Genomic DNA, 72,089 nt, shown 5'->3' with positions numbered 1-72,089 from the left:
ATATTTGATTTCTATGAACAATATTTCTAATCCTAAATATGTATGAACTCAGTTAAGAGGTTTAGGGTTAAGGGAAAAAGTTATTTGTGAATCTAACAAATGGTATTATAATAGAATATAATGAAGAAAATTTGAAAACAGTTTTTCGTCCCAAGAGAGTTAAGTTTCCGTCAAGAGAGATAGAGAGAGAAAGAGAGAGGAAAGAAAATCCTTTTTTCCCAACAATCTGTTTATGACAAATAAACATGTTTATAAACCAGCTCAAATGCAAATCCCAATCCTTTTAACTTTAAACCAGAACAACTTTTTCCATTTGAAAGATCCAAAAGAAGCGACACGCTCTTTTTTTTCTCTTTTTTTCTTCTCTTTGATGAAAAGAATAATATAATAACATATTTTGCGCGGGGGGGCGAGAGAAGCCAAAAAGAATTGTCTATGCGTGTATTTATATATAAAAGATATTTTTCATGAGAAAGCAAAGTATCCCTTACGGAAGTTTGTGATTTAGGATGATCTCTAAACTTACAAGCACTGCCCCCGCTTACAAAACAAGGATCCTTTAAATCTGAAGAGAGGGAGAGAGAGAGAGAGAGATTCAGTAGCTCGTGGTACCGGCAAAAGTAAAAGTTAGGCAAAAAAGAACGCCTTTAACGAGCGTGAGGTCCGTCTTAATAGGATTTCCTCTCGGCCTTTCAATGCACCAATCGGAACGCGGTCAAAATGTTGTTAGCTTTCTTTAACTTTCGGAAAAAAGGGGACTAGTTCTGAATTTTGAAATTTATAAATAATATGAAAATGCATTTTTGCCGTCGGAAAGTCTTTTTTCTGTGGTCACTCCCAAAAATACATAGGCATACACGCATATATAGCGGACTTCAGGTCGATGAATTCTGAATAGGCACTCGAGCGGTGTGACCGTGGCCAAATGATGTTTGCCCACAAAATATCGTCACAGGGGTGCAAAAGAAATAAATGTCCAATAACGATTTTAAATCTTGATATTACTAGTCCCTTTGCTCATCGTCTGTCTCTTAAATCATCGAAAGACATATAAATTTAATCGACTTTTATTGTCCCTTATATGGTATAGGTGTAGTGCTTTTCTTTTTTCCTCCCATGGTATACATATATATATATAGATAAACGAGAAACGATTCATTTTTTTTTCTTTTAATGGCCGCATTTTTAATAGCTTCTATATAGTGTCCATGTAGAATAAAGAATTCACTTAAGCGAGAGAAATATTTCGAGTATCTTAATTTTTTTGGATATTTATCGCTCTTCGTGTGGAAATATTTTTTTCCTGGAATTTTTCAAATGGGAAATTTTCTGTATTAAAATATAGAAACTAAAATATGGAAAGAAACACGGTGAAGAAATTTTAGATTTTTTTTATTCTTTTCCTACTCTTGGTTTTATTTTCATTCTTTTTGGTTCTCTATTTGATACTGTTTTGATTCTTTTTGTTCTCTTTTGGGTTTTTTGGAACTCTTTTGCAATTTTTGGTTCTTTTTTGCATTAATTGGTACTTTTTTGCTTCTACATAATTTTTTCTCCCAAAGAAATTTTTTTTAGTTCTTTCAAAAACTACTCTTCAATTGGTGGTCGAATATGTAATTTCATTTTCACTTTGACAGATTCTCATATTCATTTATTTTTTTATATTTATTCGTTTATTAATTAGAGGTTCAATTATGTTAATTCACTTTCACTTTCATTTTTTATTTTCACTTTGACAAATTTTCATATTTATTTATTCCTTTTTTTACATTCGCAATTTCATTTTCACTTTCGCGTACACTTCAATAGATTTTTTTCCACTTTCACTTTGATAGATTTTTTTATTTTTACTTTCATTTGCACTTTAGATGATTTTTATTTTTTCTTCTACTGTTACTTAATTAGATTTTTATTCAATTTCTCACACATTGTAAGGAAATTCTACAAATTAAATTTCTTACAAATTGTAAAAATGAAATAAAAAAATATAAATTCTTAAAAATAGTAAACAAATACTGCAAATTAAATTTTTGCTAGTGGTAAAAATAAAATAAATGAAGAAAAGTAGAAATTCTTACAAATTGTAAATAAATTATATAAATTCAATTTCTAACTAAAGGTAATATTAAATTATAAAGAAATGTAGAAATTCTTGCAAATTAGAAGTAAATTCTACTTTAATTTCTTACAAATTGTAAAAATAAATTTAAATAATGAAAAATAAGAATCCTGTCACATTTGTAAAAATAAAATAAAGAAGTAAAATAGAAATTCTTACTATCGTCAGTGTTACTATTCCATTTATTATTTTGCAAAAATAATTATATTTTATATAATTAAAAAAAAAATGTATATTAAAAAAAAAAATTTTTATATTTTCAAATATAAACATTCATTTTTGAATAATTTCAGATTCAAAATTTAAAAAATTCGCTTATTAACTACATAATTGACTATTCTTGTTTATTATTTTCAGAAATGTTAATAACATTTTTCGCAAGAATTAAATTATTTAAAAAAATTTTTAATGATAAGAATTAAGTTATTTTCAAGAATTTGAATAAAACATTCTTTGGAAGAATTCAATTATTTTTATAAACAGTCAAACTCATCGCAGGAATTCAATATTATTTTCAAAACAATTTTTATAAAATTTCACACGGAGTGATCGATTTCTTCATGTTTTATAATAATTTATAATAATTAAAAATTTATGAAAATAATTGAATTATTGCGAAGAAATTTATAAAAAATTTGTAAATAATTGAATTCCTGTCGAATTTTTATTATTTTTGAAAATAATTAAATGTTTGTGTACAATTCTATTAATTGTTTTTTTAAATAATTAAATACTTTTAGGGAAATTTTATTAAAATAGTAGATGTTGAAAATAATTGAAATTAGGACAAGAATTTTGTCATTTTTGAAAATAATAATTGAACTTTGGGGAAAAATTTTGTTATTAACAAAGATAATTGATTTTGACGAGAATTTTTTTTTTTAATTTTGAACATAATTGGATTTTATGAAAAGAATTTGATTACTTTTTGAAAATAATTGAATTTCTGCAATTATTTGTAATTTCTCCAAAATTAAATTTTTTTAGTGTTTTCAACAAAAATTTAAATTAGAAAATTTTTTAATTCTATTATATTTAAAAATGCTAATTTTATTTTTAAAAAAGTCAGTAAGAAGTTAGCCGCGCGCTTTAACGCGCGAATTGTTGCTAGTTGTAGATAAATTGTACAAATTCAATTTTCTAAAAATTGGAAAAATAAATTAAATAAAGAAAAATAAAAGTTCTTAAAATTGGAAAAATAAAATAAAGAAGAAAATCAGAATTTTTAACGTATTGTAAATAAAATAATTGAAAGTAACTAGAAATTCTCTGGTAGAATTTTTGGGAAACAAAACTTCGATTCGTAATATTCGCGCGGAGAAGAAAATCGAAAAAACGAAAATGTGTTCAACTATATAAAATAACATTTAAAAACTAGAAAAATAAACAATTTTCACCTCTTCAAAAGTTAAATGCGCTCAAAGATAAAAATCGCCATAAAAGAATTTATTAACCAAAAGGATTCGATGTACTTCATCCATTTATGGTTGGAAGTTATAAATTTTATTGACATATATCAGGGCCGTTTGAATTTATTTTAATATCTTTAATTTAAACCAGCCATGTAGCGCCTTATACATGCTCGAAAAAAAAATCTTTTAGGAAATGAAATTTTTGGAAAAAAAATAGAAAGATTTATTTAAAATTTAATCGATGAAGTAATAAAACTGTATAATTTAAAAATTATATTATTTCACATTTTAAAACACGCGCACGTATTATATCTTTATAACTATTTTTGCTTTACTTGAAACATTTTTTTTACGCGCATGAAAAGAAATATGCGATCATTTGGAAATAAAAATAAACTTAGGAGTGGAACAACTGGGTCCGGAGGATTTAAGAGTAATAAAATCCAAAATCGGACCTCAAAGTTGTGCAACCTGCATTCCTTTCTTTTGATGATGCTCCCATTGAGAGCATCTTCTCTGCTTGTATCCCTTTTTTTTTACTTTATCACCTTTTTAAGACAGGGACTCTTTTCTTCCGAGAAATGATGAACGTGACCTTAACACGTTTATAAAAAAAAAATTTTCTCTTCTTTTTTTTGGAAATTATAAGTTAACAATAATTGATTATTTGGATTTTTTGTTAAAAGAAATAAAAATAACATGCATATTTAATCTCTTTGAATAATTAATCCACTTTTTTTTAATATAATAATGTAAAGTTAATTATAAAAAAATAATAAAATTTGTAAATAATAATAACAATTTTAATAATAATTAATTATTTTGGTTTTTTTCCCGGAGAAATAAAAATAATGAATAACTTTAATCACATAAATTAATTCACTTTTTTATTCACGGGGTGAAAAAACCATGGAGTAAAAAGGCCATTTGGTTTTATATTAATACTAATTGAAATGTTTTACCATCCATTTAAAGTTATATTATGGAAATAATAATATTTATAAATAAAAAATAATACTAAATAATAATTGATTATTCAGTTTTTATCCCCCAGAAAAATGAAAATAACACCTAAATTCAATCACGTAATTAAATTCACTTTTTATTAGTATTAATAATGATAAAGTGGATTTTTATTTTAAGCAGATTGTTTAAGAATTATTAAAAAAAAAATTCCTCTGATATAACACTTTTTCTTAAATAATGAATTCTCCTATTGATATTTCGAGGAAATACCTCTGTTATACTATATATTTCAATATTTATTAGAATAAATCATCAAATTTTGTAATTTTTCTTCTTTTAATGTAAATATCAAAGTAAGGTGAGAAGCTTTAAAAGGATTATAATACTCATTGCAAGATTTGTGTATATAGGAAAATTATTATTTTCATTAGTTATGCATTTAAAAAATATTCAAATAAATATAAATAAGTAATACATGTTTATTACAAGAAATAAAAAATTCCACTTTTAATCAGATATAAAGAAATATTTTGAAAAAAAATTGATTCGGAAAATCATTCACTCATTTTTTCTTTCTTTTGAATTTATAAAGACTCAATTTGTTATTTGATTTATGAATTCTCATAATTTTTTTGAATTAATTTAGGTTTGGTGTGAATTTTAATTTGATCGAATGGGGACGAATTTAAGAATAACGTTAAGCCAAAGGAATGTAGAGTTCAGTGCTGCCAGATAATTAAAACGATTAATCTTCAAACTTTTCTTATTTATCTTCAGAAATCTTTAAACCAATCAAAAAAATTTCTTCAGATTTTGGTTCTAATTTTTTCTAAAATATAATAAATAAAATTAAATTTCACAAACAGTTTTAAAGAAGTGAATTAATATTGTTGTATTTGAATGTGTTCGTATATATGTTTAAAATTATAGTTTTTGTTTGCTTCTCAACTTTTTTAATAAATTTACTTTTTCAATGTTTAGAATCTTAAAAATTAATGCACTGAAAATGACTAAATTCTTGATAAATTTTTATCCAAAAATTTGAAAATAATTAAAGTCATTTCAAGAATTTTATCTACATTTTTTTCAAATAATTGAATTCTTTCGAGAAAATTTAAACAAAATTGTATTGAAAATAATATTAAACTAGCAACAATTCGCAAGCTGCTAACTTTTTGCTTCATTTTTTAAATAAAATTAGCAATATTAAAAATAATAGAATTTAAAAATTTTTAATTCAAATTTTTGTTGAAAACACTAAAAAACTTCAATTTTGGAGAAATTACAAATAATTGCAGGAATTCAATTATATTTTCAAAAGTAATAAAATTCTTCTCATAAAATCCAATTATGTTCAAAATTAAAAAAAAATTCTTGTCAAAATCACAATTATCTTTGTAAATAACAAAATTTTTCCCCAAAGTTCAATATTATTTTCAAAAATGACAATAAAATTCTTGTCCTAATGTCAATTATTTTCAATATCTACTATATTTTAATAAAATTTTCCTAAAAGAATTCAATTATTTAAAAAAAACAATTAATAAAATTGTACACAAACATTTAATTATTTTCAAAAATAATAAAAATTCGACAGGAATTCAATTATTTACAAATTTTTTATAAATTTCTTCGCAATAATTCAATTATTTTCATAAATTTTTAATCATCTTTAATTATTAGAAAACATGAAGAAATCGATCACTCCGAGTCTTCGACTCGGAGCAATCGATGTCTTCATGTTTTATAACAATACTTTTATAAGTTGTTTAATTTAAAAAAAGTTTAAATTTGAAATTTTTGAATTTCTTAATTCTTGTGGAAAAATAATAATAATTAAATCGTATTGAATCTTTTCGTGAAATTTTATTAAAATTGTTTTGAAAATAATTGAATTCCTGCGATGAATTTGACTGTTTATAAAAATAATTGAATTCATCCAAAGAATGTTTTATTAAAATTCTTGCGAAAATAACTTAATTCTTATCATTAAAAATTTTTTTAAATAATTGAATTTTTGAGAAAAATTTTATTAACATTTTTGAAAATAATAAACTAGAATAGTCAATTATGTAGTTAATAAGTGAATTTTTTAAATTTCGAATATGAAATTATTCAACAATTAATATATTTGGAAATATAAAATTTTAATTTTCAAAATAATAAATGGAACAGTAATTAACAATATAATTATTAATAATAATATTATTAATAATTAATAGTAATTAATAATTATTTAATTTATTATATCATAATCATAAGAATGTAAAGAACAAAAATTATAATTTATCTTTTAAAAATGGTTTATTTATATTATTTAAATGTTTATAAATATTTTCATTATTACTTGATATATACACAGCCTTCGCAAAATTTTCCAAAAATCTTCAAGTTTTTACAATATTTTTTCAAATTCTACAAAAATCGCAGATTGCTTTAATTTTTTTCAGATTTGAAGAAAAATCTTCCAATCTGGCAGCACTGCGGTAGAATTTTGAAAAAAAAAATTAATTTGTCATTATTTATAGTATACTTTTTCCAAGAACAAATATTAATTTTCGAGAAAATAATTTAAAAACTTTGTCTATCTATTTTCTTCTATTATTTTTTTCCCCGTAAATTTGAATTTCGCGCCATTTTAGTTCTTTAAATTGCAGCCTAGATGGCATGAAAATTCGCTCATAAACGAAGTGAAGCAAGCAGAGTATACATAAAACCTGGTGGATATACAGAAATGTTTAATTTCAGTTCAAAAATTAATATTATTAGGTATAAATTACAATAATAAATAAATTGTTATTAATTCTTATTAAGAGAATGTGGTAAAAAATAAATGGTTTGTAAATTACTTTCTCATTTAGAAAGAAAAAAATATTTTGACTCGGGGTCTTTTTGGAAATAATAAAGGAAAGGCACCTGGACAACTGCTCTTCTTGGAATTTTGCATAATTTTTTTAAATAATTATTGAAAAAATTGTTTAAACATTCGAATAAAAAGGATTCTGAAAAAAGGGGATGTCAAAGTCGATGTGATTTTTCACCACCTTAATTCTCATCTTCAGAGAATAAAATATATTTTGGGGTTCAAATTTGGAGAAGCGATATAGGAAAACCACTTTTCTTGTAGGGTGTTTTCCACACACGGAGAGACCGAGATTACTAATTTTTGTATAAAATCACACTAGAATTTACTATATTCACATTGCAACCACCGGAAATAAGGGGACTTTTTGTATTTTTTACTATTTTCTACACTAAGTCACTAATCCCGACAAATGTTCACCAAATTAGCAAAGTTTCTTACTATTTCGTCCAATAGTTCCAAACAACTGTAGTAAAACTCAGAAACATTGTGTACGTAAAATTACTATAGTCGTTGTAAATGCAGAAAGAAAGAGTGAAAGGAAAAAATACGGATTTTTGTCGCCGGTTTCCCGTCAATTCTTGACTAGTGGAGGTAAACTGGAAGGATTTTTACATACACAGACACACACACTCACACACTTATATATTTGTTGTTGGATAAATATTTGAAGACACACACATGTTTATTTCACTTATATGTATAGACGCGGTTAATTAATACACTAATACACAACTGCACGCACGACAACGAATTTCACTGAAAGTATACATCTTTGTTTCCTTATATATTGAATGATGAAAATTTACAGCACTTACGAGAAAGCAGTTTACTTTTAACAACTTATTATAAGACATACTTCTTGGGACAGGAATAAATGCAAAATTTATTAATTTATAATGGTCAATTTCTGAGATACCGAACGACCTACGTTTCACTTTATATTTAATTATTGTAGATAATATCCAAATTTATTTTACATACGCGAAACATAGTCACTGTCAATGATCGGAAGGCATCGGCTCATTTACGGAGATTGACGAGGTTAGCAACCAATAGAAATACAGGCGCCATATGACTGCACTCGCTAGCCACACTTGCTCACCAAAAATTACTACAGTGGATAGAAGATTTTAGTGGAAAATGTTTTCATTTGTCAGATTTTGTCTAATTAAATTAGAGAAAACTATAATCAATTTTCGCTACATTTACAACTCTTACACAAAATATTAAAACTTGCTATTTCAATGTAGCAAATTTATCTATTTCTTTTGTAAATTTATCTAATTCTGTAGTACATTATGCTAAAAGTCCCCTTATTTCCGGTCATTGCAACCGTTTTTAGTAATTTTTACGAATGTGGGTCTCTCCGTGCATGACCTTAAATATATTTTTCTAGAACATTTTCTGCATTCTCTTGAACAAACCACTTTAAAAAGTATGTAATTCTATAAGTAATGTTATTCACCTAAATTAGAGAGATTATTTATACAATAAAGCAGGAAATATTTTTGAAACACTCAACATCATATATATAGGAATGAGGTTAATTAACTGCATTTGCACTTGTACACATATACTGATAGTCCAAATAGAAAATGAGCAACAGGAAAAGGAAGTGACAATGTAAAGAAAGAGTAAAATGAAAAGAAATTCATTTCCGTTTTCTATTGGTTTAAGAAAGATGGAAAATATATTGTTCGTTACTATAAGCCACTTTTCTACAAATCGTGTTTGCTTGTTGACACATTTCACCACCGGTTTTTAGGTATGTATATATATATACACATTGCATTTTAGCGACAAGGGATATACCGCTACATGCGAGTAAAACGATAAATCTCGTTTCTTTCCGTGTCGATGCGCACATGCCACGCCGCATGTACTCGCAAACATAATGTATAGTGTGTATGTACATAGGAGCCAAAGGCAAAAGAATGAGTTCATCTTCGGGAATCGAGTTCATATTAGACCCATCTGCCTTCTCAAAAGCACTTCTGCATGAGCGATCCAACATACAGAAGTCGCACATAAACCATAGGCGAACACCAGACAAGACAGACAACAACCGCCAGACAAAACGGACGTACAAGAGACAAGCAACACCTCGCTACATCCGTATTACATACGGCCAATTGACCACGAATCCCAGAAGCCCTGGGCGCGCCTCTTATGTTTGCCATACATGCATTGGATTTTCTCTTTTTTTATCCATCTCACTACTCTCTCGCTCATATTTCTTTCATAAACATATAACCCTCGATAAATAACGGTCACATGTTTAGTTTGAATTTCAGGTAAATCGGATCATGACCTTTTCTGTCATAAATGAAGATGAAGGTGTTTTACTATATATAGATGATTTAGCGTATACGCGTCAGAAGAATAGATCCCTGAAGTTCGCGTCGAGAACAATTTTCATTTTTCATATAATCTAAAAAAAAATTGAATCATTTTTTAAAAAGGTTTAAAGTTCTCTTACGTATGACTTCGTAAAATTTTTAAATTGTAATTTTCGTGAAAAACATATTTTCAAATTTAAGGGCCGCAGTTTCACCAACTCCGATTAAAAGTTAATCAATGATTATAGTCATTTTAACCGCCCATGATTGCTCGGTTAAGGATTTAGGATTTAATCATTGATTAATTTTTAATCGGAAGTTGCGGTGAAACTGGCTCTTAATAATTGAAATTAACTTTTAATCGGAGTTTGTGAAAATGGTCCTAAATGAACCAATTCTGGAATTTTGAGAAGTTAATTACACATTTGATTTCCTCGACGGTTCAATTTCGAAAAAGGATAAGCTTTTCCTCATCTAAAGGGGCATAGTTTGGGTGGGCGAAATAATGTACTTTTAGAGAAAATCTTTTAATAAAAAAGTGGATTATACAAAACAAAAATCATTTATATATCACATACTACAATTAAAAAATCCAAAAAACCTTTACATCTCTTACTACCAATTATGGAATTAATAATGTCAAAATTTTGATGTAAGAATTACAATTTAACATGAAACACTGTACAAGAAATTAATTAATGTTTAGGATATTAGTATAGCAATATTTTTTTAGGAATATCATCAAAAATCATGAGGAATCATTACTGATTATTTGTTCCTCAAGATTCTGAAAGAACATATATACAAAATCATAACATATGATATAATTTCGAAACAGCAATAAGAAACTCAGAATCTTAACTAGAAATGAAAATAATATTCCAAGAATATTTCCAAAAACAAATTCAAAAAGCAGCTCATAATTAATCTCTGATAAAAATGATCAATGAATCATAATCACCATATAATTTTCGTTAAAACTCTAAGACATAAATAACGAAATTTCATATATAATATATATAGAAGACGTTAGACTTTGATGACATAAATATAAAAATTCTCAAACTCACAAAAAACCAGGAAGAAACGATGTTACCTCATTCCTTGCGCAGTATCCTATATATACATATATATATATATTTGTCAAAATGAAATTGATCACCAGATGCGAGGGTGGAGAAGAAAAAGGAGCAAAAGCTGAACGAAACTTTGGAGCAAGTGTGTGAGAAACGGACCTGAAATAAGATGAGAGAGAGAGGTGGGAAGGAGAGAAGAGAATGATGAGTGTATAGCAGAGCAGATTCGTTTTAAGTCCAAAACCTGTTTCTATCGTTTAATTTCTACGGGTGAACATCTTCCTTTATTTATGACGACCGCAGCCTAAGGACGTTTCAACATTTTATTAGATCCAGTGGTTTCTAGACCGCGTTCTTGTTCCATGAGAGCATAATATACCGGACCAAAAATCGTTTTGACATTCCAAAAATAAGAGACTGTTATATTATAAAGCACAACAGCTATAGTGTTTATTGATTTTTGCCAAAATTTATTATAAATCAATTCCCAAATAAGAAAAAAATCATTTTCCTTTACTCAAAGGCAGTGCTCCCAGATTAGAAGATTTTTCTTCAAATCCGAAGAAATAATAATTAAACAATTAAAGCAATCTGCGATAATTGAAGAATTTGAAGAAATATTGTAAGAACTTAAAGATTTTTTGAAAATTTTGCAAAGGCTGTGTATATATCAAGTAATAATGAAAATATTTATAAACATTTAAATAATATAAATAAACCATTTTTTAAAGATAAATTATAATTTTTGTTCTTTACATTCTTATTTTAATAATAAATGTAATAATTATTAATTACTATCGTAAATGTTACTGTTCCATTTATTATTTTGCAAATTAAAATTTTATATTTTCAAATATATTAATTGTTGAATAATTTCAGATTCAAAAATTAAAAAATTCACCTATTAACTACATAATTAACTATTCTTGTTTATTATTTTCAAAAATACTAATAACATTTTTCGCAAGAATTAAATTATTTAAAAAAATTTTTAATCATAAGAATTAAGTTATTTTCAAAAATTTTAATAAAATATTCTTTGGAAGAATTCAATTATTTTTATAAACAGTCAAATTCATCGCAGGAAATCAATTCTTTTCAAAACAATTTTAATAAAATTTCACAAAAAGATTCTATTATTTTAAAAATTAATTATAATAAAGTACATGTTCCGGTCATATGTTCGCAGTTTGAAGATAGTTGTTGTTTGCTTTTTTGTTTTTTAACTTTTTTATAAGTTTTCTTTTCAAATATTTAAAATTTTAAAATTAATGTACTGAAAATCATCTAATTGGTGCAAAGAATTTTATCAAAAAATTTGATAATAATAGAATTTCTTCGAAGAATTTTATTATTTAGAAAAATAACTGAATTCTCGGGAAGAATTTTATTATTTAGAAAAATAACTGAATTCTCGGGAAGAATTTTATTAAAATTTTAAAAAATTCTAATTAAATTCTTTTGAAGAATTTCTTTGAATTTTTTTAAAACTAATGGAGTTTTTTTAATAATTTTAATTGCAAATTTTAAAAGCAATTGAATTTTATAAAAAAGAATTTTATTAAAATTGTATTAAAAATTATTGTTTTCTTTCGAAAAATTTTACTAATCATAAAAATAATTTAATTGTTAAAAAGAATTTATAAAAATTTATAAAAAAAAGAATTTTATGTTAATATTTAAAAATTTAAATTCTTTCAAGGAATTCTATTAAAATTGTTTTGAAAAGAATTGAATTTCTGCAAAGGATTTTACTATTTATAAAAATGATTGAATTATTGCGAAAAATTTTACTATTTATAAAAATTATTGAAATGTTTCGAAGACTTTATTAAAATTTTAAGAAATAATTAAATTGTTATGAAGAATTTTATAGAAATATTTAAAAATAATTACATTTGTTCGAGAAATTCAATTAAAGTTGTTTCGAAAACAATTGAATTTCTTTAAAGAATTTTATTAAAATTAAGTTTATTTAAAATAATTGAATTCATTACAAGAATTTCATTATTTATTGAATATAATTGAATTCTTACAATTTTTTTGACGAATATATATTTAAAAATTGCATTGAAAGTAATTTAATTTAATGTAATTTAATTTAATTTTTAAATATTTTGAGAATAATTGAATTATTTTTAGAGAATTTTCAATTCTTGTTGAAATTGAATTTTATGGAAATTTTTGAAAATAATTAAATTCTTTCGTATGTAATTCTATTTAAATTTAACGAATTTTAGTATTTATAAAAATAGTTGAATTGTTTCGAAGAATTTATTAAATTAAATTATTAAAATTAATTCATCCGAGGAATTCAATTAAAATGGTTTTGAAAATAATTGAAATCCCTTAAGAAATTTTACTATTTACAAAATTAATTGAATTCTTGCGAAGAATTTTACAAGTTATCAAAATAATTGAATTTTTGCAAAGAATTTTACAAATTATAAAAATAATTAGATTCTTACGAAAGATTTATTAAAATTTTAGAAAAAAATTGAATTTTTTCGAAATGTGTTAGAAATTTTTTTAAAAATTGAATTATTCCGAGGAATTCAATTAAAATTGATTTGAAAATAATTAAATTTTTGTAAAGATTTTACTATTGAAAAAAATAATTGAATTGTTTAGAAGAATTTATTAAAATTTTAGAAAATAATTCTTCGTGAATTCTTTTTGAATTCTTTCGTGAAATTTTGTTAACATTTTTGAAAATATGAACAGTAATAATTAATTTTGTACTTAATAAGTGAATTTTTTAAATTTTGATTATGAAATTATTTAAAAAATTTATTTTTAAAGATAAAAAAATTTTGTAATTTGAATAACAATATTAAATTGAATATCTTGTTCCACGCGTATAACATTTGCTAGTTTTTTATTAAAATTCTTGTTAAGAATTAAATTATTTTCAATAATTTTAATAACATTCTTTAAAATAATTCGATTCCTTTTATAAATAATAATATTTTTAGCGAGAATTCAATATTATTTTCAATACAATTTTAATTAAATGTTCTCGAAAGAATTCAATTATTTAAAAAAAATTTTGGTAAAATTCGTCAAATGACTTTAATTATTTTCAAATTTTTTTATTAAAAACTTTGCAAGAATTTAGTAATTTTCAGTGCATTAATTTTAAAAACTCAAAACATTGAAAAAGAAAATTTATTTAAAAAGTTGAGAAGCAAACAAAAACTAACTTCATACTGCGAACAGATTCAAACACAACAATATTAATTTATTTCTTTAAAATTGTTTGTGAAATTTAATTTCATTTGTCATATTTTAGAAAAAATTAGAACCAAAATCGAAAAAAATTTTTTTGATTAGTTTAAAGATTTCTGAAGATAAATAAGAAAAGTTTGAAGATTTGTCGTTTTAATCATCTGGCAGCACTGCTCAAAAGTGGGTTAAAAGTAAGATTTATTTTTTCCAGTGTAAGTCAATGTTTGTATACTATAAGTTATTTTAACTGATATTCGTCTTTATATTTAAGAAAGGCAATTTATTGTCCGAAAGTCAGTTTCTTATTTGAAATTCAGTCAATATATGAAATAATTTTGAGACTATTTAGACTAAGTAATAAGTTATTTTTGCCGAAATTTGACTTCAAATAATTTTTTTTTTTTTGGAAACGAATAAAATGGGTTTAGAAATATTCCCTATTTTTCTCTTGTAAAATACGAAAGGAAACATTTTTTGAGACTCTATGCAGAAGACGATTTTTAAGAATCAAATCATACTGTTTTTTTAGTATTCTGCAAATAGTGCCGAGTATTTATTTTCAATTTTAGAGATACATTTTTTTCCCTCCCATAATCTATGATTATCGTCCGTAATAATGAAAAACGTAATATACGTGAAAAAGTACAATATCCAGGAACGTAATTTAGTCTCTATGCGTAAAAAAATACAATCTAGAAACGTAATTTTGTCTTTCCTTTTTATTATTTTTGACCTCGGCGATTATTTCTCGTGGAGAGCATCATCTACATTTCTCGCATTATCAATTAATTACACCATTTCAAAGATGTACCATACCTATCATTATCATCATCATCATCTCAATATTACGTTTGGAATCACGCATGTGTCCCAAATTATATATGATTGATGTTTGGCATTAGATATTCTAAGTGCTTCCTATATATTTTACACTGTGATGATCTTCGTTCTACTTATTTTTTTTCGTATCAATGAACCGATTGCTTCATCTAGAACAGTCATTCAGTATTTACATTTAAAATGGAGCTTAGAATTTTGTTTTGATTACATGTTGCTTTACATACATATATATAGAGAGAAGATTTGATCTTGGAATAAATTATAACAACTAACGCAATAGGATGAATGTTTTAATCTCATAATTTGATGAAAGCATATTATATACACAATTACGCAAATAAAAATATTTGTTCGTATTATTATTGTAATGTATGCAAATTATTTCATTTACGATGGAAGCAAATAAGATATTTTGATGATCTAATATTTGGTATATTGTTAACAATATATATTATTCATTGGGAAAAGAATATATTTGCTTTAAATAAAAGTTTTCCCTTTCTCTCAGATAATAGATTAATACAGTTTAATTATAAAATAAAAAAAAAATAACCGAAAACTTCATTTTGTTCCAAACAGATGAACATCATTACGGCACAAGACCTCAAAAGGAGTTTACAATATAAACTTCCAAATAATCTCAAGCCACATAATGAGTGCTTAACTATACTGTCGAGCACACTTTAAGAAGCGATAATCCCCTGGAAAATACGCATATTGTTAAAACATAATTTATATGATCGGATAATTACAAGTTTTCTGTTTATTTTAAACTATATCATTTTTGTTGAAGGGTTAAAATATATAAACTTGGGGGAATTTTCCGCAGTTTATTATTATATATATACAATTTAGTGGTATATACATTGGATTATTTCTTTATTATACACAGTAGCAGCAAGGACTACATTTTGTTAAAATCTTGTACCCTAAAATAATAAAGCAATTATCTGAATTGTGGGCGGATTGTAAAAATAAACCGCATAGGATAATGCGGTTATATTGTATGGGGCAAAACCTATAATCGGCTTTATGAACCCTTTTTATTTTATTGCAAAAGATATAATATTGAGAATAACTTTTAAGGTCAAGTGTCATAAATATTGGGATCAAATCGGACGAGAATGGGAATAGCTACTGTTTCAGTTGGTCTAGGAAAATTTTCAACTCGTGCGTAAATAAATGCCGCATCCTCTTAGCCTACTGCAGAGAAGGTATACCGCATAATAATTTTCTCAATTGTTTTCTAACAGTGCTTTTAAGTTGTGAATTAAAAGTGACGAGCTCCCTGCACGCTTTGATTTGCAAAATATATTATTGATGTTATTTTTGGTTTCTATTAAAAATTTATTATTACAGTAATGATAAACAAGAAATTTTTCTTTCTTTTAATCTCGAAATATAGTTTACGTGATTATTTACTTAAATTAATAATAAGGTCCTTATTTTGTACCGCATATAATATAATACCTTAATAAGGTCTATTATTATTAATTATTAGCATCATTTGATTATGATAATAATAATAACAATAATATTTAGTATAATAAATAGACTATAAAAAATCTCATTCTAAAATTACTATTTAGTAAAATAAAAAATGAGGATATTATTGTTGTTGCACTAATATTATAATTATTCAGTAATATTATTGCTAATAATTATAATTGCTACATTTAATTGTTTACTATAAAAATTTTGTAACAGTACAAAAAGTATTTTGGAAATAACAAATAATTGCATAAATTCAATTATTTAAAAAAAAAATTTTAATTCTTCTTATAAAATTCAACTATGTTCAAAATTTGAGAAAAATTTTTCTAAAAATCCCAATTATCTTTATAACTAACAAAATTCTTCTCCAAAGTTCAATTATTATATTTTCATTGTAAAAAAATTCTTGTCCTAATTTCAATTATTTTCAAAAATTTTTCTAATTTCAATGATTTTCAATATCTACTATTTTAATAAAATTTCCCAAAAAGAATTCAATTACTTTAAACATTTTTTAATAAAATTGTATGAAAACATTTTATTATTTTCATAAATATAATAAAAATTTCACAAGAATTCAATTATTTTCAAAAAAAAAATTAAAATTCTTCTTATAAAATTCAACTATATGTTCAAAATTAAAAAAAAAATTCTTGTCAAAATCCCAATTATCTTTATAAATAACAAAATTCTTCTCCAAAGTTCAATTATTTTCATAAATGGCAATAAAATTCTTGTCATAATTTCAATTATTTTCAACAATTTTTCTAATTTCAATGATTTTCATTATCTACTATTTTAATAAAATTTCCCAAAAATAATTCAATTATTTTTAAATTTTTTTTATAAAATTGTATGTAAACATTTTCATAAATAATAAAAATTTCACACGAATTCAATTATTTTTATAAAAAATAAATTTTTTTTAAGGAATTCAATTATTCTTTTCATAAAAAATAATTTAAAATTCTAGAAAGTATAGTAATTGAATTAAAATGATGAAAATAATTTTAATGAAGTTACGCAGTAACAATATTCTTATAATATAAAATAATGATTTTATATCTCTCGGTCATGTTTTATATCAATACTTTTATAAGTTGTTTAATTTAAAAAAGGTTTGAATTTGAAATTTTTGAATGTCTGAATTCCTGTAGAAAATCCTGTTCCAAAAATAAGATTAAAAATAGGAATTGTGCAAATATTTTTCTTCTTTTTCTAAAACAAAATAATAATTTTGTTAAAAAAATTGTGATTCATAAAGAAAAATAATGCAAAATAAATAAATTTTCTATTTCTTAATCACAGTTGTTTAACAATTTTCTAATTTTGCTTAGAAGTAAAGAACAAAAATCTGTATAATTTCAATTTGACAAAACATATAATATTTAACAAAATTTTAGTCTTTTAATGAAAAGAATTGAAAAAAATTCGGATGATTTCTATTTGTCATTACAATTTTGAATTAATTATAAAATAAAAATAATTATAACATAATAATATAATATACAATCTGTCTAAAGATAACAAAAAACAAAAGACAACTTCAGAGTGTGAGGGACAGAAAAAGTGAATGAATGAAAAAACATTCAAATTATTATAGTTAATTAGTAAAATTATTGTGTAAATTTTGTTTAAAATAAAACTGAAATCACAACCTGCCATCATTAGAAGTCAACTACAAAAATAACAGTAAAATCTTAATCTTAGTTTAAGGAACAAATACATAAAATCTTTTATACAAAATTTTTAACACAGTGATGATTTTCATACAAATAGATCTTGAATGCATTCTGTAAACACGTTTATGTTACAACATTAAAAGCAACTATGAACTAAAAACTACAATTTCTTCATTCTAAATTTAAGATAGTATCATCATTATAAATTAAGACTTAAATGGGTATAATTTTTTTACTAAATTTAAATCTACAAATATATAACTTTTGTAAATATTTGTACTTATATATAGATTAAGAATATTAATTTATTTCTGAATTTCCTGATACAATTTTATTAATAATTGTATAATTTAATACCAAAAATTAATTTTTAGATGCTTACTTTTATTTTAAGTCCAAAAATGTGTTGAATATACAAGAAAAATTGTGTTTTTGTTGCAAATACTTCAACACTTTATTTCTATAAATTTTATTTTTATTCAACAAGTTTAGAATTCAGAATAATACTGCGACAAGGCTAAAATTCAGTCAAAAATAATATACTAACGGTTTTTGGTCCAAAATTGACAAAAAAGTATGCTTTATTTTTTGTAGTGTAATTTTTTTTTATTTACAGTATAATATATTGACTCTGTACACGATAAAGGTAAATATACAAATTTTGCACATTGATACTGTTTTATTTTTACTACGATTTATAAATGTAAAAAGCATTTTAGATAAATCTTATATTAAGTCAGTCTGAAATTGAGATTTCGAACGTAAACTAAATTGAGTGCAAATAAAAAGTTTACATGTCTAATTTATACTAAAAAAGTAAAATTCAGATTCACTGGTCTTAATTTAAAAAATCTGTCTTAAAATCAACATACAAAATTGCAAAATTTAAGAGATAAGCATCTAAAATTAAGCACAATAAAACTATTGGGGTGACAGAAGAGTTAAAAACTGTTCGGAAAATCAAAACAGTCTTAAAACTTTTATAACTGGAAATAAGACACATTTTTTTCTTTAGAATCAGATTTTTTACACTCTTTATTCAGTGTAACAAATATACACAGTAACTCTCTGCACTTGAATCATTTAAAAATCATAGTTTTAACATACAATCGTTGACTGACTCTTTGCTTCTAAATTAGTTGAAAATAATTGTTTGTCAGTGAAAAACTGATTGATTTTCAGTTAAAAGTATCTGAAAAGTTAATTAAACTTGCGACTGATTCCAATTTAAAGATCTTATATGTTCAATACGAAATCTAAAATCCATGCAAGACAAAAAGTGTGTTGAATTTAAGAAAAAACGTATATTTAAACTGCAAGCTTTTTAAGTCTTTTATGAATATACTTTTCATTGTTCAAATTTTTTGTCTTAAAATGAAAGTAAGCTGATTTGACATCTTTAAACCAAAGTTTTATGATCTGAAATTGAGCCAAAATATTTTCTTCCATTTGAACAATGCAAAATTATTCATAAAGTCTTAAAAAGCTTACAGTTTAAATACGTTTTTACTCATAATTTTGATTTTTACACGCAGTAAAAAGTAAGTTTTTAAAGCAGCATGGCAATCTTAAATTGAGATGAAACATTTCTATAAGACAACCAATGATGAATTTATGCAATGGAGTTTGGAGGATTTAACAGAATCAGAGAATATGCTGAATTTAATACTGATGAGAGCTTAGATTAAGATTTACGTTTTTTACTCTTGAAATCTTGGTATATTATCTTACACTGTTCAAAGGAATGAAATATTTCTTAAAATCAACTTATAAAACTGATTGCAAGATCCGAAGCATTTCTAGACAAAAAATGGGTTGAATTAAAGAAAAAAATTTAACATCTAACATAAAATAATATGATTTTATCACTCGGTCGTCTTTAATGATTATAAAATATGAAGATAACGATCACTCCGACTCGAAGAACGAAGTTCTTCGATTCGCAGTGTTCGTTATCTTCATGTTTTATAATCATTTAATTTCTAAGTTCTTCATGAAATTATAATTCTTTACAGTCACAGTAACCGCAAAGAAAAAAATTTTCTTTTTCATTCTGAAAATACAAAATCACAAAAGCATGAACTGCTAAACATAAATGTTTGACAGTTCTCATTGCCAAAATAAGGAGACATTCCCCCTCTGCAAAAAATAAGGAAGAAAAGAAATAGATTAGAAAAAAGTGTATTAACAACAATAAATTCGAATTCACCTGGTCGCAGGGGGAATCTCTCTTAACACAATAAGGAGAGACTTATATGTATAAAGCTATACACGCGAGTTAAATTCTAAGGGGAAAAAGTGGGTGTGTTCAGGGGGTACTTGTCTTACATAATCGTGTTGTACGATTGGTTGGGACCTAGGTCCCCTTTTAATCCGATTGGTTCGCACTGAAGCAGGCGTTAACAGGTGGGCCGATTGTACTCCTGCCAGGAGAAAATCGGCTCAGGCAAGAGAGCTGAGACACCTTCCTCAGTCGCACAGGTCGCAGATCTCTAAGCGGCAGTCTTCTCCTGTCCCTCGACGCGGCTGTATTATATATATATACACATAAAAATTTTTGTGATCGTGCTTTTTCTACTATTGCCACCTGTGTATTTAAAAGCCCGTCGGCACTTGGACACATCTTGAATCATCTCTTTTTTGGATATACGCGCGAATATAAAACAAATTTTATATTCCACAACAAGCAACACTATTTTATTCTTTTTCTTTGCAAGAAAAGAAAAATTTTTCACGTGTCAAGATCGGCGAAAAAAATCTTTAAAGTGTCGCGCCGAAAGTTGTCTCTCCACGTGACTAGTTATTTTTATATTTCCTTTTGTTTTAAAACATAAGCGATTTGTGATTTTCATTAAAAGAGTGTTGGATCGTTATCATGTGGTAAAGGAACTTTAAAGTTTCAAACGATCTCATTGACTGTCCCCAATATCGTGGAGATCGTTTGAGTGCATCGTTTATTGTTGAATTAGTTTGTCAGAAAAGGTGAGTGTTTCATTCTTTGATATATTATTATGTTATCACTTGTGCGGGCGTTTAAGTCTCCCAAAGTGTCAGGTCTTTTTGACGTTTTCTTTCTTCAGTATATTTTTACTTTTTTCATTATTATAAAATTTTATTTTTATCAAAACTATACTCCCACAGTTTTTCTAAGGACATCAAATTGAAACAAAAAACGAATTTGTTATCTCAATTTAATATCCTTCGAAAAGGTAATTAGCGCCAGTAGTTTTTTCTTTCCACTAATTAGCGACAGTTATAAAAAAAATAACACTTCTGAAAATTTAAATTAAAAATATCATTCAAATTTATCGAAATTTTTACCGATACATTGCAATTTACAAATCAAAAGTTTGCCGATTTTTCGACTACATGTTTTTTTTCATCATAAATCGGTAATTTTGATTATGATTTTAGAACGAATTTCAATTTTTTTCGAAAACAATTTGTCTTTTAAGTATAAAGATACTCGCGCTCTTATTCAAAAATTTTACAGTTCCGAGATTAAACCAATGTTTTGGTGAACGATTATTGCAACAGCGAGAGACGTAATTAGCAAAGTACGAAAATTGAATTTTAAGGAATCTTCTATATTTAGTAAAATTAACAATGCGTGTTAATTTTTTATGCACTATTTGCAAAAAAATTAGATAAAAATTTTAATCAAAAATTCTTTCTGCGTGAAAGATTCAGAATTTAATTATCAACAAAGCTCTAAGAGAGAAAATACCGTAAATAATCGAAATTTTGGAATATTTCAAAGCAAATAAAGTCAATCAAGTAAATTTTTAATTGTTCAAAGTGTAAAATAGTGTCAAAAATAAATTTTCTATTCTTTTACTTCAAAACTGTCAGGCTTTTTAACAGTAAACTGTAAGTTTATATTTTGAAGTTTTAAACAACAAAAACGTTTTTTCTTATTTTATTATTGCAATTAATTACTTGAATTATTTATTCTAATTAATTACTTGAATTATTTATTCTAATTAATTACACTAATTATTTATTATAATTAATAATTAATTACTATAACTATTTACTGTAATTATTTATTGTAATTAATTACTCTAAATATTTATTGCAATTATTTATTTAAATTACAAGAAATAGCAATTTTTAAGTGAATTATTTTTTTTGCGAAGTCTTTATGTTTTTCAATTATTCGTTATCACTTTTATTGAAAAATCTACAAAAATTATCAAGTTTAAGTGAAGAATGATTCAAAAAAAAATTTCAAGTAACAATACAACGAAAATTTGTGACTTTTTAATAGTGAGAAAATAGAAAATATTAATTGTTTTACGACAAATATTGTGATTATTTTTCTAATATTAACATTCGCTTGACCGGCGCAGAATAAAGAAATTCTAATTCTAACAAATGACAATAAAATAATTATTCCATTATTATTAGCAAGTGATAATCAAATTTATTTTATATTAAGCAAAAAAAACTTAATTATTTTCTCAAAATCTGAATTAGTAAAAATGTTTTTTCTAATTCGAAATAGTGACTGAATTTTTGCTTTAAAATTAATAAATTTTGCTAGTAAATAATAACATCTACTAATATATTAGTAAATTTTAGAAATTCAAAAGGGGCCGTCCATAAATTACGTAAGTCACTTTTTTGGAAAATTTGACCACCCACCCCCCTTTGTAAGATTTTTTACATACATTAGCGCCATTTTTTCTAAGGTTCGTTAGATTTAGCAGACCCACCCCTCCCCCCAAAATGTCTTACGTAATTTATGGACGACCCCAAAGCAAAATGTCAGTTACTAATTCAAAGTAGTAAACATTTTTATTTTAACTAATTCAAAATTAAGGTTTTATTGTCATCATTATTTGCAAAAATAATAAAATTCAAAACAAATAATTTTATTTAGCAAAAGTAATAATTTTATTCGGCACAAATAATTTTAATTATCAGAAATAATAATGTCATTTAGATTAATTTTATTCAGTAAAAATAATTTTATTTAGGAAAAGTAATAATTTTATTCGGTCCAAAAAATTATTTTATTTGTCACAAATATTTTTAGTTATCACAAATATGTAAAATTTACTAATTTCAAAGCAAAAAGTTGCTTTTAAAGTTTGCTTTTAAATTAGTAGAAATTACTATTTATTAGTAAAATTTTCTAATTTCAAAGCAAAAAGTCAGTCACTAATTCAAATTAGTAAACATATTTTTACTAATTCAATTTTAGAGAGTAGCAAAAATAATAATTTTATTTACTCTCTAAATCTGAATTAGTGGTAAACTATACTAATTAAACATAGTAAAACCGCGAATAATTCGTCGCTATTTCAATTAATAAAAAATTACTAATTATAAGTAGAAAATAACTAATTCAACAATAAAATACGACTAATTTTTTGTAAGAAAATTACTAAACTATTCGCTAGACATAAATCTACTAATTTTTATTAATTGAATTTAATTTTTATTATTTAATATAATTTAAACGTTAGACTATAACATAAATTAAATTACAATGAGCTATTTTTGACTAAAAATTAATCAGTACCTGTTACTAATTCACTTAATAAACGAATTGGTGCTGTTGAATTATGGTCAAAAGTGACTAATTCAAAAGTAGAGAGCAGCAAATAATTTTATTCATATAACAAGTAATTTTACTTAGCACAAATTATTTTATTAAGCCAAATAAAATTGTTATCTTAACAAAATGGTATCTGAACCAAATAGAATTTATATAAACCAAGTAAAATTTATCTAAACCAAGTAAAATTTATCCAAACCAAGTAAATTTTATCCAAACAAAATAAAATTTATCAAAACAAAATAAAATTTATTTAAACCAAATAGAATTTATCTAAACAAAATAAAATTTAATTTGCAACAAATAAATAATTTACTATAGCTTCTGAGTGAAATATTAATCTTTTTTCCCGAATGAGTGCGTATATATCAGATCGAGAGAGTTGACAAGCATAATTACAAAATTGATCTCCGCGTGCAAACAGCAAATTATATCACTTTACAAACAGATATACGAGATAAGAAAAAGAACACAAGGATAATTACAATAATTGACCCTATCTCCCTTATCTCAATAGAATATTAGGAATTAATTCACAAAAGGCAGATTAAAATTCTCATGTGGGACATGTATATATATAGTATCATCATCGCGTGTGCGCATATTTCGCGGGACATGGCAAATGAAAACATTATAACGTCACCCCTTGTTGCTACAATATTTGCCTTTCTATCGTCGTCTTAGGACGTCGACGCTATAATTCGCTTGGCATAACAAAAAGGGCACCTGGCTAAAGTCCAGGCATTTGGATTGACGTATATACATACATATACATCCAGTGCAGGAAGAGAGCGTTATACGATTGCTCCGCATATACTGAGGCTCTCCCATGTCAAAATATATTTATTGCCCTTTTTTTTCACCGGCTGCGGTATGTCGGGCTCCATTGTGACCCTTTCATATACGGTTATTACCCCACTTGTACGCAAGCAGAAACTTGCGTCTCGAAAAGTTGCAACGTTATTTTCTTCTTATAACACTCTTTCTATCTTTCTCTCTCTGTCTTTCTTTTTTTTGCTCTCTCTCTCTCTCTCTCTTGCTCTCTTTCTCGCTCCTCGTGTGGACGAATTAACTTTTTTTCTTCTTTTGCCCCCACATGTACATGTATTTGTGTCCATACGCGCACGCTGGACTTTATTTGCATATTAACCCTTCGCGAAGAGAGAGAGAGAGAGAGCGTTGTACCCGTAGGGTCGTGATCTGACTTAACGCCTTTTTGCCAACATCCTTTGTCCAAAAGGATCAAAAATCCCCACGTTTTTTGAAGGGGGGATTCGATACGAAAACTAGCTATATAGCGGAAGGAATTATTCCACTCTACACGTAGTGAAATTTCGTGATTGCGCTATTATATTGCGAACCTATAGTCACACTTCAAATCCAATCTCCGCGACTTGAATCACGAACTGTTTCAAAAGCGAATCAATTTCATCTTTCAATTCCTCCACTCCGTTCACACGCTATAAAAACTACATTTTCATGTTTCTCCAGTAAAATGAATTTAATGAATTAAATAAATCAAATGAATTAAATGAATTTTAATTCAAATGAATCAAATGAATTTTAATTCAAATGAATCGAATGAATTTAAATTCAAATGTAAATATTTTTCAAAATAATAAATGTGTCCGGTGTACTACATTTGTGTGTGTCCAAGATTTGTTGTATATGATTGTTAATTTCGATAATTTCCCAGACGGGAAGTTAACTGTTATATATATGTCTGTTGAAGATAAAGATACAGTCTGCGAGGAAAGAAAGAAAAAAAGTAAGGAATGTCTCTATGGATATTTAGTGATTCCGTTATAATAGGAGTTTTCTTGATATGTATTTTGGTCTTGGTGTTTTCACCCGGTGCGAGCAGAGTATATATATAGTGTGTCACTTGTTTCGGTTGGATGGAACATTTTCCAGATCTAACGGTTTTGGTTTAACACCCTGTTAACCCCTAATCTTATCTCTCTCGAGTGACTGCGCGCGATTAATCGACACGAGGTACATAAAAAGTCACTCTAAACACTTATGTGTATGGAGAAAGCGCGCAGTTTGAGAAAATCATCAATTGTGTGTGTTATATGTCGAAATAGAAAAAGTTTATAATCTTTCGGACAAATGGCAATTGAAACAGATTAACTGGATGTATTTAATCGCTGGCGAGCATCTCTTTTCCGAGAGTTAAATACTTTTTATTATTTTTTTTCATCTTTATCGGCGTGGACAATATATTTTCTCTTCTGGAATATAATTAACACTAATGATTCATTTTTAGATCTTTTTTATGTTTTTCCTCTTTTTTCTTCTTTTCTGTCTTTTTTCTTTTTTCTTTCCACACCCGTTCTGTTCCTTTCCTTTTTCTTTCCTGTTTTTTTTCTTCTTTTCCTTTTTTCTTTCCTTTTTCCTTCTATTTCTCTTTCTTTTTCTACTTCCTTTTCTTTCTCATTTCTCTTTCTTTCTTTAGTTTATTTTTTCATTTATTTTCTACTTTTTGTTCCTTTTATTCATTGTTAACTTGAAAGTATCAAACTGCAACAAATTAATAATAAAAATATAGATCAAATCATAAATTAATTAAAAATTTTTGTTGTTATTTTGATCCAGTTTGACATCAATTTGATACTTTCAAGTAAACTGCGTGAATTACTAAATGCTTCTCAAATCATTTCCTTCTTACTTCCTTCTTTAATAATTTTCTTCGAAAAATAACATTTTTATTTCTCTTACACAATTTTTCTGTCCTTTTCTACTAATATCGTGTTGCTTCGAACACTTTTTTTCCTTTCATAAAGGATAATTTTGTAAACCCGTTTATACAAAATAAATAAATAAAAATAAATATCTTTTGTTCAAGAGCTAAAATAACACGAGGAAAAGAGAAAATATCGGATTATTAACACAGAAGAAACAAAATCTTTTTTCTTTACTGATTTATTCATAGACATTTTGAAGAAAATATTTTTGTTGCGATAACAATAAATTTGTTTAAAAAAAGTGTAACGAAATTTATTTTAAACGAAACCTGATAGTCGTATATTAAAAATTATCCTTTTTTTGTCTGCGGGAATTTATAGAAATTAGTAACAAAAATTTCTTCTTAAAACTTTTGCACATTACTGCCCTTTTTTATTATATTTTAGACTTTCTTACAAAATTTCAGCTGAATTTATTAAATATTTGAAGAGAAAAGTGGTCGAAAAAATTACCATTAAATGTCTAACAGTCACATGCTGTTAAACAAAAAATAGTTTTAATTCAAAAAAAAAATTAAAAAAAAATTTTCATTATCACAGTTTTTCTAAGGATATCAATTAATTGAGCCAAAAAGTGAATTAAAAGTGTTTCGAAGCAACATTTTGATTCGTTTTTTTCCTCAATTTGATATCCTTAGAAAAACTGTGATTCATTTCTTAAACTTTATGTGTTGAAAGTAGTTTTTTTAGACTTTTACGTTAGAGGCAAATAAAGCTCGAAAAGAAATTTGAACATAGAAAAAATGTTAATTCAGAAAATTTTAAATTTTTAACTGAAAAAGAAATCCAACTGAAAATTGCGGGTAAAAAGTAACGTCGGCATTTATGAGACTGTAAATCAAAGAATTTGATCGCCAAATGAAGTCAAGTTCGCACCCTCGAGGCCGGGCATCATTTGCTATCATTTCAGCGCTTGAAACGAGTTTTTATCCTGCACTTCCGGTTTTAGGATAAATAAAAAAATATTCGCTACAGATAAACGAATTTTCCTTTTTTTCTTCTTCTTCTTCAATTTGCCTCAATAATTCAATTGTAATTTTTCTATTCAATATTAAATTTAAAAAAATAATCCGTAAGTTCTAAGCGTTCAATTAAAATTTTTCCCTTTTGTAAATATTTTCGAAAAATTATTGTTCGGAGTAAAAATAAAAGAGCCAAAAAATCCGGAAATTTAATTAAACAGGGAAAAATTTCAAAAACAAAAAAAAAGAAGAAGAAGCACATTTTTTTTAAGGATATCAAATTGAGGCAAAAAACGAATCGAAAGTGTTGCGAAACAACATTTTAATTCGTTTTTTTGTCTCAATTTGATAACCTTATAGAAAAACTAAGTAAGAAAGAAGAAAACCAAGAAATGGTGCGCATTTTAGATTCGGAAAACTCAAAAAGAATAAATTTAAAACACAGCAGACTAATTTACATTCAAATTCAGTTAGTTCGTTACACGTCAGTTTAACATTTATATAAAACAATCTCACAGTGTTTAAATATGTAAAATGTATAAATATATATATACGAATATATATTTATGCGAAAAGTTAGTTATTACATTACTTTTGAATGCAAAGCACTATTGAGAATTTTTGTGTAAGCGTCGAGAGTTGGAAGACAATAGAAAACGAAAGAAAGAATGCCGCGCGATTCAAGAATGACACGTTTCAGAGTGCACGAATCTCATAAAGTGTCATTTTGTCTCACTCCAGTTGCGAATGCAAGAAAATAAGACCATTTCATGCGCGCGGAAAATCGTGTGCGCCTTTCTGTCGTAAAACGTCAAGTGCGAAATAAAAGAAAAGAAGAAAAACGATTCTAATCATTTTTGACAAAAAAAAAAAAGATTTCTTTTTTATAGTCATTATAAATTGTTACAATTTATTTCATTATTGAAACATTATTATCATTTTACTTTGTTATTAAAACAAAGTCTCGAGTTTATACTCCCGACAGTTTTATCTCGTTTGCGAGAGAACTTCCACGCCTTGACGGGAATTCGGCGAACTATAAAAAGGGCGCGAAATTCAAATTACGCTAAAGAAAGGTAACAAAAGTTAAAGAAAATTTACAAAAGTAAATCAAACATTTACCTGATTTGAATACGATTTTTTTTGTGCGGTGCGCGTATTAATTTTTTTTTGGATCTGTGGCAAAAGGAAGAAGATAATAATTGGCGGGTAGATCTGATTAGCGGGGATTTTTTGAGTGAAGGAAAGATTGGCAAATGCGGATAGAGAGAGAGAGAGTGCAGCTGCGATGGAGCATGTTGCAGCTGCGACTCGTTCAATTTATACGCGAGCATGGCGAATTGGCAAAGACTGGGTGGTGTTATATGCGAAAAGCGATTCTCACAAGTGGAAAGGGTTGTCCGCTCTCAAGTGCCGGAGGATATCAGAATTCAGTACGCATATACGTGTGACTTATTTATACCTATATGAGCGTTAACGTCTCGACCTGTTAAAAATCGGATCGGTCACGGCTCAAGGAGACGAACAATGTCGTCGAGAGTGAATATGAACCAACATATATAGAAACTAAGTTATGAATATCTATATGTATATGAGAGAGTGAGAAGGAAAAACAGAAAGAGTGAGAGAGACAAGAAATAAGGACGAGGACATCAGCAGGACCCTCGACTCAGTTTAAACTGTCGCGATAAATGATCCTACAGAAGGTTATTAATTGTCTCTCTCCTTCTCTCCCGGCTCCCGTGGCGTGCATTGTGGATCGCGAAAACATTAACCGAAGGAGGTCCCCGAAAAAGCACTTCTGTCCCCGGGGCAAAAGACCATTTTTCAGTGGGGCCTCATAGTGCCCGATCGAGCGTCTCGAGAGTCTTAACAAAACCGTTCTTCTTCATCCATCATGAGGATCGTTAAAAACGCATCCCCGATACAAATTGTGCGAGTGCGATACCGTCATTGTTGTCTTCCATTTTTTCTCCCGATTTTCTGGATCAAAAAAAATGCTTTATTTATACTTTTTCTTTCCATACGGGGTCAAAATACAAAAGACTCTGTCTTTCTCTCTCACCCACCATCTCAGGGTGACTTGTACATCTTTTTGTGCGGTCTGTTTTTTTCTTCGAAAAAATTTGATATTCTCGAGATTCGATAAACTTGGAAGATTATTGTAATAATCCCAGAAGGATACAGAGTTAATTTTCCAGAAATACATTATGATAAGTTGGAAATATTTTTCAAGTTTTATATATATGAAATGGAGTAGAGTAAGGAGAAGTTTTTGAGGGAGATGAATTTCTTGTATTGTATAATAGGACGCATTGAAAAAACCAACATGACAATGGAGTTTACTAGGCCGAAACGTAACTACTTTGTCAGTATCATACGTTCCCTTTCTTCTTTTATTACGAGCAGAATGCTAAATTTCACTGTATGACACTTGGAGTCATTTTATTTCCTTCGTATATATACAGTTCTTCCATTATTCCCGCGGCTCTTTTTTTCTGAATACAACTCTCATTATGTCAAATCTTTAAAAAGTTGCTCTATTCTCTTCCTTTTTCCGAACAATATATAACAACAATTAAAATCTAGCATTCAATATGTATTATTGTAAATATCTATTTATTCATTTTGGCACATCATTTATGTTACTCTTTTGTAAAATGCTTTAAGTTTTTGTTGTTTTAAATTCTTTCAAAATTTGTTCATCTTTCTTTATCAATTCGTTGCAATTTGATACTTATTAAATTAACAGTGAATATAAAAGATAGCAGTTAAGTAATAATTGATAAAAGTTGTTTTAAATAATTTTGTAGCTTATAGGCCACAGAATTATTTAAAACATCTTTTATCTATTATTAAAGACTTATTCTTGAAAGTATCAAATTGATGCTTTTAAGTTAATAGTGAACGAGTTCTTCGTAACAATAATAATGATAATATTAGTAACAATAATTATACTATAGTAAGAATAATAATATTAGTAACAATAATTATACTATAGTAAGAATAATAATATTAGTTACAATAATAACAATAATGATTGTAGCAATAACATAATGAAAGTAATAAAAAACTATAAGCAAAAAGCCCGCAAGAGAAATCGTCAAAGAATTCATAAATCCAGTTTGACGTGATCATCTATTAAGTGACAATCGATACATTGCGGTTTCTCTGATCCGAAACTGGTCTTAAATTAAACGATCGATTTCGTGCGTCTCGCCTGAGGATCCGATGTAAATCACACACGCGAGCTCTCATGACACCTCGACCCTGTGATCATTACCAAACACCGCTTAAATATATATATATACACACAGAATATATCGGTGAACGGATGCTGGACCACGATGATGATTAGAATTAGCCTTAATAAGTCTCTCCTTACTTCACCTAATTTCACTAATTACGTCTCTTGCGCAATTATCAGCTCACTTCATATTCATCCTTACAGCTTCTTCGTATTTCTTCCATCTCTTCTCTCTACTATTTCTCTCTCTTCTCTAATCTATAAATCTCTCTCTTTTTTCTACTCTAATCCACTATCTCTTTTTTATACTCTACTCATTTCTCCCCTCTCTCTCTCTATCTTTTGAGATATATATAAATCTTAAGAGAGAAAGAGAGAGAAATACGCTGCACTAATGATTACTTCTTAACATTCTCAACGATCAGGAAGCGCAATGACGAAATGAATGTAAATGAGAAGCAAAAAAGGAAAAGGGTTAAAACCATACGAGGGTTTCAAATCGCAGTGTGCCAAAAAAAAGGGGGAAGCGAAATTTATATTCTGAATAAGAGTATAGAAGAAAAATGCGAGAAGAAAGAAAGAATTTTTTAAACTATAAAAGAGATAAACGTCATACAAGAGTCGAATTTAATGGTGCGTAAACATTGCAATGTCCTGAGAGGGAAAAAGAAAGAGAGAGAAGAGGTACCCTTAAGGGTTCGAACCCCCAAATTTTCGTCCAGGAGACGAGGGAAAGAAAGTAGGGGAGGAAACTTTCACGTGCCCCTGTTTGAAACCTTGTAAGTTGATATTTGGAGCAGGTACGACTTCATGAAGAAGCAACAAGTGTCTGCAAATATTGACTCTCATGGAAACTAAGGGGTGACGTTTTTGCGTTGAGAAAAAAAAATGAAAAGGGGAGCATTTGCGGCGAGCGCGCGTGCTGGACTTTCTTTCGAGACATTATTATTATTATTCTTCTTCTTTTGTCCGACTTTTTGCTTTTGAATTAGTAAATTCTGCTAATAAAAATAAAATTACTTTTTAAATTCTTACATTAAAACTGCAAAGTCAAGAAAAATACTTCTATATAAGCAACTAGAAATCCAAACAATTCGTAACAATAATAATTGGTCTATTTGATCAATTTCAAATCCTTTGCGGATTCAATAAATATATCGCCGCAGTAGGGTAAAAAAGAAGAGCATAAAATTCGCGACACATGCGCGCGAGCTTAAAGGGAAAAATAATGATTCGAGTGAATCGGGACATTTTCCTGAAAGGTGAGGTCAAAAGAGAATGACGCGCACATTGAACAGAGGGATAAAAAGTTGGAAACTTTAATGAAGCGGCTCTTTTCTCCTATGTATATAAATATATATACGTGTGGTTGTTGCGCTCATACGCGTTACATATATATATAAAGGCGACGTTACTCGCCGTCGGCGGTCGGCTTAACGTAATTAGGTACAAATGAACGAGGGCCTCTTCGTGTCGTATCGGATCGTTCCTTCGAGAGCTCTAATTACCGCCACTCTGAATTCTCGTTAAAATACCCGGGCAAAAGAGGCAAAGAAAAAAGGAAAAAAGAAAAAAAAATATGCGTTAAGAGTCGAACGAATCACCGCGCGTTCAAGTGTTTTGTTCAGAATCTCAAAGAGAACTAACTTCTCGTGTATATAGAGAAAATGAATTGGTGGGGGGATTTTTCAATTTACTTTATCGGGACAGGGTGTTTTCAAAATGTATTTCTTGCCATTGCGTTTGTTAACCTTAAAAGCTCAAACGACTCTCTCGCTAAAGAAACTCGAGTATGCTTTAATTGAATGTAACTTTATGGTCATGATTCGAATCAGCATTTGTTAATTGCTGGAACTCTTGTTCAAGAAATTAGCGCTAAAACGTTCCTGTTGAATTATTTTATTATAGGATAATTAAGCGTGTTTATTTGATGCTTTTAAGAACAATAATTATACGCGAATAATTGTTGAACGATATGAGAAAAACAATATGTTTCGCATTAAATGATATCTGAAAAAGAATATATTCCATTAAATGATATGAAAAACAATCGACATTATTATGATATAAAATTCTAAAATTCTTTTTTGAAGGAGAAAAATTCTTCTTGTGAATTAAGAAAAAAGGCAGATGGCCTTCGAAACGAGAAGATAGTATCGATTTATGGTGTTTTTGTCACACAAAAAAAAAGAAAACAAGTTTTCGATGAACCATGTAAAACATTCATGGAAAGGTATCTTTTTCCAATAGATGGGAAAATTCTTTCGACTTTTTTAACTTTCTAATTGTGAAAACTAAAAAGATATATAAGGGGTGTGCCCTTGGAACAATCGAACTTTCTTTCTCTGCTTTTTTTAGTTTCTCCGAAAGAATCAATATTCTAAATGAAATTTTTTTAAATGCAGAAGTTAATTCTAAAATTGGTATCTAGAACAAAATTATCAATACTCAAAAAAAGAGAAAATTCAAATTCGAATTTTTTGTTTCAGATGAATCAACAGTGTAAAGTTTGCGGTGAACCGGCGGCAGGTTTTCATTTTGGAGCATTTACCTGCGAAGGTTGTAAGGTGAGGAAAAATATTTTTTTTTTATTTTTACAATAAAGAAGGACTAAATAGTTAAAGTCATGTTTCGAGACCGAAAACTGTTAATTATCCAACGGGTATATAATTGGAGCATTAGACCGTTTCCTCTTGAAAATATTGCAATTATACATCACGTAATTCTAGAGCAAGATTTACATCACAATCATAGCCTTTACAAGTAACCTTCGTTTTTTTTCTCCGTCTATTTTTCTATTCCAAGTTGACAATTTTTATTTAGAGAACCAATCTTTAGATTCTTCCATATACTTAACAATAATGCAAAAAATCATTCACTCAATTGCATCGATTTAAAAATCACCCACTCAACTGCTTAGACAATCAATTTAAAAATCGAAAAACAATTTCGAATATTCAATATTGGAAATTCAAAATCGTTCAAGTGGAAAATGCACCTGAACTTTTTCTTCTTGAATGTCTTGAAATTTTTCCGCGCAGGTATTTTTTTACCTACTGCATATTTGTCGTCTGTTAAAAAAATGGTCAACTCGTCGAAAAAGAAGTGACCTTGTTAAATTGAGCGTGTCGCCGGGTCGTTAAAAAGAAGAGCTATTCTGCAAAACGCGGTGAACTATTCTTGCACAGCGCGGCATAATGTGTATAGAAAAGGAAGATCCGCATGGACGGATGAACATTGAAACAGGTGGACGTGGTGCACGTGCGCAAACGAGAAGCACGCGTAAAACCAGAAGGCGGCTTGTGCTTTAGTCGACGAGACTGGACTCGACTTTGTCGAGAAACGAGCATAAAAGAGCATTAGGGGAGAGAGAGAGAGAGAGAGAGAGAGCAGATTGGAGAAGCAGTCTCGTTAACCAACAGAGAGTCCAGCCCAAGGGTGTTGACCCTTGCTCTCGTCGTCCCACTAATGTGGTACACTGCAAGGAATATCGGTACTGCATACTAAGTGACCCATCCGATAGTAATTGGACCTCATTAGGGCACCCATTCTACCAATTGAATTTACCGACTATCCGAGTTCACCTACACTAAACACATGTCCACTATATTCACTCTAAATTGAAACCCTTTTGCATGCGGTTATCCAGAGTGCAATATGGGAAATAAATTTTTATTCGGAAACGTCAGGGAATTTTATTCCGCGAGTAGTAGTTTATCAACCCTCATAGTAAAAAGCTAACGAATCAGAAGAAAAATTTATCATCTTTCATTGTCGATTGCAAACAAATAAATGTTTCTTCTTCATTATATCGCGACTCTAATATATTTCCAGAATGGTAGAACAATCAAGAAATTTCTTTTTTTATCGAATCCCTTGGCGCCGACTCTCTCTCTCTCTCTCTGTATATAAATGCAGTTCGAAACGAAAGCATATTCATGATTCAGTAACGAACCTTTTGGTTTGGTCGCCAACACGTGGCATCCTAGATGCTCTAGCACCAATTAGAACGACATTCGGAAATATTTTAAATAATTCAGCGGACATTGAAGGGGGGAGCATTATATGGAAGCGGAGGAACTTCCATTAGCATACTAACGACCCGACTTGGATTCTTCGCGTAACATTCGGCCGTGAGTAGCCGACTTCCACTTGTTCTTTCTCTTTCTCCTTTGCGCGTTCATTTCTTTTTTTCTCCTCGCTCTTTTATACCGCCTACCCACTTTGGAATTTTCGTTTATATGCGAATCCTCACAAAAAATATGATCCGATTCGAATTCCATTACCACGACAACGAATTTTAAATCCTTGATTATTTATTGAAAAATTTCCAAAGGGATGAGATTAGTATTAAAATATCTGCGCCGTATTTTTGTTTTAACCAATTCTTTTTCTTTATTCTTGTTTTCTACCGCGATAAATTAAATTCAAGTAATCTAAATGCATATTGTAATGTGTTTTTCAATCGACGAGACTTAAGAGATGAAAAAGTTTCTTTTTTTTCTCCGGCTCATTCTCTTGTGCGAGCGAAGAGGAGACATGTTTGCCATGAATATTTACGCGTTTTGTTTTTTGTCACTGAACCAATTTGCAAAGGCCTCATTTCCGGCGGGCTATCGAATTCGTTAAAAAAAACAACAGACATTCGGGTCGTGAACGCCGTCGACCTTATATGATGCAAATTTCTCTCCTCTCTCTTTATTGTCATCCATTGTTTTTTCACAAATGAACGATTGAAAATTATTCCGATGCGACAAAATAAGAAAAGAGAACAATTACACAAAATTCTGAAAGGGGAAGAGAAAAGCGACAAGTGATTCAGAAGTCGCTTTTATTCATCCGCAAAACAATGGCGACACTTTGACTTATTCATTACCAGAAGAAAAAAAAGGTCGACACACGAAAAGTGTGTCTTTGGAAATACCTGATGCTTGACGCGCTTTATCGTCATCGCACTCAACTTCCGTACAAAGAATCAGGAAAGTCACTTAGCTTCTTAAAAGTCCGGTTTCCGGTTGGAGAAATCCGAAATAGAATAAAATTTTAATAGATATCTGAGATATTTTAGTAGATATTTTAATCGATATTTTGATAGATATTTTAATAGATTTATTGTAATAGATACAATTTTAAAATAGATAAACATTTTTTATTAGATTCCCGGCTCATTTCTTTATCTTTGATTAATCTGTTTCAAAAGCGAACTTTCATTTCGAGGTTCACTGCGCGGTTAATTTCATCTCGAGCGATATATCTAAAAATCTTAACCGAAAGGGGAAAAATGTTTTTTTTCTCCACTCGCGGACATAAGCGATATTTCTCTTTTCTTTTCCCTCATGGTACAATTAGCTTGCTCGTAAACTGGCATTAGGAGGCATAAGAAGGCTCGTGTTTAACACATGGCAAGAATTCAAGGAGAAGAACTTGAGTTACCAACTTCAAAACGACTCGCAATCCCAACTGCGCTATTACTTCTTCTAATTGCACACCATTGAAATACCCTTTCAACTACAATTACATTCCACATCTCCCGATATATATATATCTCATTGTGTTGAACCATTTACACTCATTTCTTGAACCAAATTTAGAATCAAGATTTTGTGTTCATAGTTCTTCTAAGTTTATCCAAATTGAGACAAAAAACGTAGCAAAATTGTTGTTGCGATGCAACAATTTTACTACGTTTCTTGTCTCAATTTGGATAAACTTATAAAAAGTAAAATACTAGAGGAACATGTGCATAAATATTGTTGCATGGCATATGAAGAGAAGAGGAGTAAAAATACAAGAAAGGGATAAATAGGTAAAGAATAAAAAGTATGTCATTAGCATCCGTTTCGCTAAAACCTCTCACACAACAAGCAGCTGTATCGATGCTTATTAGTCGGACATCCGTCAATGATCGACTGGACCGAGTCTATTCATCAGAATGTCGCACGAAAGTGGGAGTGTGACATGTGTCACTTAACAAAAAAAAATATTGACTGTCAACTGTTAAAAAGTGTTTCGTGCACAACTCAGGAATAATATTTCCGTGGGAAGAATTATTATCATTGATAAAAGAATATACATTTGTCCTCATGGATATGTCTCCAGTTTCCGATCGCTCTCGGAAGCGGAGGGCGTTGTCAATGGCCCCTTTTTTGCGGTCGAGATAAAATGTATATAAACCCAAGGGAGGAAACCGCGAACCACATTTTACGTATAAGTGAATTTACACGATTTGCACTCTTCTCTCTTTCTCTCTCTCTTTCGCGTTTGCTCGCATCATTTCATGTTTAAAAAAAAATTTCTTATCCTTCTTCGTGGCGACAGCTGCACTCTCGCAGAATAAGTGTACCACAATATAATATGTGGGCCAAACCACCGACTTTACGATTTACTTTTACGATCCATAAATCGCGAATCTATGAAAGGAACTGTCGATCCAACGAATCGAAATGTGATCGGTCAAGAGAAAGATGGCAGATACATGCCATTTTCGTCTCTGTTGCAACTCGAAAATATACGCGGAGTATATATATATATGCGCGTATAACTTGTATATATACGAAATTACCTAATCATCTCTTCATGATGGATTAAAGAAAACATTATTCCTTTAGTTGCGAGAGTCTCGTAAATTTTCTCATTCTCTTTCTTTCTCTCTTTTTCACACAGTCGGCATTAAAATATCGTAAAGGAGATTCTTTTCAAGTAAAGATTTGTAAAGTTGAAAAGGTGCGCTTTTCCTTCAAAAGGAAAAAAAAAATTCAGTTATCTTATCGCTCACGTTATGATCAAATGAAATCACTGCGCGATTGTGTAAGTGGAGCGTTTAGAGTTGAGAGTTGTGCTCTCATTGGTAGCTTTATCCATAGACGTAATCTTCTAGTTGTGGTTATGCGGTTTGCAACAAAATTGCGCGTACGTTACTTATGGAAAGATTTTTTTCACTCATAAGGAAGAAGAGGTGGGGGGATTTGTTGCTAATTTTCTAAAAAGATTGTAATCTCTCTTTTTTATGTTTCTTCTTCTAAAGAGAGGAAAAAGTTTCTTCTTCTTAAGAGAATAGTTTCTTCTACTGAAGAAAAGAAAAAAGTTTCTTCTTCTGAAGAAAAGAAAAAAATTTCTTCTTCTGGAAAGTTTCTTCTTCTCTAAAACAAGTAGAAGAGACGAGTGTGCACAATAGACAAACACAATTCTGGGGATGCAATCTTGGACACGTAGAGGCAGGTGCCCCAGTTCACGCCGTGTCACCCATAGTCGCGTTTACCGCACTTGACAAATTGAATCGCCCTTGCAAGACGGTATACTTAACATTCAACAGGCAGACGAGGCTCTGCGCAACGACAACGACCTCGCTTTATACTGTCCTGTCTTTCGCGGGCGCGAGATCTTTTCAGAACAATTGACATTATGCAATTCGGTTACAAAAGTGCGCTCGTTATTTCACCTATATAACGCAACACTGCCAATCGCTACTTCTGACTACAAATCCATCTTATTCTTTTCTTCCTTTTACTTCAAGTCAAAAAAAAGAAAAATCACCGCAAAATTAATTTCCTCGAACAAATTCTCCGCTATACACCGCACAAAAAAATGCATTCAAAAAATACTTGAAGCAAATTTCTCCCAAATCTGCAGAAAAATTACCAAAAATAAAATTCACTTTAAAGTTCTTTTAGTTTCGGAAAACTTTAAACTGTAGAGCAAAGTGTAAAAAAAAATTGTGAATTCACTTAAACTGAAGTACTTAAAACATCTCTAAGTCACTTTTTTCCGCAGTAAAAAAGCAAGTCTAAAATTATGCATAAAAAAACATAATTATATAGAAAATTATCCACAAATGACACTATTTTATGCACCATGATTTCTCCTACGTGATATTAATTACAAAATCTCAGGCGCTAATTAGAAAACTAAAATATATTAATAAATAAATTTCATAAAAGTTGTATATATATACATTCAGAGTACGCGGTATATAAAATCCGCCAAGATTGATCGAATCTACTTTAATTTTACATAATTTTCTTTTGAAAAGAACAAACTTTCACGCAATCATAATTTATTCTCTAGAATTACAATCTTGGCACATAATTGAAAATCGTTGCAAATAAAATAATTTATAGAAATTGCAAAAAGAGTCGTACTAATAATGATTTATCTAACAAAGAATTAATATTTCTCGATTTTGTTTATAAAAAAAAATTGAAAATATAGAAGATTTTTATTTTTCGCAAAAGTAAAACAAAAAATGATGACATTTTAGTGATAAATAATACCTGTTCAAACAATTCTAATCGACTTTCATATCAACATTTTCTTGTAAGTTGTACCGAAACTAATTCGCAAAAGGTGAGGAAAGGTTAGTGCACAGTTCACCTTGTAAGATGCAATTCGTTTTGTCCTATCCGCGGAAGCAAGGAGAGTTCAATATAAAGCAAAGGAGAGTTCTAATAACTTCACTTTCACCTGTAAACACGTCCTAGGTCGTGCTCGATTTCAGGTGCACACAAAGTTCCGGAAATGAATATATAGATATATATAATAAAAGAAAAAAAAATTCGAGAAGAATGAGAGTCTATGAATTTAAATTGTAAATATTTTACTGTAGAATTATTATATATATATACGCTTTTTCCAGGCATGATATTATCGCGCTCGCGCGCGCGCGCGGTTTTATAAAATCCCCAAGGGTGAAAGTGGAATTCTGGTTCATTTCGATATTCTTTTTTTTTTTCCCCGACAAGGAAAGCAAATGGAAATAATATATCTAAATACACCGAACAGTCGAATTACAACAGAAGGTAATTGTAGGAACTTTTATTACTTTCGTGATAAATTTTATTAGAATTGTGGTTAGCGCTACTATTTACACGTAATATTCTAATAATTGCGCTAACCGTTACTTTCTTTTTATTAGCTTTATCGCGTTTGGTCTATAAATCTTTAGAGCAGGTGGCTTAATGTTCAAAATGATGATTCATTTCGAACACTTCCCGTGGACTATTAAATATTAATGTATCATACTTGTTTCAAAGAATGCACTCACTTTTTCGAAAGTCCTTTTTTTTTGTTGTTGTCTCTATATTTATTATTATTTGTAACAAAAAGAAAACATGATACGATTTTGCGGAAGTCTATTTCTGATAAACTGTTAATCTATCCTCGTCTGAATCATTCAAGTTGTTTTCTTTTAAAAGCCAGATCACAAATCAGTCGCGAGAGCATCAATAGCGAAAGCCCTTGTGGCTATCAGTAGAGAAAGATCAAAGTCTAACTCAGGTAGGTACATCCATTGGCGGCGATTTTCTCGATGTCGCCCAGAGCCATCGAGCATCTAATGCAAACAAATAGCTCCAAAGGAAGACAAATCATCTCCGGCCATATTGGTCTCGTGATAAAAAACTACTGACGTACGATCTTGCCTTTTCAGCATTTTATACCGCAAATCGACGCAAGAAAAACAAAATAAAAAGAAATCGAAAAAAAATTTACTCTACACGATTGGCGCCTCTTTCTTTCTTGTGCGTATATATATATATATTCAAAACCGACGACTCCCGTATTTCTCGAATCTTGCGAGATTTTCTTACATTTAAAAACCCTCTTCTTTCGTTCAATTAATTTTAATTAAAATCGAATCACTAATTCCCATACGGGAATTGTTTCTTTCAAGTTTAGCTCATCCATTTTATGCAATCCCCGCGGCTCAATTGAAATTCAGGCAATGCGTCGAGGAGAACAAGGGAAATGATTCTAAAACGAAAACGAGAGTAGGTGGACGCATGCAGCATATATGACAAAAAGCGAATGCCTCGTAATACTTTTAGAAAAATAGAATACTTCTCGTCAGAAAAAAAATATCGTCAAAAAATTATCACTAATAATTTTCATTGCGAATTTTCTCGAAATTAATATTATTTCCTGACATCCTGCGTAACAAGTTTCAAACAAATCCCTCTTTTTATCTTTTCGCCCGCCATTTTGAATCCGCCATATTGGATTTTAACTTTCTAGGGGAAATCTACTAATTCAAATTCACCCTAAAAAAATTACATTTACAATTCTTGTCTTTTCGCGTCCAAAAGTTGACCCGATTTTGGCAATATCTGCGTTTCGTTAACATTATTCAATCGACTAATGTAATTGAATTAAACATTATGAATTAAAGCGTAACATTAAATCAAATCAAAGAAATCTATAAATTGAACCGTAAAAACGAATCAGCATTGATTCCTCGTTGAGTGGTCTGTGTGTTTCTGTGTGTGTGTATGTGTATAATAAACACACTATAAAGTACGTGATCCGGTTTTGAGCTCACGAGAAAGGTCGAGTCATCTCCCGGGGAATGCCGTCGAGGAAGGAAACACAAACGACGTGGAATTAGTTGGAACTGGGAACAAGTGACGCGGATTCCAAGAAAGCTCATCGATGAGAATCGCAGAATCAGGGTCAAGCATATTTGTCTCGCAAAACTTTTATTCTTCTCTTATTTCGCCAACTCTTAATTAATGCGCGCATCCTTTTTCAAATTCACGCCGCGCACTTCATGGGAATTCTTTATCTTCACCCAATTAGATGAAATTTGAAGAAGCAATTTTTTTTTATTCTAATTGAATTAGACAATTTTCGTCTCCTAATTGCATATTTTTGCTGAAAAAAAAGTTGCATACGAAGAAAATTTCTAAAATATATTCAAATACTATTCTAAAAATCTCTTTTTTGGCCAATTTTCTTCTTTTGACAAAACGTTCATATAATGATTAATTGCACTTCCGTGATAATAAACTTCTGCCTGTGCTTTTTTTTGACAGAAATTAATCGATTACTTAAGCAAATCATTTCAACGTCGCTACCATAAAGGTCATTATTCACCGGGTGCGCGAATTAAATCTACATAATGATATTGGCATAAATATAATAGAAGTCGAATGAAGTCTATAGAATTTTTAATCTATAATCGCCAGCATTTTGAGAATATACAATTAATCATATTAAAATATATTTTCAAATCGCGCGCGCATAAAAATAAATTAAATTCCGTTCATCAACGTAAAAAAATTATGCGCATAAAAATGGAAATAAATTGTGCGCATAAAAAAATACAATCTCTATGAATAAAATATCTAAAATACCTTTATATGAAGAAGCAAAAATTATTCTCATCAAAATAAAAAAATTGTGCCCATAAAAAGTAATTTTTTTCCTTTCTCAAAAAGAGACAAAGCAAACAAATCGTTTTCACGTTTTTTAGTCCAAAAGGGTTAGGTGAAATGCTTGCGTTTAAAATCGTAAAGAAACAACAGATATATATATATAAAAGAAAGAACGAAAGGAAAAGAATGCAACTTGTAGAATGGGAAATTCGAGAACCCCACTGGGTTTTGGATGCTCGCGAGGTCGTAGCAAACGACGTGTGACACGGGACCCTCTCACCCGCGAAGACAGCATACACGACCACACCACGAGGACTCCCCTAAGACCCCCGGTCACTATTCCCCGACAGGTCGTTTCACATTCCCACGTCCTTAATATATATATATAGGTTCTTGATACGCGAACTAGTGGGAAAATACAGAGAAATACAAATTTAAATAAATCAAATAAAAAATAATCTGTACCATGGTCAAAAATATAGAAATTTTGAGGGTTTTAAATATTGGCTCAAAATAAGACATTTTTATGGTTTTAAACTATTTTTGCCTTTACTCATGGTTCGCTATATTTAAGCAGTGATATATATTATTTTGTAATAAGCATTGGCCATAAGCAATGATGTTTCAGTTGTTGGCCAATGTTAAAAATATGGCTCAGAGCTTGTTTTGTTTGGCTAAAGTACTCTGACCATAGTTAGCTAGAATTTGTCATTTTTCCATTTCCACGCGGGTGTTTATGCCTCACTGAAGCGTGTATTTATTTTCAAATAAATTCCTCAACAATAGTGAAAAAGGCAAGAAACGAAAATGAGATGTAAGAAATAAAACGGATTGATAATTGCAGTAGTGAGTTGTACAAAATAAGACTCTAATTTGGTATATAGGACTGAACCAGAAAAACGGCAGACTGTCGTCATTTAATTGCAGTTTGCCATCAATTGACTCAAATCACGAAACAACTTGAGCTGCGTTTCGTGCTTTGCAATCATTCCTACCAACACACACACTCACACACATCACCGAAAGAGAGACGCGAGACGCCTTTTTCCGGGAGTATTATGTTTCTCCGTCAGGACAGAGATTTTCATCACTTTAATTAAAACACTGATTTCCATCGTTTACTTGATGACTCACTTTGCTGCTCAGTTGAAATTACACTATCAGTTTCAGTAAATTTCACCTTTTCACCTGCCGACGTATAATGCGAACCTAAAAGTTGACTAAAAGTCAACATTTTTATATAACATTTTATAAAATTCATTTCGAAAGTTGCACATACATAAAATAAATAGTTTACAAAGAGGAAAGATTGACAAGATTTTCATAAATTCGAATTGCTGATCACAAAATTCTTGTATTCACAAAGTTGGTAAGCTGACAAGTCGCGAAAGGGTCCTACCTTTATATGGCTTCGAATTCAGTTTGGTTCTCTTTATTCGATTTATTTATATATAAACATCGACTTCTGGTTTAGAAACTATAAATCCAATTCCTCTCACGTGCAGGAAAATGTGCGTTTTTTCCTAGGAAATTCTCACTGAGGCGAGTGATCGACTTGTCGAACGTCATACCAATGACATTTTATGGCTCAGCAAGTATACTTGAAACGACCGTTCGGATGAGACATTAGGAGGAAAAAAACACTCAAGCGCAACTTTCCTTCTTTGCAACGATTGAAAACAAAAAAAAAAACAGAGAGAAGAGAAAAAATCCACAATGCGCCCACACGTAATTTCTGAAACCTAGGAAAAAAAATTTTACCACTTTTTTCTCTCTATCTCTTTCTGAATAAAAGAGACTTGTGTGCAGTTCTTAACAAATCGGTTCAAGATTCCGGGCGTGCCGTTTGATTTAAGATAATCCAGTGATGCCGGCGCTCTCTCAGCAATATACGGATTTGTCGCACGCGCCCCTAAATGGTGATCGTTTGAACGGAAAGCCTTTCTAGCACGATCTGCACTTGTTCCCTCACTCTACACGAAGAAAAAAAACCTGAAATATTCCTATACAAGCTTCTCTGGTGTTACACTGTCAATCGTAAATTTGTCCCTTTAACAATAAATCACACGATTATTATCTTTATTCGAATTGTCAAAAAAAAAAAAACGAAAAAAAGGGTTTTTATCCGAAAGCCGATACTATCGCTCTGAGAAATATACACGAAGAAAATTATCAGCGCAGGTGTCTTTCATAAACTGTCTTTTTGTGACAACAGCTCACAGAAATTGTTTAAGATCGGTACCAAAAGATTGCAATGTGAAACTGTAGCTTCAGGGAGATACTCGAAACGCAACATGACAAACGATTTTTTTTTGTAAAACCCGTTAAGAGAGTATTTTATGCACTCTGTAGTATAAATATAGTTTATGGAGTATTAAAAATGTTAAAAGTGTAAAACAATTTCGAGAAAACTTGCTGAATGACAATGGTGATCCGTTACTCGCGCTCTGTCGCCCACATGATTTCTTTTAATTCAGATGATAATTTATTCGACAACAAGGAGTGACGAGTGCGAAACTTTAATTATTGAAAAAAATGATACGAAAAGTGTTGTAAACGTTAGTTTACAACACTTTTCGTATCATTTTTTTCCGTAGATGTTTTAAAAATCAAGCTTTTTTTAACTAATTGCATAACTGTTTGAAAAGAAATTTCATTGAATTTCCGATATAAGCGTAATTCTTCTACAATTTGTGCTTCATTATTATTTCGTACAAACCTTGAATTTTTGATATAAGCGTAATTCTTCTACAATTTGTGCTTTATTATTATCTCGTACAAGCCTTGAATTTCCGATATAAGCGTAATTCTCCTACAATTTGTGTTTCATTATTATGTCGCACAAACACTATCAATCTAATATAATTTTATCTAATGATGAATTTTTTATTTGTTTCAGTCCTTCTTCGGGCGCACATACAACAACCTGGGCAGCATCTCGGAGTGCAAGAATGGCGGTGTTTGCGTAATCAACAAGAAAAATCGCACTGCGTGCAAGGCGTGTCGACTGCGAAAGTGTCTGATGGTGGGAATGTCAAAGTCCGGCTCACGCTACGGTAGACGATCGAACTGGTTCAAAATTCACTGTCTACTTCAGGAGCAGACGAACGGCAATCAGAACATGGGTTCACCCGCCGGCTCACCATTTGGACCTGGATTCATTCCCGGCTTCCTCTCCTCGCCCCCATCGCAAACGCAGCAAAATCTCATCTACAGTAAAGAAGGCAAGGAGCGAACGTCACCAAGTCAAGAGGACCTCGCCCTCCAATCGCACATTCTCCACGTGGCAATGATGAAGCAGGAACGCGAACGAGGCAACAAATCACCCCATCCCGACGATATTGCCCTGCAAAATCATCTCAGGCTCCTCGCGTGGCAGAAGGAACGCGAGAGAATCAATCAGCATCCGGGCACACCGCCACGAGACACCACGCCACCCTCCTCATTCGGCTACAAGCACCCCATGTCAATGTCGCCAATATTCCCCGTCAACTTCACCCAAAAAGAGGCTATCGTACCCACGAGTCCACCGGAAGTATTCCGACCATTCCTCCCCACTTACAAGCGATCCGCCGACACACCAAGTGACAGCGGCGCCTCGTCAGTCGACGGCGAACACGAAGAGTCCAGGAGCAATTCGGCGCTGAGCTACTTCAAAGTCAGTGCTTCGCCCACGTTGTCCGAGAGGGAATTCCCACCGAGAAAAATTAACGCCACTGTCACACTAACCACTGGATATCCTCATCATGGTCTGGGACTTGTCTACCCTCCCCCTGGACTAATCACACCAGCAGCCTCACAACATTCGCCGAGGGGTGGCGATCTTCTTCTAGTGAGTCCGAGTCCCGGCGGTTTGGCGGTCGAGCAGGACGAACCCATCGATCTCAGTATCAGATCGAGTAGAAATTCACCCAGGCCGAGTCTCATGTCGAGCGAGAGTCGCATGAACGACATGGACACTTGTAAACTCGAAATCAAGGAGGAGCCAATTACCAAAAGTAAACCTCTCGATCTTACACTTGGAGTGAAGAGGCCAGCTGAATTACCGCTCACTCTTTGAATTTTTTTTTTTTTTTTTGAATGCTAAGAGACAATAACTTTCGAAGAATAATTCGGAAATCAATTTGGATCTGAATCGCGAAATTAAATCATTTAGTTGTAAACTAAATTGGATCCTCTTGTTCTGAATTGAATTATTTAGTTGTAAACTAAATTGAATCATTTTATTCTGAGTTGAATCATTTGATTTCGAATTAAAAAATTTTATTCTGAATTTATTCTGAATCATTTAGTTCCGAATTGAATCGCTAAGTTCTAAATGAAATCACTGAGTTAATAATCGATTCACTTCTGAATTGAATCAAGTGAACCTAAATTAAATTATTTAATACAAAATTGAATCACTTAGTTGAATCATTTAATTCTGAATTAAATCATGTCCTAAGAAAATCATTTAATTCGGAACTGACTCACATAATAAATCATTCAATTCCGAATTGAATCATTCTCAGTTCTAAAAAATAACTTAGTTTTGAATTAAATAACTAAATTCTATATTGAATCACTAAGCTCTGAATTGAAATATTCAGTTCTGAATTAAATTATTTTTAATCCTAACAAATCATTTAGTTTTGAATTGAATTACTTAGTTGAGTCAAACAGTTGAGTCGGAAATTGAATTCCAATCTGAATAATTTAGTCCAAAATTGAATCATTTAGTTCTGAATTAATTAATTTCACTTAAATTGAATCATGCAGTTTAAAAATTAAAATCTAAACTGATACATCAAGTTAAAATTAAATTGATTCATTTAGTTTTTAATTGAATGAATTAATCTTAAATTAAATCATTAAATTCTGAATTAAATCACTTGGTTGAATCATTTAGTTCTGAATTGAATAATTTTTAGTCCAAAAAAATCTTTTAGTACTAAATTAAATCACTTAATTCTAGTTCTAAATTCTACATTCTAAATTGAATAATTTAGTTCCAAATTGAATCATTTAGTTTTTAATTGAAAAAAAATAAGTTCTAAATTGAATCAATCAATTTCAAATAAAAAAGTACACTAAGTTTTAAATTGAATTATTTATTTTTAAATGGAATGCTTTTGTTTTAAATTGAATTATTTGGTTCAAAATTAAATCATTTAATTCATAATTGAATCTCTAAGTTGAATTGCATACTTTTGTCCAAAATTGGATAATTTAGTTGAGAATTGAATCAATTTGTTACAAATTGAATAGTTTTATCAAAAATTGAATCATTTTATTCCAAATTGAATTATTTAGTCAAAAATTGAATCATTTAATTCAGAATTGAATCTCTAAGTTTTAAATTGAATTATTTAGTTAAGAATTGAATCATTTAGTTTCAAATTCAATAATTTGGTCCTAAATAATTGAATTGCGTAGTTCAGAATTGAATTATTTAGCTTAGAATTGAATTACATTATTCAAAATTGAATAACTTAATCCTAAATTGGATCCCTCACTTCAGAATTGAATAATTCAGTTCCAAATTAAACAGTTGCGTCCAAAATTGAACCATTTAGTCAAAAATTGAATTATTTAGTTCAGAACTGATTCACTCATAGTTCCAAATTGAAAAATAATCTCAAAATGCAAATTGTGAATATTAAAATTGTAAATTAAAGCAAACGTGAAATTTTACCGAAATCTAGATAAAATTCTCGTACGTCTTTCACGAAAATGTGTTCAAATTGTACATATAGTCTCCAATTGAGCGAAATGAAGAATCGACTTATTTATTGTATAGCTAGCTAAGGAATGAATCAAAAAAATCAATTTTTTTTACATCCCTTTCTCCCTTTGATTTTGTATAAAGAAAAAAAAAAGAAAGATGGCCAGTAGATAAAAAAAATCTATATACATATGTATATATAAATATATTATAAATATTATATAACTCTATTTATATGTGAAAGTGTGAAAGTGATGTTTTTACTTCTCTTTTTTATAAATTAAAAAAAAATAATGCGCGGAGTAAAAAATTTATTAAAATAAAAAAAAGAATTAAAAGAAAAATCCCAAATTCTATTCAAGGGCTCGTGATATTCGAACACGAGTGGCCAGTAATAATTTTCGATGTAAGTGATACTCAATGTTTAAAGAGACATTCGAGCCGATGTGTTTTGTAAATATACGAACGTATAGGGATCGTGTCCGTAGATCGATGAGTTGCTTCTTGTTTTCCGCTTGGTGTATTGGGTTTCCCATAAAGGGAGCTCAAAGTTACTCTTGTCTCTCATCTGATTTATGGCAATGTTTCATTATTTTTCTTTTTTTTTGACAAGACTTGCAGTTGTTATGGAAAAAAAAATTAAACTATATTAGTTTCAATGTTCATGTAAATTTAATACTACTTCAAGTCCTGTTAAAGTCACATTCTAATTTTGTAAATATATTAATTAGTGCTAAGTGTCATGGTTAAAGTGATCGGCCAGTACCTAAGCGTCCATCAAGAAAATAAATATTTTTGTTTATTCTATAAATTTGTGTTTTGTGCATTTTTCATTCCTAATTTTATTCCCTTTTCCAATTCCCTCACTCTATCACTAATTCTTTAAGTGTTATTCTACTTCAAATAGAACTTCAAAGAAAATTTTATTCTAAACTTCCAAAAAGTTTAAAAATTCAATAATTTTAATAAATTTTTAATTTAATAATTTATTAATTTAATTTCAATTTTGAATTCAATTTAATAATTTCCAATAGTATAATTTTTTAGTAATTTAATAATTTATTTAAAAATGTTTTATTCTCATTTTATGTAATTATTTTCAATAAGTGGGAAAATTAATTTTGTTGGGGAAAAAAATTTCCATGAGTCATTTATTTAAAGACGAGAACTTTGATGACTTTTTCAGTTTGAATATTATATTACACACGCTTTGAAAAAGACGATACACGAGGATTCAATTGGCAAGAGACCATTAATCAATTGCACCAGGAAGAGAAGATTGAAAAATCATTGAGTTACAGATCACAACGCTTGACCTTGGCGGGTCGAAAATTTTTTTCCAAAGACTTCCTCAACATTCATTTACGAGGATATTTTCTATCGATCGAAAAATCATTAATTCCATGCTTCTTTGCATTCGAGAAAATTTTATCTTCTATTCAGTAAAGTTATTTAGAAAACAAATTAAAAATTGGAAATTAATTTTAGTTTTTACTTTTTCTACTAATTGCGGTTTTCTGTCAATTTTTACATTTTTCCGAATTAATAAAAAAGTAGTAAAAATTTACTCTTTCGTAAAATAGCAAAAATTGACACAATTGCGCAAAGAAATTTACATTTTACTACAAAAGTTCGCAAAAGTTTATTCTTTTTTTCTTTTTTTTTGTATTAAAAGAAAACAATTTTTCATTCTCCAAGCGAGTCAAGGTTTATCCTTAAATTAAAACCACAATATTTTCAAGTGGCAGAAAAAATCCCACAATTAATTAAACTATGTAAAAGATATTTGCGAAACTAAATTATATAGAAATTGAATTAAAAGCAGGATAAATAGTTTTCATTCTTTCAATCTATTGACATTCTTGAATTCCATTTTCATTCTTGAGATTCCATATAATGTTACGGTTTTATAATGAAATTTTCTGAATTATGTCGGGAGAAAAAAGTCATTATATAGGAAAGACTAAAATAAAATTTCATTTGCGAGTTTTGCAAAATAAGTTAATAAATGATGGAGAAATTTGCATTGTTGTCTCCCTCTCTCTTTCTAGTCTTAAGAAACAAGCACCAACTGACGCGGGTATTAATAGTATTCACATTATAATCAAAGTGATTTCCAGTTGCCACGAAACGGTTTCATGTTGTTGGAAGATACATGGATCAGATGAGATGGTTCATGCAATACGTAAAACTCACCGCGTATCAAACATGATTCAAGCGTATATACGTGAGATATGCGTATTTGTATATATGTAGACACGTTATGTATTGTGTATATTTATGTATTTGTTTTTATATATACTACTAGCGGTTGTACTTTTCTTCGACGGGTATAATATTGAGATATAAAAATTTTTTTAATTTATAATTACACCTGATACGCGTTTTTTGTGTATTAAATTATTCTCTGAGAAATTTCCAATTATTATTTAGCCAATTTCAATTTTAAACTTATTCTCTAAATTTAAATTAGTAAAAATGTTTAGTAATTTGAATTAGTGACTTTTTGCTTTTAAATTAGTAATTTTTACTAATAAATTAGTAGAAATAACTATTTATTAGTAAAATTTACTAATTTAAAAGCAAAAAGTCAGTCTAATTCCAATTAGTAAACATCCCAAGCAAAAATTTCTGTCAAATGCCAGTATTCACAACTGGCGCAGTATTGCACCAGTACTGGCATGCCAGCAGTTGGCATGCCAGTACTGGTTCAGTACTGGCTTCACTAAAATTTCTGTACTACGCCAGTACTGCCCTTTAAGACTGTTATGCCAGTACTGTGCCAGTATTGCTAACACGGTAAACTGACAATAGTCAGTTAGGAACTAATTAATGGAAATTTATGCGGTAATTTATAGAAATTTTCGCAATAATTCGAAAAAATATGTAAAGCAAAAATTATCATTAAAATTTTGGATTTCAGTCATTTATGGAAATTTTATGGTAATTTATGGAAATTTATGTAGAACAATTTTTTAAATTGTTTAAACAATTAATTGTTATTTTTTTATAAACTGCAATTAGGGCTAGAAATTACTAGTTTTTTCTAAACTGCACAATTTTTCATGTGTAAAACATCTACTAATGATAAAAAATAAAGTAGTTAAACATTGTTCAAACAATTAAATGTTGTTATTTTTATATAAACTGTACTTATGGCTAAAAATTTCTATTTTTTCTCAGTTGTGCAATTTCTCATTAGTAAAACATCTACTAATGACAAAAAAATAAAAAATAAATTAATTAAACATTGTTTAAACAATTAATTGTTGTTATTTTTTTATAAACTGTACTTAGGACCAGAAATTACTAGTTTCTTCTCAATTGTACAATTTTTAATTAGTAAAATTTCACAATTAAGAAAAAACTAGAAATTTCTAACCCTAAGTACAATTTGTTAAAAAATAACAATTAATTGTTTAAACAATTCAATAAATAAATGATATTTTATTTTTTATCATTAGTAGATGTTTTACTCATGACATATTGCACAGTTGAGAAAAAACTAGTAATTTCTAGCCCTAACTACTGTTTATAAAGAAATTAAAAAAAAAATTTTTGAACAATTTAATAAATTGTTATACTTTTTTCATAAATCAGAAACACTTAAACATTATTTTAAAAGGTTTTTTTTTATTAATTTTCTTAATTAATAAAGGTAATAAAAAATATGTTTTACGGTTTTATGATTTTTTTAATAGGGGAGAGTCGGGTAAGTTCGGTTGTCGTGTAAGTCCGTTTTTCTTAATAAATTTTACAAAAATAATTTCTTTTGTAAAATTCTTTTTGAGAATGTTTTATTATAAGGTATAACTATATGGTTTATACAAAATTTCGTATTAATTGGTTTGTTATTAACAAAAATATTTAACAATTGTGAAAATCATGATTCCAATCGATAATTTTTTCAACTTTTAGAATTTTGGAAAAACAATACTTATCATTCATAGATTTCTATAATTTTTTTCTACTAGAATTGTGGAACATTCCTATTTATGAAAACTGTTTTTTAAATATTGAAAGAAATCTTTGAAATGAAAAATGTTTGTTAATATCTGAACTAATCGATAGGGTATTTAATTACGAAGATTTAGAAAAAAAGAAAAATCGTTTTGGTAATCATGATTTTTTGAATCACACTCTACAGCTGCTAGAGTGATTTGAAACGAAAAAGTACTTTTTTCGCCACTGTGTGTTACTTATATTAGCAACATTTTTGATTCGTTTTCTGTCTCAATTTTATATCATTAAAAAAACTGTGATTACAAGAGAAAATGACCATAATCTGTTGCAGTGAATTAGTGACAATATTGAAAAATGAAATTATTTGAAGAAAATATTTCTCTCCGATTTTTTGCAATAGTATTTTAAAGGGATAAAATGTTGTTAAAGGAGTGGTACAAATTAAGATAAACTAGGAGTAAAAGGTTGTCTTCCGATGCCGTGAGGAAGGCAATCTTGGGGTGTTATTGAATTAATTACACTTTTTATCTTGAGAATGAAGAGGTTGTTATATCAATCCCAGTGTTGGTGCACTTTAATATATAAGAGGAGTATAACAAGAGTTAGAGTTACAGAAAATGTATAGATGTAGAAAACGAGTTCTTATGCGTATCGCGTGGAGCGTCTTATGTCTCAGCAACATACATCTCCTGAGAGCTGTTGACATCCTTGCCAACATTATGCTCGCTTTTTCTATCATACATTACACTGTCAGCAAAGATTTGCGAGAGAGTCTTTCTCTCCTCTTTTTCGCTTCTTTTCTCTCTTTTTCTCTCTCTCTCTTGTTAAAAAGAGATCTTACCCTGAACGTGGCGCACAAACTTTTTTCCGCAAGATACAATATGCAATCCTCGGGACAAAGTGAGTAAATCGCTCTCCAAGACGACTCGCGCGACGCGAATTCGAATACAACATTCGAATTCTGTCTGAGCACTAGTCTCTGTGTGCGATTCGCGAGCGATTCGTTGCACGAAATCCGACCCGTGGTTAAGCAGAAATTATTATACTCATGTATCTACACTCGGAGATCGCGTGCTGTGTTTGCGAGCACAAGAAAAGGGAAAGAAGAAACGATAAGGAAAATAAAAAAAGAGGAAAAAAAAAATTTCATCTTGAATTTATTAAAGAAATTTCTGAAATTTTTTAAATTCTCCATCTTTCTTTTTTTTGATTCTTTATAAAGTTCTATATTCGAAAAACATTTCGAATCCTTACGGAGAGGTAACCAACACTACTTGAAATTAGAAAATATCAAATTGCAACCAGATACCAAAAACGTGAATCATTTTTGTTGTCAATTTGATGCTTTCGAAAATACTTTGAACTCAATGCGACGAAAGATATTTCCTAATATTTCGCAGTACTTTAATTAATTACTGACACTTTTACTTTGTTTAACAAAATTTCATCATAAAATTCATAATGTTCGGGTCACTTAAAATATTTGTAGATATTTACAAGATAATTCAACACAACTAAACTCCCCTAGAGTTATCTTACCCCTCGATCATTTTGCAAATGTTTAAGCAGTTTTCAAGTTTCAACCTCTGCTTTGAATTGTTAATGATCTTTAAAAATGCTCTTATACTGTTTACAAAATCTGAATTTTCGTTGGGAAATTTGTTTTTTTTTTGGGGGGGGGGGGAGGGAAAAAGTGTGTGAAAAAGAATGTGTAATAATTTATTCGAAATAACTTGGGCCGGAGAGGCTCACTAACCCCGCTCCCTATTAATATTACTTCGCAAGAGTCAACCGAGAAGTCAATGTGCGCTCGCGTACAGGTTAAATCTTCTTTTGAATGTAGTAGCATTGCGCATAGAGTCATGACGGGTTTTAAACGATTGCTTATTGCTTAGGTGGTGTAACCGTTCGTGGTGCACTGACGCATTGCTTCGAGACTCGCCCGTTTGTTATCCGTTATAGCGTACACGCTTCTATATATGTCTTGCATTTTATATGCATATACATGCACATGTTCATAATACATATACAATGTACACAATACATGTGCGAACTTAAACTTATACATAAACCTATACATAACAATAAACATATAAATATGATTGGTTAGTTTAAAAAACTTTCTGCTTTAAATTTAATAACATTTCTTTACTATAAGATGTTGAAGCCAAAAGTCTCAATTTTTAAAAAAATTTTGTGTTTTTTGGGGAATTCTAATAATAAAAATTAAAAATAATAAATATAAAATTAAATTAAAAAAACGGAACAAAAGGATAAAATGCAGGGGTCGAACCAGTAAAAGTATTTAAAAGTACGAATTTTACGGACCAATTACTGACAAAACTCTAACCAGTCCGAGTCAAATAAGAGAAGATTTTATTTAAAACTATAAATTAAATTTTTTTCATAACTATAAAACATGAAGATATCGATAACTTCGAGTCTTCGACTCGGACTGATTGATTTATTCATGTTTTATATTAATTAAAGATGTAATAAAATCATTATCAATAAAATTATTATTTTCAAGAATTTTTAAATAAAATTCTTCTTCAAATCGATTATTTTTAATAATTTTCGAAAAAGTTCTTTGACAATTTTCAAATCCATTTCACAGAAAAAAATATCTGTTAAATTTGTTGCGTGTAGTTTTCAGATGGTGCTGTTTTAACACAATTTTAGTGTTATTTTAACCCCATTAAAAATGTATATTAATTTAACACCCTCTAGTGTTAATTTAACACGCTTTAGTGTTATTTTAACACTAATGAAGTGTTAAAATCACGCAGTATCGGTTAAAAATGTTGCGTGTTGTTTTAACACTAATTTTAGTGTTAAGATAACACTTCTTTTTTCCTGTGAATTGTTTACAACATTCAATTTTACGAAATTTTAATTATTCGCAAATTCTTCAATTAAATATATATTAGAAAAAAAACTTTAAACAATAGGTATAAAAAAATTCAATTAAACTTTTTCAAAAAAATTCATTACAAAATTCAATTATTTCTAAAAATTCACGCTATATTGCTATTAATATTCAATTATTATAATAAATTTTAATTAAAATTCATTTTTCAATCAATTTTCATTAGAAAATCCAACGAGAATTCAATTATTTAAATACAAAAATAAATACTTCCTCTATGAGGAAGTAATAATTTATTGAATAATTGAATTTTTTAAAAATTTTAATTCCCACAAAGAATTATTCAACAAATTTTTAAATTATTGATTTCGACGAATTTTAATAAAAATAATTGAAATAATTCTGCGATGAGTTTTATTATTTGTAAAAATAATTGAATTCCTAAGAGGAATTTTATTATTTTTAAACAACATTAAATTTTTGCGAATAATATTATTACTCTTGAAAATAATTGTATTTCTGCAATAATTTGTAACTTTTCCAAAATTAAACTTTTTTTTCGTGTTTTTAAGTAAAATTCTTCTGTAAATGTATTATTTCTAATAATATTTGAAAAAGTTCTTTGAAAATTTTCGAATTCATTTGTTTGCAATTCAATTCTACAAAATTTCAATTATTCTAGAATTCTTAAATTAAATATACATTATGCAATAAAAACTTGAAATAATTTTCAAAAAAAATCCGCGTAAACTTTCTCAAAAAAAACTGATTCCACAGAATTGTTAGTTAAAAATATAAAAAATTCAGATTTTCAAAGATTTAAATTTCAAACCTTTTCAAAATTCAATTATTTCTATAAATTCACGCTCTAATGCTTTTAATATTTAATTATAATCTAAAATATTAACTGAAATTCATTTTTAAATAAATTTTTATTAGAAAATTTTACTAGAATTCAATTATTTAAATACAAAAAAACAATTTATTGAATAATTGCATGTTTCTTAAACTTGAGTTCTCATAAAGAATTTTATCAATAAATTTTTAAATTAAATTTTTTTGAAGAATTTCACTAAAATTTTTGAGGAATTTGATTAAAATTTTATTAAAAATAATTGAAATTCTGCAATGAGTTTTATTATTTATAAAAATCATTGAATTTCTAAAAAGAAGTTTATTTTTTACAAAAATAATTGAATCCCTGTAAAAATTTTATTATTTATGAAAATAATTGAATGATTCCGAAGCAATTTATAAAAAATTTGTAAATAATTGACTTCCAGTGAAATTTTTATTATTTTATGAAAATAGTACGGACCTAATTCGAGCCCTAAAAAATGAAATGGTGAAATAAAGGGACTGTGTTTCCTGATCACTAAAAATAATTCCGAACTTAATTTCCTAATTTCAGAATTTCCTAATTTTTTGAAAATAATTGAAATTTTGACAAGAATTTTATTGAAACTTCCAAAATTAAATAAATTCCAGTTAAAAATTTGCAAACCTTCAATAACTTTCAGAAAGTTTAATAAAATTTTTCGCAAGAATTTAATTATTATCGTTAAATAATAAAAATATTTTCAGAAATTTAATTGGTTAAAAAAATTTTAATAACATTCTAGGTAAGTAAATTATTTCCAATACAATTTTCATTGAATTTCATGAAAAAATTAAATATTTTTGATAATTGAAATTTTACAATGAATTTTATTATTTTTGAAAATAATTGAATTTTTGGAAAGAATTTTATAAAAAGGTTTTTAAATAATTGAATTCTGCTGAAAAATTATATTATTTGTGAAAATAATTGAATTCTTGCAAAGGATATGATTATTTATGAAAATAATTTGAATTATTGCGAAGAAATTTATAATGAGTTTGTAAATAGTTGAATTCCTGTGAAATTTTTATTATTTATGAAAATAATTTAATATTTGCTTAGAATTTTATCAACACTTTTTTCAAATAATTAAAATTTTTTGAAAAATTTTATTAAATTAGTAGATATTGAAAATTATTTAATTGAGGAAAATTTTTGAAAATAATTTAATTTTAGAAAAGAATTTTATTATTTTTAAAGATAATTGAAATTTTGATGGGGAATCTTTAAAAATTTTTTAACATAATTGAATATCTGCGAAGAGTTTTAGAGAAGAATTTTATTATTTTTGAAGATAATTGAAATTTTGACGAGAATTTTTAAAAAATTTTGTACATATAATTGAATTTTTGCGAAGAATTTTATTACTTTTGAAAATAATTAAATTTCTGTAATCATTTGTAATTTCTCTAAAATTATCCAAATTATATCGTACAATTTACGAACTTTTTTTTCTTTTTCATTAAAATTACGGACTTTACTTTACTTTACCTTTTTTCAAAAAACTGTCTTTTACGGACTTTAAGAAAATTTACGGATCTTTACGGCGGATTTACGGACCTAATTCGAGCCCTAAAAAATGAAATGGTGAAATAAAGGGACTGTGTTTCCTGATCACTAACAATAATTCCGAACTTAATTTTCTAATTTCAGAATGGAATTGAAAATAATTTTTATTAAATGCGCATATCGCGAATAAGATATGCGAAAACGATAGTGAAGGTATGCTTCAGATATTGCTCTCTTCAACTTTTCTAACACGTAAGCGTAAGGCTGCTTTGCTATAATTAAAATTACGTATTTGAAAACCGCTAATTACTACCAACAGAAAATATTTACACATCCACGATAACGGCACATAAAGTGCACACAATATTGGACCTCCTACACTTCACATCCAAGCATTAAGATAATCCAAATGGATTTTTATTGATACATTCAAGCAATCTGTGTAAAAAAAGTATCCCCCAACCGACCATTCCTTTTCCATTATAAATATTTTAATTACTCATCCCAATTTATTACGTTCGTTGCAAAAAAAATATTATACTCAGTAAATAAAAACTAAATTGTCTCGATTAACTAATTTACTGACTATAATTTATTATTTATTAAACAATCAATCAATAAAACATCAATAACTAAAAATCATTAAAATGATAAAAAAGAAATAAAAATTATCAACAAAGAGAAAAAAATACTTAAATAATTTTAATAACATTTTTATTATTATAAATATTATAAATGATATATTTATTTTATTTAAAATTGAACGCTGAATTATTAATTAATAAATAATTAAAAAACTGTAGGTGAGTGGCGGAAAATATCAGTTGAATAATCACTTATGATATTGAATTCAAATTCAATAAAATTACACGAGAAAAAATTAACTCGAGAGTTATTAAATCATTTGCAAAGAGTGAATATCTTCGACGCGAGAAAATGGTATTTTTATGTTCTGAAAATGAATATAAATAATCATATTGCTCATCATTAATCTTGATTTCTCTATACATAGTAATCTAAAACCACTTTATTATACGAATTAAAATAAATTTTTTAAAAAAATTGACGCATAGCTTGGTCGACTTGAAAAAATTAAATGCTCATCCTCTTCTCATTTTTTTTGGTTATGAAGTCACCTATTTTTACTGGCAATTAATTATTCGAACTACCGTATTGCGGATGGTTTGTGTAAATAACACTAAATTCGACAGTATACCTGCTGGGTAACATTTATCACAAGATTCACATTCATGAAAAGAGAAAAAAAAATGAAAAAAGTTTGCAAACGCTTTTTTTTCGCCGCGCTTATAATTCTCAGTGTGTGTTATTCTTTTTGAAATGAAAGAGATTGAGTCTAGGTCGTCTGCCTAAAAACAGTCTATATAGCTTACTGTTCCTAAACCTGTTTCCTCCATTCTACACTTGCAATTCAAAAGGCAATTTTTAATGTTTCTTTTGTAAATATCAAATCCGATCTTCTAAATTTATCTATACACTTAATTTAGAATTTGAAAAAACTTTAATTCGGATAAATTATACGATAAGAGGTTGCTTTATAATATTTACGAAAAAAATATTTTTCTTTAAATATAATGCATAGGAATTACTATAAATTTATACATTTATTTATACTTTTATTTATATATGTCGATTTTAGAGAAAAAATAGAAGGAAAAAAATTATAAGGATTAAAAATTGTAGAGGAAAAAATTGGAGAAAAAAAGTTGAAGGGAAAAATATTTAAGAAAAAAATTAAAAAGAAAGAACAGGGTGTCTACTATTTTCGTTCAACAAAATTTCTGGTTTTTTCCTGCCTTTGTCCTAATTTTTCCCAGTTTTTTTTTCTCATCAAATTTAAATATATTTGATTTCGAAAATAAATAAATCTAAAAATCGCTTCCAAAATTTCTATTAGAGTTTTTATGAATAATTAAATTCTTTTGACGACTTTCTTTAAATTTTTTGAAAATAATGTTTTTTTTTAATAATTTTAATTAAAAACTTGGAAAATAATTGAATTAAACAAAGAATTTTTTCAATTTTTTAAAATAATCTTGTCTGTTTATAATTATAATTGAAAATTTGATTTATTCAATTTTATTAAAATGTATTGATACTAATATTGAATTTCTGCAAAGAATTTTACTATTTATAAAATATTAAGTAATTGAATGCTTCAAAAGAATTTTATTATTTATGAAAATAATTAAATGTTTGCTTAGAATTTTATTAAAATTTATGAAAGTAATTGAATTTTAGAGAACAATTTAATTATATTTATAAAGATAATTGAAATTATGAGGAGAATTTTAAACATAATTGAACTTCTGCGAAGAATTTTACTACTTTTGAAAATAATTGAATTCTTGTGAAGAATTTTTTTTAAAAATAATTTCAAAAGAATTTAATAAATCTGAAGAATTTTGCTATTTATGGAAATAATTGAATTCTTGAGAAGAATTTTTTTTCAGTTTCTAGAAATAATTGATTTTTTTCGACAAATTTTAATAAAATTTTTAAGAAGAATTACATTTTTCGAGGAATTCGATGAAAATTGAAATAAAAATAATTGAAATTCTACAATAATTTGTAACTTTTCCAAAATTAAATTTTTTTTGTGTTTTTCACAAAAATTCTTCTATAAATGCATTATTTAAAATAATTTTTGAAAAAGTTTTTTAAGAATTTTCAAATTCATTTGTTTGCAATTTAATTTTACAAAATTTCAATTATTCTTGAATTCTCCAATTAAATATACATTAATTATAAAATAAAAACTTCAAATAATTTTAAATAATATCCGTGTAAACTTTCTCAAAAAAAACTGATTTCACAAAATTGTTAGTTAAAAATATGAAAAATTCAGATTTTCAAATATTTTAATTTGAAACCTTTTCAAAATTCAATTATTTCTATAAATTCACGCTCTAATGATTTTAATATTCAATTATATTATAAAATTTTAACTATGAAATTCATTTTTAAATCAATTTTTATTAAAAAATTCTACGAATAGAATTCAATTATTTTAATAGAAAAAATAATTTATTGAATAATTGAATGTTTCTTAAAATTCAATTCCTATTAAGAAGTTTATCAACAAATTTTTAAATCATTGAATTGTTTAGACCAATTTTAATATAATTTTTTAGAGTAATTACATTTTGCGAGAAATTCGATTAAAATTGTATTAAAATAATTGAAATTCTGCAATGAAAAATTTAAATAAAATTCTTTTATTAAAAGAATTTAATTATTTTTAATGGAATGTAAAGAAATTTCAATGATTTCAAAAATTTTCAATTATTTGTTTATTTATTTTTTTTCAATTTATTTACATACTATGTTTGAATCAGTGACTGATTTTTTACTATCAAATTAATTATTTTTAACTAATTCAAATTTATAGAACAGTATAAATATCTATAAAAATTGAAATAAAAAGCAATTTTTTAAGAACAAATTAAAATAATAAATCTTTTTTTAATTTGATGAAAAAATTCCCGGATTTCCCGGTTATAATAGACACCCTGAAATAAATATTGAAGGGAAAAATATTGGATAAAAAAATATTGGAAAGAAAGAAATATTGGAGGGAAAAATGTTGAAAAGAAAAATTTTCGAGACAAAAATATTGTAAGGAAAAGTATTGCAGAGAAAAAATTCTGCAGGGAAAAATATTAAGAAGAAAAAATTTGGTGAAAAAGAAATATTTGAGAGAAAAATGTTGGAGAGAAAAAAAGTTTGATGGAAAATATTTGCAGAGAAAAAATTTTGAAAGAGAGAAAATATTGGAGGGGAAAATGTTTTAGAGAAAAATATTGAAGAGAAAAATTTTGGAGATAGATTATTGCAGAGAAAAAATATTGGAGAAAATATTTCAGAGAAAAATGTCAGAGAGTTGAAAACAAAAAAGTTGAAGGGAAAAAATTATTGGAGGTAAAAATATTGGAAAGAAAAATATTGCAGAGAAAAAGATGTTGACATTTGAAGATTGTTGAACAATGAGACGAAAAGGTGGACGTATGGGTATTGGTGGAGAAAGGGTTTAACGAGGGGATCGCACGATCTTCCCAAGAGAATGAAACGATCCAATTAGAAGGCACGTATAAGTAAACTGGGCGCATAATCAGCAATTTGTATTGTCGAGTGCATGCGCTTAGCGCATGTCTTGTAAATATAAAAAAAGATATCGGCCCACTTAGTGGGAATAACTTCATACAAGGAAGAAACTCACGAGAATACAGTTGGGGACGTTCGATTAAGCTATGCAATCGCCAATTATCGATAATTTGATCCGGTTATAACTCAATTTAAAGTAATTGGGCCGTGTGCGCCACTCGAATCGGGGCCCTTGAGCGATGACGCGCCTTTAAAACGTCCTACGAGCAAAATCTCGTCGTTCCTGCTCCTTTTTAATTTATCGCGATTCACGAAATGCAATTTTTTTATTTGCTTTCATAATTTCTCCCAGCTTTGGACTGATGACTGCTAAACTCGAAATTATCGTAGTGCAATGAAATGAATCCATAAAAATATGGATCCAATCGTAATTTGTGATTCAAATATTTGGTATTTTGATTTGAATCAATTTGGTGTCGATTTGATTTAATCTGGTAGCAATTCGATTTAATTTGGTATCATTTCGATTCAATCTGGTATCTGTTTAATTCAATTTGGTATCAATTAAATACAATTTAGTAACAATTAGATCTAACTTGGTATCAATAAAATTCAATTTGGTATCGTTTCGATTCAATCTGGTTTTCTTTTGATCCAATTTAGTATCAATTAAATACAATTTAGTGACAAGTAGATTCAATTTCATATAAATTAAATCCCATTTAGTATGATTTTGATCCAATTTGGTAACAATTCCCACGTCGAAAAATTCCATGAAAGTACCCCCTGGAAATTCCATGGAATTTCTCCACGGAATTTCCTTGGAGTTTCCATATTGAAATTCTACAAGTTTTTAATTTTAAAAATATTTTAACATTTCCAGGGTTGCTACAGGTCAGGGAAATCAGGGAAAATTAAAAATGTTGAAAACTTTTTAAAAATGCCACATCGAAATTTCAATTATCTCTAAAAATAATAAAATTCTTCTCTAAAATTCAATTATTTTCAAAAATTTTAATAAAATTATTCGCAAAATTCAATTATTTTCAAAAGTAATAAAATTCTTAGCAAAAATTCAATTATGTTCAAAACTTTTTAAAAATGCCACGTCAAAATTTCAATTATCTTTAAAAATAATAAAATTCTTCTCTTAAATTCAATTATTTAAAAAAATGTTTTTAAATTCTTGGCAAAATTTCAATTATTTTCAAAAATTTTAATTATTTTCAAGAATTTTCCTCAATATTAAATCATTTTCAATATCTACTATTTTATAAAAAATTATTCAAAAGATTTCAATTATTTAAAAAAAGTGTTGATAAAATTCTAAGCAAACATTAAATTATTTTCATAAATAATAAAAATTTCACAGAAATTCAACTATTTACAAAATCTTTATAAATTTCTTCGCAATAATTCAAATTATTTTCATAAATAATCAAATTCTTTGGAAGAATTCAATTATTTTCACAAATAATATAATTCTTCACTAGGATTCAATTATTTAAAAACCTTTTTAGAAAATTCTTCCAAAAAATTCAATTATGTTCACAAATAATAAAATTCATTGCAAAATTTCAATTATTTTAAAAATTTTTTTATTTTTTCATGGAATTCAATTAAAATTCTATTGAAAATTATTTACTTACCAAGAATTTTATTAAAATTTTTTAAAACAAGTGAATGTCTGAAAATATTATTTTATTATTTAACGAAAATATTTAAATTCTTGCGAAATTTTTTTTTCCAATTTCTGAAAGTAATTGAAGATCTGCGAATTTTTAACTGGAATTTAATTAATTTTGGAAGTTTTAATAAAATTCTTCGCAACAATTCAATTATTTTCATAAATTATAAAACTCATTGCAGAATTTAAAATATTTTTTATGAAATTAGAATCGAATTTTTCAAAAAAGATAGTTATTCTTAAAAATTTTATTAAAATTTGTCGAAGAATTCAATTATTTAAAAATTTGTTGATAAAATTCTTTATGAGGATTCAATTTTGAAAAACATTCATTTATTTAAGAAATTAATAATTGAATTCTCGTAAAGTTTTCGAATAAAAGTTGATTAACAAATGATTTTTAGTTAACATTTTACATAATAATTGAATAGTAAAAAAATTATAGCATGAATTTTCAAAAATAATTGAATTTTGAATATTTTTGAAAATAATTGCATTTTTCGAAGAATTTACTTAAAATTGTATTAAAAATAATTGAAATCCTGTAAAGAATATAATTATTTAGAAGAAGAATTGAATTCTTGCAAAGAATTTTTATTCCTTTTTTTAAATAATTGAAGTCCTGTGAAGAATTTTATTATTTATAAAAATAGTTGAATTCTTGCAACGAATTTTTATTAAATTTCTTTTTTAAATTGAAATCCTATAAAGAATTGTATTATTTATGAAAATAATTGAATTCTTGGAAAGCTTTTCATTACATTTTTTTATATAATTGAATTCTTTTAAGAAATTTTATTAAAATATCAGATTTTGAAAATATTTAAATTTTAGCGAAGAATTTCATTATATGTGAAATGTAATTGAATTCTTTCAAAAATTTTTTGAAAATAATTACATTTTTCGAGGAATTTATTTAAAATTGTATTAAAAATAATTGAAATCCTATGAAAAATTTTATTATTTATGAAAATAATTGAATTCTTACAACGAATTTTATTAAATTTTTTTAAATAATTGAATTCATGTGAAAAATTTTATTACTTGTGAAAATAATTGAATTCTTGGAAAGGATTCTATTAAAATTTCTTATTTGAATTTAAAAATATTGGAAAATCTTAATTCCTATGGGTTAATAATAATGATTATAAATATTTATTTTAAAAAAAAATTTATTGATGTTTTCGAATAATTTTACAATAAAAAAAATTCGTAATTAAATGTAATAGAATTTTTTTTTTTTGAGTATCTAATAATTTTTAAAGTGAATTATAATATTTCTTATGGGTAGGGAAAGATTCAAAACATTGTCTGTAAATCAGGGAAATTCTGTAAGTTTTTCATTTTAATAATATTTTAACATTTCTATTATGATTAGAGTCTAATAATAAACTTTGTTGCATTTTTTTTACAAAATGCGTATTTCATTCAAGTTTTGCAAATAAATTGCAAACAAAACTCATTATTAGAAATTAGATTCTAATCATAATAGAAATGTTAAAATGATATTAAAATATAAAACTTGCAGAATTTCCACGGAATCTTCACGGAAATTCCATGGAATTTCCAGGGTGTACTTGAATGGGATTTTTCGACGTATTTTCTTTGTAATCTAATGATTTTAGCCACAGTTTTTCTAAGGATATCAAATTAAGACAAAAATCATATCAAAATTGTTGCATCGCAATAACAATTTTGCTACGTTTTTTGTCTCAATTTGATATCCTTAGAAAAACTATAAATCAAAAGTGAGTTGAATGTGTAAGATTTATTTTTTACTATACCCCTTATTTTGAAAAACTGGAACAAGAACTTACATACAATATTACAACAAAAACAATGCACAAAAAAAAAAATTACAGCTATAATACAACTGATAATGGACAACATTTAATGTGTTAATAAAGCACAAAAAGCGAATTTGTTTTCTAACGGGACTCAACAATATTGTGCACGCACAAAGAATTGCTCTCATCGATTGCTTTCAAACAACTTTTTCTGTACGCTCGCGTTTTTCCGCCATTATCGGCGAGACTGTCTGTAAGATCGCTTGACAGCGCGATGACCTTAAAAAAGGTTGATTGATCTTCTTTGAAAATCAGTGCCAGGGGTGTGTGATAATTTGACAACTTGACGGAGAAATAGAAAAGAGTTGCCGGTGTGTTTTTTTTTTCTTCACCCCCTCCTCTCTTTATTCCCCCAATGCAATAACTTACTTCTTCATGCCGCATAGAGGCTTATAAATTTAAACAGCTTCCTAGCATTATAAATGTCACTGCAAAACCTTATACGCATTTTCAATAGTCATCTGATCAGGGAAATCATCTTTAAAATCATTTTCTCGACATTTACAATTTTAAACATCAACAAGTACAGCATTTGTATTTTAGATTTTTAAATTATATTTCAATTTATCGTTGACAGTTTTTAGAAATTAAATTCCATTTGTTTATGTTTCATTTACTTTATTTCTGTAAAATGTTTTGTTTATTTATTTCTATTTTTTCCATCCAGGAGAGTATATTTGTCAAATCGAGAGAGATTTTACGAATTGATTTTAAATTTGATTTTATAAATTGATTTCGAATTTGATTTTGAATTTAATTTTATAAATTGATTTTATAAATTGGCAATTTTGTGGAGTGAATAATAAATAAATAATAAAAGTAAATGGAGGCGCAGTGGAAATGGTTACGTCCAAGTCTGGTTCGCGCCCGTTGACAAATTTGACAAGACACGCAATCGATCGTTCTTAACGGGCGCTAATCGATACAGCGATCGAGTCATTAGGTGGTTACTCACTCGTTTCACCGGTTAGCCGCCTGGAGTTTATATTGCGCTTTGCTCTCACGGAAATCTTCTCCAATGCACACGCACGCATGACATATTGAATTCGAGTCGCCAAAGATTCGATTACGAAAAACCGGACCCACGTGGGTCCTTTCTCGGTTCGTCAACTTTTCCTCTCGCGAGAGCGCCTGTGAGCTCACACACACACACACACACAATCACACACCAATACTTAGAAAACTCCTTCGCGATTCTAAAATGTCAAACGCCAAAATAGGAGAAATCTCTCTCTAAGCTACACGATCTATTCTTCGTGATCTCAACAAATGATAATATACGCTTCATCAAAGTCAAACACACTCGACGAATTATTTATTTTTCCATGCTGCTGAATTGAAAATGTATATCGAAAATCTTTGATTCATTTTATAAAGAAAGTTATAGTCTCTCGACACAATTATATAAGAACATTTTTGTCTTGAAATGAAAACATTAGCATATATATAGTGAAAAAAATTGATTTGTGAATAAAAAAATTTTATTTAAAATAAAATAAATTTCTCATACAAAAAAAAAATTTTCAACTGCAACAGCTGCAAATTTCACTATATTAGAGAAATTTTTAATTTTGCTATTCTGGAGAAACTTATCGATGTTCCAAGTGAACATTTTTGTCCATGTAATTAAATTTTTTAATTCAATAAATTTTCAATTGTCTATTAAATATTTACTAACAACAATTCGCGCGCTAAAGAAAGCAGCTAACTTCTTCCTACCTTTTTTTTAAATAAAATTAGTAATTTTAAAAATAATAGAATTGAAAAATTTTCTAATTAAAATTTTTGTTGAAAATACTAAAAAAAATTCAATTTTAATTCAATTTCTACTTCTGACAATAATTTCTTTTCGAATAATTCAACTCTTTAAAAACTATCAGATAAAATTATTTAAAAAATAATTTGATTTAAATATTTCAAAATAAATTGAATTTTAAAAGAGTTGTGTTCACAATTTTCATAAATAGATGAACTTCAAAAAGTTTCAATTTGAAATTTTAGAAAATTTCAATTTTTAATGAATTTCAATAGAAATTTTAAAGAACTTAAATGTTTAAAAAATTTTAATATGTAATTCAAATTCTTCAGAAATTAGTTAAATTTTTTAATATAATTATATTAAATTAGTTATTAAAAATAATCAATTTAAAAAAAAATTTTAGTTAAAAACACTGAAAAAATTGAATTTTGGAGCAGTTACAAATGATTGCAGAAATTCAATTATTTTCAAAAATAAAATTCTACGCAGTTTTATCCAAAAATTTGAAAATAATTAAAGTCCTTTGAAGAATTTTATCAAATTTTTTTTCAAATAATTCAATTCTTTGAGAAAAAAGTTCAATTAAAATTGTATTGAAAATAATATTGAATTCTCGCAAAAAATATTACCTACTATTTATAAAAAAAATCAAATTTTTCCAAAGAATGTTATTAAAATTATTGAAAATAATTTAATTCTTAACAAGAATTTTATTAAAATTTTTTTAAAATAATTATTCAATTATTTAAAAAAATTGTTAATGATTATTTGAAAAATATTTACTTGGTTCAACTAATTTTCATTTGGATCTAATTAATTTCTATTTAATTCAAATAACTTGAATTATTTAAATTATATTCGTGAAATTTTATTAAAATTATTTTGAAAATAATTGAATTCCTGCGATGAATTTGACTGTTTATAAAAATAATTAAATTCTTCCAAAGAATGTTTTATTAAAATTTTTGAAAATAACTTAATTCTTATGATTAAAATATTTTTAAATATTAAACACGTAAATAAATATTTACTTGAATCAAATAATTTTTATTTGAATCAGTTAAATGTAATTTGAACCAATAATTTCCATATTTGGAGAAAATACCATTTAATTGACTATAATACATTTTTAATAAATATAATTTAAATAATTCAAGTTATTTGAATCAAATATAAATTTCTTAGATTCAAATGAAAATTAGTTGAACTCAAGTAAAAATTTTTCAAATAATTTGAATTAATTGAATCAAATAAATTTTCTTCGCAGTGTATACTTGATCTTTTAAGATAAATATAATTTGTTTAAGCTTTTAAAATATTTGTATTTTTAAACATTTTTCTAATTGTTTTTTTTAAATGGTTTTTTAATTTTAAAAAGATTTTTTTTAATATTAAAATTAGCAATCTTCATCTTCTGTCTATCATTCTTGTTGTAACTTGAAACGTTCATCTCGAAAGGGTTAATGGGGTTTCAGGAAAATTGCTTCGCGCCTAGCGATGGATGGAAACCACTTACCAATAGGTCGCAAGTGCGGAAATCTGAGGACTACATATAGGATCGTATGTTATAGAAATGGAAGGGAAGGGAAGACGCGCGAGGACAGCAGAATGGAACTCATGGTTTATACGACGAATACGTTGGCAATGTTCGTAATTACTTTTGTAACATCGTAAATCGTCCGTCGTGCTTTTGAATTATTCATTTTTCCTGTATTCGAAATACTGTCATTATAAATAGAGCGACACCATGCAGAAACATTTTCTTTTATTTCTCAAAAAAAAAAAAAAATACAATTTAGACAAAATTTTTAATTTTTTCAAAAAAGCTACAATTTAAACATTGAAAAATTGTTTTCTAAATTAAATTTAAAATTTAATTTTAAAAGAGTTTCGTTTACAATTTTTATAAATAGATGAATTTCAAACGGTTTTAATTTGAAATTTTAGAAAATTTTAATTTTCAATTAATTTTATTAGAAATAAAAAACTTAAATTTTTGAAAAATTTTAATATATAATTAAAATTTGTCTTAAATTAGTTAAATTTTTTAGATTAAATTATTAAAAATAATGAATTTATAAAAGAATTTTAGTTAAAAACACTGAAAAAATTGAATTTTGGAGCAGTTACAAATGATTGCAGAAATTCAATTATTTTCAAAAATAAAATTCTACGCAAAGATTTAATTATTTTCATACACTGTCATAAATAATAAAAATTTCACAGAAATTCAATTCTTTATACCTAAATTTTTTAAAAATTCTTTGCAAAAATTCAAGTATTATAAAAAATTAAATTTTTCACATGATTCAATTATTATTAACACAATTTTAATCAAATCTTTAGAAAAATGAAATTATTCGTAAAAATAATAATTGAATTCTTGTAGAATTTTCGAATATTAAAAGTCTTGTACCGTGAATTTTTAGAATTATATGAATTTTGAAAAAAATTTAAAAAAAATTCTCGTCAACATTTTAATTGTCTTTGTAAATAGCAAAATTCTTCGCCGAAATTCAATTATATTCAGAAATTTTAATAAAATTCATTGCAGAATTCAATTATTTTCATAAATAACAATATTCATCACAAGAATTCAATTATTTTCAAAAGTAATAAAATTCAATTATTTTCAAAAATTTTAATAAAATTATGACAAAATTTCAATTATTTTCAACAATTATTCTTAATTCAATGATTTTCAATATTTTACTACCTATCATAATAAAATTTTCCGAAAGAATTCAATTATTAAACAAAGAATTTTAATGAAATTCTACACGAACATTACATTATTAAAAAAAATAAAATTTCATCAGAATTCAATTATTTAAAATACAATTTGGATAAATTTTTTCGAAATTTTCAAATGTTTTAAAATTTGTCATTAAATTCTTTGCAGTAATTCAATTATTTTCAAAACATTTTCCTTATTTAATAATTTGTATATTTATTATTTTAATAAAATTTTCCAACAGCATTCAATTATTTAAAAACAATTTTAATAAAATTCTCCACTAATATTCAAATATTTTCTAAAATAATGAAAATTTCATAGATATTCAAATATTAAATATAGAATTTGCATAATTTTTTTCGAAAAAAATCAATTGTTTGAAACTTTTTTATAAAATTCTTCGCAATAATTCAATTATTTTCAAAAATTTTAATAAAATTCATTGCACAATTTCAATTATTTTTAATACACAATCTTAATCAAATTCCTCAAAAAAATGTAATTATTCTTAAAAATTTTATTAAAATTCGCCTAAGGAATTCAATTATTTAAAAATTTGTTGATACAATAATTATATGTATAAGAATTAAATTTTAAGAAACATTCAATTATTCAATAAATTATCTATCTTTGCATTTAAATAATTGAATTCTCGTAGAATTTTCTTTTTAAAAATTGATTTAAAAATTAATTTCAGTTTAAGTTTTAGATAATAATTGAATTTTGTAGAATTTACTAATAATTGCAATTTCGAAAGAATTGAATTTTGTAAAGGTTTCAAGTTAAAATCTTTAAATTATTTCAAATTCAAAAAAATCCTATGGAACTAATTTTTTTTTTAAAAGTTTAATCGAAATTTTTTTAAATGAAAAAATAACAAATGATTAAATATTTATTTAAAAATGAAGTTATTGATGTTTTCGAATAATTTTACAATTAAAAAAATTTGTAAATAATTATAACATTCTTTGACTATCTAATTACTTTTAAAGTGAATCAAAATAGGGGAAGAGTCAAAGTTTTGTCCGGAATTCAGGGGAAAAAAATTTAATTTTTGTAGCAACCCTGATTATTGAGTAATTTATAAAAATTTATAAGTTATTTAATATTGTCTAAAAAATAAATATAGTTTTAAAAACCTGAAAAAATTCCGGAATTTTTTTTTTATTTCGATTTACTTCATAGGTACCTAGCAACGCGAAACATTGTTTTCTTGCTGTTGTTTTAATTATAATCTAAAGCAGTAAAGTCATAATTGTTCAATAAAGCCTTTAAAGTAATAATAATTAAATACCAATAAATAAATTTTACAATAATAATAAAATAACAAAAAAATAAATGAAATACAAATTTTCATACTGAAGAGTGAAGAATACAGAGAATAAAGAAGAGAAATGTAGGGATCGAAAATACAATATGGAATGTGTATAAGAAACGAAAATTTTTCAATTTCAAAGCTTTTTTATCGTCTCTCTCTCTGTATATGATTGAAAATGATGTACCGACAGGATTCAATATTATTTTTTTGTTTTTGAAAATAAATATTTTCCCAAGCATGAAACGCGGCATAAATTACAGTTTACAGTGAATCCCTTCGATGCACGATCTTCTAGGTGGCGCCAAGCCGTGGCGTCGTCTGACCGAAAACGTTATTACTACTTCATCGCATTTGCACCAAAAGGTTCATTATACATACAGTTTGTACAGGACACGCAAGTTGGATGTATATCTTTTTTTTTTTTTTTAATTTTTTTCGTTGTTTTACTATTATATCGTTTCAACCTCGAAAACATCAGCATATAATTGGCCGTTCGTCTATTCTAGAGTATTTTTCATCGAAATCATTAAATACACGCACGAATCTATTCCCTTAATCACACTACTGTTGTGTACCAAAGTCGAAGATGGAAAACGTCTTCATTACCAACTTCGCGCTTTTGGCGAGTATGGAATATATTTGCTTTTCGATGCCCGCAAACGGTGAGACCACCTCCGTGTCAGTGTTTATATTATACGTGTATAGGAGAAGATCGATCCGTCAATCTTTCGCAATTTCTTTATAACGAAGATGGGTATCCCTTTTATATGTATGTATATATATATATATAGAGACTTGACACACCGTAGCAAATGAGCGAATCGAGTTTGAAACTTTCAGCAGCTAATGATTATTGGCACTTCAAATTGGAAAACAGCCGAGTATGTTCATGCTTTCTAAATATTTCTTTTCTTTTATTTTCTTTTTCTTCTTCTTCTTCTTGTTCTCTTAAAGCCGCATGATGAAAAAAGATTCCTCTTCAATCACAAGGAACTTCATCGATAAAGTGGCCGTTTCATGTCTCGCGTGTGAGGCGTTGAGTTAGATGGAATTTAAGATCTTTTCTTCAGCTGGAAAATAAACTTGGTTAATTGCACTCTTGTGCTCCGAAAGAGGTAAACTATGAGTTAATGACGATTTAGTGTCTTCTATTATTTCTCTATAATAAAATCCAATGAATTTCAAGTTTGTATTCAACAAGGAAGAGGATGCAAAAAAAAAGTTTTCTCACACTTTTTTTTTCCTCTAGATTTATTAAACAAATTTCTCTGGGTATATTAAACATTTTCTCTGTGTTTATTATTTTCTCATCTTTATTGTTTTTCTCTTTTTTAATTTTTCCTCTTTATTTTTTTTCTTTTTTTTCATTCTTTCTCTTTTTTATTTTTCTTCTCTTTTTTATTTCTCTTCTCTTTTTATTTTTTTCCTTTCTTATTTTTTTCTCGTTTTTATTTTTCTCATTTTTATTTTCTTTCTCTTTTCTACTATTTTCTCTTTTTTTCTCTTTTTTCTCTTTTTTATTTTTTCTCTTTTTTATTTTCTTTTTTTCTTTTTTTTCTCCTTTTATACGAGTAGACTTTTTAGATTAATTTCTGCTTTGATAATTTTCTCCTGGTTATTGTTGTGTATGAAAAAAGTATTCGACAATCTTGATAAGTACATTTGCCAAGAAAATTTTATCCTCATTATAATTTCTATCGGTGCAATAGTGAAATACCAATCATTACTATTTGTCCCTATCGAAAGGTATAAACGGCAATAAATGGTAATGAGTCGTAATAAATTTTCCAATGGAAATAATGATCTTTTATAAAGGTCTTTGCTGATGGGAACTTTTCTAGTTGTACTATTTTTTCTTTATTAAATTTACAAAACCCTTTATATAGAATTTCTGGTTTTGATTAGTAGATTTTAAATTTAATATATGTACTTTCGCTTATCTTTAAAACTGAATTAGTGAAATTTGCCTCATCAGAAACAATTCTAACTTTTTACTTAGAATA

General features: G+C 27.6%; 1 protein-coding gene across 1 annotated transcript; it reads left to right on the top strand.

The window, feature by feature from the left end:
• The first annotated feature begins 20,503 nt into the window (after window positions 1-20,503).
• Window positions 20,504-46,586, top strand: LOC122509424 (protein embryonic gonad-like). The gene is made up of 3 exons (XM_043623514.1): window positions 20,504-21,004; window positions 33,034-33,111; window positions 44,591-46,586. The coding sequence occupies exons 2-3, from the start codon at window positions 33,034-33,036 to the stop codon at window positions 45,749-45,751; spliced, it is 1,239 nt and encodes a 412-aa protein (XP_043479449.1). The 5' UTR covers window positions 20,504-21,004; the 3' UTR covers window positions 45,752-46,586.
• The last annotated feature ends 25,503 nt before the right edge of the window (window positions 46,587-72,089 follow it).

Source organism: Leptopilina heterotoma, unplaced genomic scaffold, assembly GCF_015476425.1.
Source record: "Leptopilina heterotoma isolate Lh14 unplaced genomic scaffold, ASM1547642v1 Lhet_116, whole genome shotgun sequence".
NCBI lineage: Eukaryota > Metazoa > Arthropoda > Insecta > Hymenoptera > Figitidae > Leptopilina > Leptopilina heterotoma.
The sequence above is the reverse complement of the archived record's forward strand: the minus strand, read 5'-3'. Positions and strand labels throughout refer to the sequence as shown.

Excerpts from the sequence above, each read along its gene's own strand:
- LOC122509424 (XM_043623514.1), top strand. The coding sequence starts at position 33,034 with ATGAATCAACAGTGTAAAGTTTGCGGTGAACCGGCGGCAGGTTTTCAT. Across the intron at positions 33,112-44,590 it reads TTACCTGCGAAGGTTGTAAG|TCCTTCTTCGGGCGCACATA; the intron begins GTGAGGAAAAAT and ends TATTTGTTTCAG.